At 44.7% G+C, this 72,089-nt stretch overlaps 2 protein-coding genes across 2 annotated transcripts; both read left to right on the top strand.

Annotated features, from left to right (window-relative positions):
* Positions 1-33,298: 33,298 nt before the first annotated feature.
* CD93 (CD93 molecule) lies at positions 33,299-40,280 on the top strand. The gene is made up of 2 exons (XM_077114647.1): positions 33,299-35,518; positions 35,776-40,280. The coding sequence occupies exons 1-2, from the start codon at positions 33,711-33,713 to the stop codon at positions 35,798-35,800; spliced, it is 1,833 nt and encodes a 610-aa protein (XP_076970762.1). The 5' UTR covers positions 33,299-33,710; the 3' UTR covers positions 35,801-40,280.
* Positions 40,281-61,685: 21,405 nt separating this feature from the next.
* Positions 61,686-65,503, top strand: THBD (thrombomodulin). Its single transcript, XM_077114657.1, has one exon. The coding sequence runs from the start codon at positions 61,781-61,783 to the stop codon at positions 63,521-63,523; it is 1,743 nt and encodes a 580-aa protein (XP_076970772.1). The 5' UTR covers positions 61,686-61,780; the 3' UTR covers positions 63,524-65,503.
* The last annotated feature ends 6,586 nt before the right edge of the window (positions 65,504-72,089 follow it).

Below are 72,089 nucleotides of genomic sequence, written 5' to 3' on the forward strand. Positions count from 1 at the left end.
TTAGCAGTCAGAGAAAGAATTTCCATCTCTACTTCAGCCAACCAGCTTCTGGGGAATTCATCAAAAACCTTCATCAGCGTTTCCAGCTTGTGGCCTGCCCTTCAGAAGCTCAGACTTGCCCATCCTCACAGTCACATGAGCTGATTCCAGTAACAAATCTCAAAATCTTTATATGATCTATATATACCTCCTGTCGGCTCTGTTTCCCTGGAGAACCCTGACTAAGACAGGGTTCTGATAACTAACAATGCATCAGCTGTTGGGAGGAGAGCGGGAGGAGGTAAGGAAGGATGTCTGCCTTGGGAAGCCCACTTTGTGGCATGTTGCTGAGTGGGGTGCTGACTCACATGTGGCCAGATTTGAGGATCGCCCCACAGCCCCTCTTCTGATGTCTGTTTCTATGGAATTTAGCTTGTCCTTGGAGATTAGCTTAGGAGCTCCACAGAGCTAGAGCGATTCTAATGTGTTTTTTTGTTTGTTTGAGTGTGTGTTTGCTGCAAAATCTTCCCCTTAGCCCCTTGGTTTTCTGCCCCTGGAAGGCATACCAGGACAGTGTGGAAAACTAGAAAGTGTATTTCGAGTCACAGAGGAGTGAAGTGGCCAGGTTGGGACAGGTCACCCCACCCTGCTGTGACCATGGGAATAGAGGACAATGAATGACACCCATGCTGGATGAAGCAGCTCCTGTAGGATTCAGGGCAGGTCCTGGGGTGATGGTGTTGCCCACCCATGTTCACGGCCCTGCGTTCCAGCCATGCCCCATGAACAGGGCATCTGGGCGCCTCATTCCCAGCAGAAGCACTTTCTCTAGTCTTACATGGTCCACACGAGGCAGCCTGGAGTGGCAGCAAAGCAGAAGTCCGAGACAAGCCCAACAGCAAAGGGGCATCTGCTCCATGCCCCAGACCAGCAGACCCTGTCGCACCCCCAAACCAGACATCTGCATGGACTTATCCAAACCCACCTCTCCATCATGTCCAGGTAACCCCCTTGCATCCAAGCCCTTTTCTTAGGGTCTGCTTTTTGGGGAACCCAAACCATGACAAGGATTAGATGTAAAAAGTGCTTTGCAAACTGGACCTGGCCCAGGGAAGGACAGGAATAGTATGACGGATAAATCAGCACATCCTCAGCTCTCACCAGCCCCTAGCCTGACCCCTGGGTAAGCAACTAGGTTGCAATTGACATCCTTGCCCTCAGTTGCCTCAGGCAGGGAGCACTTCCTGGGAGGATACAGGTGCACTTATTATGTACTTAGAGCATCACCTCTTAAACTGGAGCACTTGTTAAGACCAGAGATTCTGGTTCAGTAAATGGAGGGGGTGAGAATTAATTCACAGTCCTAGCAAGCTCCAACGAGAGCAGATGGCGCAGGTGGCGAGCCACATTTGGCGTAGCACCTGTCTCCATCATTTCAGCCCAGTCCAGCTCACCTTGGACAGCACCTCCTCCAGGGGTGCTAAATTCCAGCCTGATCTCTACCAGACCCTCCCTCCTAGGGACCCTCCACTGATACCAATCACCAGCCCTTTCTTGTGGCTGATCTCCACCTGCAAACCTGCCATTCCTAGTCTAGAAAGATCCAGCTCAGTCTTTCAAATCCAGCTCACTCTGAACTCTGTGGAGGAGCCTGTCCATTCACGGTTCCCCCAGCGTTTATCTTGTCCGTGCTCTGAGCCAGTCATGGGCCTGCACCATCACATTCCTCATGCCGCCTCTGCTTTTTTCTGCACATGGTCTCCCCCAGGATGTGGGCTTGTGTTGATGCCTCAGGTACCAGAGGAACATCTGGCACACTGGGGAAACTCATCAGTGCTTCTGGAAGTGCCGAGAGAGTAAATAAAGGACTGCTGCCAGAGCCGCCCCACTGAACTGCGACCCAGGGAGCATTTTCCATTCTTTCCCCGAGTTTTTCATGGTATTTGGAGTCCAGGTTGTTTCACACAACTTCCCTGACACTGGAGACCAACATCCCTTTCTGTGTCCCTGCTCTCAGTCTCCAACCAAGGGCTTGTTTCTTATCGTAGAGCTCCCTGGGTCATGATCACGTTCTGGGTTTGGTGGAGAAGAGGGTTGGGACCCACCCGCCGTCAGCCTGACCCACTGCAGGAGAAAGCTGTGATTAGTGAAACAGGAGTTGGATCTGTTGCCCTCAGTGGCTTCTCCAAGTCATGAAGGTAAGGAGCAGAGATTGTGGTTGTTCAGCTCACGAGACTGAGCTCTCCCACGACCAAGCTCAGACGTCAGGAAAGGGATGGGTTTTGCCCAGCAGGTGGACACAGGCTTGAACTGACCACATTCAACCCAAACTCCTCGTGCTCCATAAAGGGAAAAAGTAGCGAGCAAACAACCTCAGTTCCCACCGAGTGCCAATGGCCAGGGTTGGGAACACCCCTGCAACCTTCTGCTTCCCTCTGAGACGAGTTGCCCTTTTAAAAGCCCACTGGAGGCCACAGTGGAAGGGAAAGGACTTCCTGGGAGGTTCTTAAGATGCTTTAGGACAATACAGAGGGGAATTCAAGGTCAGAGGTCCCAGACAACTCCCGTTTTCTCTTGATGATGTGTCACCACTGGTTGTTTGGGAACCTTAACCGTGTTCAAGCCTTGGTGACCAAAGGTGGTCCAGAGACCAGGCCAGGGAAATGTGGCTTTCAACCTCAGAAGAATATGGGTTTCCATCCCAGAGCCATCCTCATATGGCCGAGCACATGCCAGATGTAGAATAAAAACTGTTGACATTTAAGAAAGAGGCCCAGCTCTAATGGGCAGCACAATTTCAGTATGGGGCACATTTGCTGTTGAGGCAAGGCAGGGAAATGGGCAATGTTCCTGAATATTGCATTAGAAAGAAGGTCACAATTATGGTAATAAATTCCTCCTCTTCATTTTTTTTTTTTTTTAGTTTGTTTTCCTTGCAGGTGAAGAAAAACACTCTGTATATCTATGTAGAAAGTTAGAACAGAGAGAGAAGTATTAGGGACAATGTGCCCCACCTCCTCCCCAAAATGCTGCCCCCTGCCATAGAGGGGGATTCCTGTGCAGTTTGGGACCTGGTTAAGATCACCCTGGAGATAGTTCTAACCCTTGTCTTTCTCCTCCTTGATTGTCAAAAGATAAAAATTCGCCTGTACGGTTACAGACTCTCGGAAATGTAATTTAATTTATGCAAAAGACACCATCACATGACTGTAGGATAGTTTACCTAACCGTACTTCTTATTGTTGGATTAGTACAGTGCTCTAAATTTTTTTTAATTTTAATAATGATTCTGTGGCCTTAGTACAGAACATTGGTTTTATAGCTCGGATTATCCCCTTAGGATAGATTCACATGAGAACAGTAACCTGGAGAAAAAGCATAAATGATTTGAAGCCTGTACAGACACATCACACACACATACACAGACACACACACTCACAAATGCATACACGTACACCCCCACACATATAAAACTTGGATTCTGTCTAACATCTGCCACTGGTCCAATGTTTCAACCTGGTCCAATCATTAAATTTTTCTTTGTATTTGTGAAAGGAGTGGTCAGGTTGAGTGGCTTCCAAGTCCCCTCCAACTGGGCACGGAAATGACTTTTCCCGTGGGGTTTCATGGTAGATTCTGATAATGTGTATATGCATGAGTCTGCAACCATGTCATCTGAGTATTTCTGAGAAAGCTCCTCTTTCTATAAAGCATTGCTTGTCCCATGGTGGATGTGTATTTGTTTATAAATTACAACTGTGTTACCACTGTCGACCCATATAGTAGCAATTAGTAAAGTTCAACATTAGACATAGGGAGAAATTCAAATACTTTCCTCCCTCAGCCCCAGAATGAGACCGTCTTACTTTGGAGGCTTCCAGATCCCAGGATTCTGTGAGGCCTGGGACAGGACTAGGAAGATTTTGCTCAGTTGAGATGGGCAAGGAGTGAACAGCTATGTTTGGGAAGAGTGATGTGAAACCAGGGGAACTGACAGCCCTCCCATGAACACTGGGCTTGCCCTGGGCTTTTTGGGACCATATCTGCTATGCAAAGTGAGCAACTGGAATTTGAGAAGCAGTGAAGACTCTTCCAGGTCTTTGCTGTCTTGTGGTATCTGCTGGGGCTTAGAAAGTTGTGGAGTCTGTCCAGAGCCCCTGCTGGCTCTGGCCACCTGGAGAATGGCATTTAGTGGGAACAGCTGAGGTCCTGCTGGCATTCCCTGCCATGTGACCTCAACACTTTGGACATGCCCTAGATTTTCCCTGCCTGGATTTCCTGAAGTTGAAGTGGAGGATTACAAGTGAGGAAAAAGTTGGTGTCTTGAGAATCACAACAGAAAACTATACACATGAAAACTCCAGCTCTTTCACGTTTTTCACTGTGAGAGACCAAACTTTGGCCTGTTCTCCTCTTTCCAAACCTCCCAGTCACAGACTCTGCGATCAGCATGGGATGCAGGCTCAGGGATCTCTGTGTGCGTGCCAGGGTCTGTCTTATGGGAGCAGGCTGGAAACAGGTGCCCCCCGAGCTGACAAGGTGGGAAATGTTTGAGATCACCTTCCATTGTGCCTGCTGCCCCACTGCATTCTTCTTCTTCTTCTTTTTTTTTTTTTTTTGCACAATTTCTTCATAGATTCTCAACTTAAGTTGAGGGTCAGAAATGAAATCCCCCAGGGACATCTCCCTAAACAGAAGGGATGAACTTAATGGCCTAAATCACTAATAATATAGGCAAGCCACCAAGGAAGATTTTGTGGCTGTGGATTTGTGAGTCCTCATTTGGGAGAGCCCAGGTTCCAGGAACACCTGGGAGAGGTGTGGGATTTACATTCTTCCGGGGATTTGGAATAACCCCATTTAACCCCCTTTAACTCTGGGCTCTGATCACCCATTACAGGCCTGCCGAGCTCACTGCCCAGCCTGGACATGGCAGCCTCAGGCGCGTCACCTGCAGCTGACAGCCTGGGCGGCCTCCTTCTGCTGCCCCCAGGCAGCTTTCCAATCTGCCTTCCCAACCAACAGAGCCTGCCTGCTGGACGCTGCTGCAACCCTCGAGGGCTTTCCAGGTGACGAGCACCGGATTGTCTAGGTCAGATGTAACCCCAAGTCCCAGAGACGAGAGAAACGTGTTCCAGATAAAAAGGAGAAGAAAGTACGGGTATGAGTTGGGGGATAACTAATAGGGCGTAATGCAACACAGTTCACAAAACTGTTCACACCTGGTATTTTTATTCTCATAGCCCCATTGAGTTAGAGCTCTTCACTGTCCTAACTGGGTATAATTGAAAACTGAGGCTCACTGTGGAAACAAGCCTCCCCCAAAACTTAAAAATTACCATCAGCTTTATGATAACCAGGAATTCCTGATTCCTATTCTAGTAGCCTTTCTACAAGCAAGTTTTAACAAATTATATGTATAGTATGTAGTACACATACTATATACTATATAATATAATATGTTGCATACAATATTTAAATATCTAAATGTATAGTCTAAAACATATAGTATTAAATACTATATATATATATGTATAGTATATAAATAAAAGGAATCTATTGGCCCACTGTTCTGAGGCTAGAAGGTCAAAATCAAAGTAGCAGCAGGCCATGCTTTCACTGATACAGATAATATTTGATGAGAAGAAAGTCCTCCCATAGGGTGAGTGCAGCCCAAAGTTCCCGCAGAGCACAGCTACGTGAACCAGCGAGGCCCAGGGCGCCCCATGGCTCCTGGCTTGCCCAACAGTTTCATTGGTGCCTTAAAAGATGAAGAGGTTCCTGGGCCATGAAACACGGAGGTTTTCCAGTTTACCTCATGAATCTTTGTCACCACTTCCTGCCGCAGCCTGTTTGGTCATTGCAGCTGTCAGCAGCTCTCTGAGGGCCCGGCAGGCAAACTGAGAGGCAGATATTATGTTCGGTGTAAAGATAGCTGAGAATCAAGGCTCAGATAATTCCCTGGGCCTCAGTTCTCAATGCAGGAGCCAGTCAACAAGCTTTCCAAAGTTCTCGTCCTTGTGCTAGTGGGAGAAAACCCTGGATTTCCACAGGAGGCCTGACCTGCCTCTCATTGACTGAGCAGACTTGTTCCTCTTCAACTCTGTTTCACTGGATTGGACTCAGTGGTCAAGTCCTCTTGCTCTACCATGTTAAGAGTCCATCATTCTACCCCATGTTGACACAGCATCAAATAAGTAGAGACTGCTTAGAATGCTACCCTATTGTCTGTCCAGCTGGATTTCCAGAACTGCGGGCTTTGTATGCAATGACTTGGACTGACTTGTACCACTTGTGAGTGCCAATGGCAAAATGTTCAGGAATCTTGCAACTGATTGTTATAAATGTAGTCATTATTTAAAAAGATAATGTAAACCTGCAGTTAAATCCATTATGTTGAAACACGTGTAATAAATATTCATGACTTATGCCTTCCCGGTTGTGTTTACCACATTTCACTACAATCTCTGCTCTTGAGATCCTTTATGCTATCATAACTGAACCATAGAAATTCTGTGCCTCTCTTGCCAACTGCTTGAAATTGGGTTGAAATTGGCTGTGATGAGGTATTGGCATCACGGGAAGTGACAAACTCTACAAGGTGAGGTTTTTATTCCCTGGAGAGGTGAGAGTTTGTCACTTACCAGGACATCACTGTTCATAGGTCGTTGTTCTACCATTTAGCATGATAGTGCTGGGTGCTGGGAGCTAGGCATTCCCCAAACATTTTCTGCCTGAACAGTTTCTCCGAATTTTCTTTGAAATCCCATCCTCTCCTGGGGGGTGGGGTGGAGAGGGTCACTGTGAAGGGAAGGTGGGGTGGGTAAGGTATGTTGTGGCCCCCTGAGCTGAGCTGCCTCCATTCAGGGAAAGGGTGTTTTGTGAGTTTAGGGGGTGCAAGGGATCAGGGGCAGCTGGCATGGACACACGTGTCTTGGGAACTTCACAGTGGTGCAGCCATCACTACCCTGACTCAATCAGGGTGTATGGCTGAACTATGATTTGGAAGGTGAGAAAAACAGAATATTCTTTGATGTCTAGGAAATGGACATTTTCTTAGAGGGTAGGGAGTTTTTCAAAGAAATTGCAGTGCCATCCTCTTAATAGCTGAGCATTAAACTGCAAATTTTAGTTTGCCCTGATTTATGGAAATGTTATTAGTCTGTGAAAAGGCATTATTTAAAACTCAGAAACAAAATGAAAAAGTTTTCTTTTTTTGATAAGAACACTTCACTTTATGCTCAACTATTAGAATCAGTTAAAATGGGCTGTATCATATTATTTGTGGAAATTGATAAGAACCTGAAGGAAGGACACATGACAGGAAAGTGTAAAATAGGCCAGCAGCCTTCTCTTACCATGGGGGAACCTGACAACGTCTTTGTGGGTAGCACAGGCTAAGATACTTGGGGACTCATGCCAAGCTGTATGGTGATTACTTTGGCTTTCTCCCTGGCTCTTGCCTGCCTGTCTCCCACATTGTTGACTTCTTGTTCCATGAGTCATGGACCAGGCAGTATAGAGAGTCAAAGGGATCTGAGTTCAAATCCCAACCTCAGCTATAGCCTTGACATACTTCATTCTCCTCTTCTGACCTGGATGATCCTAGGGTCATTATGAAGGTCAAAAGGCATGAAAAGGAAATGGCTTAAATGAGTCATGACTGGGATGTCTGTGAACCTGAGCTAAAGCCCTGGCTCTATTCACAAAGGTTTCCTTCACCTCACAAGTGTTTCCCACAAGTGAGTGAGCCTTGGCCAAACCAGAAAAAAGCAAGTTTCTTCATTCTGGAGGATGTCGTTTGACTAGGGAATGGACTTCAACAGACCTGGATAATAAACAGCTAAAGCTTAATGCTTGATGAAGAGACCAAAAGGGCAAAGTGTCAACCAAATTGTCCCATGTGCGTTCCTGGCAGGCTGGGCCGGCCTTCATCCCCCACGGAATCTGGAGCTAAACCCCCACAGTTACCCTCACTCTTCATTCTTTATTTATTCCCCACTCTGTGCCTTGACCTCATCTTGCAATCGCTTCTCTCCCTTAGCCATTCCCCATTTCTAGTAGTTTCTATTTACTGGGAGTTGACAAGTAATCAGGCATATGGATCAGCACTCACTTTATAAACCAAAATAAATATAAAACTACTAAAACTAATCTTTTTATTTCAGCAAAACTCCCTTCATTCTGAAGTGAGATTTTGAAGAGATGTGCCATTATATGGCCTATCCCTCAGGCCATTATAAAAGTCAGAACAATTAAATAGAGAGGAAACTGGAGGGCCATGAGCAGTCTTGGAAGTGAGAGAACATTTTTCTAAATCATTATCTCATTACACACTAAACCCATTATTCAATCACTCCTCATTTCATGTAATCCATGGGTTCTGGTAGAGTTGGTCACATAAGATTTGTTTTTGTAGAGCAAATCTGAACTCTTCACTAATTTCTTTATTTACATGTAGGAGAGTTTTCATGGGAAGAAAGTATTTGTTCCTTAAACTAGTCCTACAAAGTAGTAGCTTTGCCTAATTTTTATTTCACAGTTTAACTTTTTATTATGGACATTTTCAAACTGATATAGAGGTTAAGGGAATAATATAAGTGGTGAATAAGGTAATGATCTCCATGTGTTCAGCACACACCTTCAATAAGTCATGACCCAGCCAATCCCATTTCATCTCCAACCCCCACCCACTCTCCCAGCCGGGTTATTTTGGAGCAGATCCCAGACAGCATACTGCATCTACAAATATTTCAGAAAGGATCTCTGAAAAAAAATCAAAAGATTTCTTGCAGTTATGTAGTTCTACAAATAAATGAGATACATGAACAAATTCTTAGAAACACAAAAGTTACCTAGACTGACTTAAGAAGAAATAGAAAATCTCAACAAACCTATATCAGATAAAGAGATGGAATCAAAAACTCCTGACAAAGAAAAATTCTAGGATCAAATGACTTCACTCATGAATTCTACAAAGCATTTAAAGAAGAAATAGCATCAATTCTTCTCAAGTCCTTCCAAAACTTTGAAGATAAGGAAGCACTTTCTAATTTATTATATGAGGCCAGCATGATTCTAATACTAAGTCAGATAAAGACAATATGAGAAAAGAAAATTATAGACCAATTTCCTTGTGAATATAGGTGCAAAAATCTTCAGTAAAATACTACCAAATCGAGTCCAGTAGCATATCAAAAGAATTATAAAACATAACCATGTGGGATTCATCCCAGGAACTCAAGGGTGGTCAAAATTAGTAAATCAGTCAATGCATTACACCATATTAACAAAATTAAGGAAAAAATCCATATGACTATTTTAATTGGTGCAGAAAAAAATTTTGATAAAATGCAGCACATAGGATAGACATATAGATGAATGGAATAGAATTGAGAGTCCAGAAATAAAGTCACACATCTCTGACTGACTGATTTTCAACAAGGGTGGCAAGTACATTCAATGAGTAAAGAGTAGGCTTCAACGAATGATGTTGGGAAAACTGGATGTCCACATGCAAAAGAATGAAATTGAGTCCTTCCCTCACACCATATACAAAAAATAAACTCAAAATGGATCAAGGACCTAACTATAATAGCCAAAAGCATAAAACTCTTAGGAGAAAACATGGAGGAAATTTTTCATGATCTAGGACTTGGCAATGAATTCTTAGATTTGACAGCAAAAACATAAACAACAAAAGAAAAAAATATGTAAGCTATACTTCAAAATTGAAAACTTTTGTGCATCAAGGGATACTATGAAGAAAGTGAAAAAGATAACTTTTACTTTAAGCAAATCCAGAACAAATTCCTGATTTCTTTAATGAGGGACTGTGATGGTTAGGTTCTGGTGTCAACTTGGCCAAGTGATGAAGCCCAGTTGTCTGGTCAGGCAAGCACTGGCCTGACTACTGCTGCAAGGATATTTCATGACTGGTTGATAAAGCAGAAGGCTGGTGTATTAAATTATCAGTCAGTTGATTGCATCTGTGGCTGATTAAATTTGCGATCAACTAAGGCATGCCCTCCCCCACCACCAACAAGATAATCCAATTAGTTGAAGACTTTTTAAGGAATAAGAGAGACTTTTGGCTGTTTCTTCCACCAGCAAGCCTGTCCTGTGGAGTTAGTCCAGACCCTTCATCAGAGCTACCAGCTTCACAGCCTGCCCTGCAGATTTTGGACTGTTTCATTCCCACAGATGTGTGAAACACCTTTATAAATCTCATATTTATGGATATCTCCCATTGGTTCTGTTTCTCTAGACAACCTTGACTAATACAGGGATTGTGAAGAGGAAGAGCAAAGTTTAGAAGGGACTTAAGAGATGTATCAATCAATTGCAATTTTACAGCTTATTCCAATCCTAATTCAAACAAATAAGTTGTAAAAATTGATCACAGGAAAATCAGGGAAAGATAAACTCTAATTGGATATTTCATTATTATATTTTTTCAAGTGTGTTATTGATATTTGGAATATTTTTTCCTTCTAAAAAATTTTATTACGGTAGCAACCATACAGCATAAAATTTCCCATTTTAACCATCTTTTTTTTTTTTTTGCATGGGCAGGTACCAGGAATCGAACCCAGGTCTCCAGCATGGCAGGCAAGAATTCTGCCACTGAGCCACCATTGCACCTCCCAAGAGGTTTTTTTTTTTTTTTTCTTGGGCAGGCACCGTGAATCAAGCCTGGTATTTGACATGGCAGGCGAGAAATCTGCCACTGTGCCACCATTGCCCACCCTTAGCCATTTTTAAGTGTGCAATTAAGTGGTGTTAATTAAATTTACAATGTTGTGTTGCCATCATCGCCATCCATTACTCAATCTTTTCCACCATCCAAACAGAAACTTTGTACCTATTAAGCAATAACTTCCCATTTGCCCTGCCCACAGCCCATGGTAACCTCTAATCTGCTTTCTTTCTCTTTAGATTTGCTATACTAGAGATCTCATATAAGTATAATGAAATAATATTTGTCCTTTAGTGTCTGGTTTATTTCACTTAGCATAGTATTTTCAAGGTCCTTCCATTTATGGTTGAATAATATTCCATTATATGTATATACCTCATTTTCTTTATTCATAGTTGATGGACACTTGCATTGCTTCCATTTTTTGGCTATTGGGAATAATGCTGCTATGAACAGTTAGTGTCACCTGTATCTGTTTGAGTTTTTGTCTTCAGTTCTTTTGAATATATATCTAAGACTGAAATTGCTGGGGATTGGGAATTGAATCATGTCTTCCACAAAATGTATGTTTTTTAGGTCTCAGAAAATAAAACATGACATACAAAATGTATTCTATGGCATAGGGTCCCCTTCAGTTTCTCTCCCTCAGCAGTTCCTCTGATGGGACCTGACGTGATAGCAAGATAAATGAGCACGGATGTGCCAAAACCCAACCCGCCAGAAGCCAGACCAGATAATCATGAGCATGAGGTCATGATCTGCACCAGTCTGATATCTCCTGGCGATACCTGCAGTCTTTTCACACCCCCTATTGCCCTCGCTCCCTTTAATAAAACTGGGCCCCAGAAGGAGAGTCAAAGCCTTCTCCTTCCTGTGCATTGACTCTCACTCTCTCAATAAATCTGTTAAACTTTGACTCGCTATCCTATGTGGATTCCTTAATGACCCCATGCCTAACAATGTGCAGATCACAACTCCTGGTCCTATGGATGTGAACCCACTTGTAAATAGGACCTTTGAAAATGTTATTAGTGTTGCCAAACTGATGAAGTGTGCCTTAATCCAATATGGCTAATGTCCTTATAAGCAACGGAAATTGAAAGAGAAGCCAGGGGAGAAGCAAGAAGCTAGAAATCAATGGAACCCAGAAGAGAAAGGAGATGATGCTGCCAGGTGCATTGCCATGAGACAGAAAAGCCAAGGATGACGAATCACCAGCAGCCAGGCCCAGAAGACCTGTCTTTGGGGAGAAAGTATCACCTTGCTGACACCTCAGTTTTGTACTTCTCTAGCCTCAATACCATGAATGAATTACTGTTAGGCCAACCCATTGCATGATATTGGTTTTAGGGTAGGAAACTAATACTAATACTGCCTTATATGATAGTTCTATGTTTATCTGTTTGAGGAACCACCAAACTGTTGTCCACAGCAGCTGCATCACCACGTACCTGGTTAGAAACGTAATTTGAAAAACTCAATAACTTTCCTTTATAACAATTATATCCAGTTAGAAAATAAGATGGAAGAAAAGATTCCACTTAAGATAACATTAAAAAGAGATTTTACAAACACCAAGGAATAAGCAAAATGCATGTAACTTGTGACCAAAACATAAAATACTAAAGAAACTGGATGAAAACTTATGACTACATGGAAAGACATTCTCTGTTCTCAGGTTGGAAAACACAATCTTTTAAAACTTTAAACTCTATTCAAATTAACCTATATTTTATGGTCACCTAAATAAAAATAAAAACAGAATATATTTTCAACTAGATAAGCTGATTTTTACCTATGGGGAGTTCTCATAGGAACATTCTTACCAAAGAGGGAACACATGGTAAAAGAACATGCATGAAAATTCGGACAAAGAAAAGTAGGGCCAGAGTGGACAATGGTGGCTCAGTGGCAGAATTCTCGCCTGCCATGTCGGAGACCTGGGTTTGGTTCCCCAGAGCTGGCCCATATGCCAAAAAGAAAAGGAGGGCCAGGAGAGTAGCCCTTGCATATATTGAAAACTTACAGCATATAGAAGTTTAAATATTGTGGCTTTTTGGTGTATGAACAGGTAGATACGCTGTTGGAAAAGAACTGACGGCAGAACTAGACCCAGATAATATCAGATTTGGTTTAAAACGAAGATGGCATTTGAAAGCAATAGAACAGGAAAGATTGGTCATTAACTGAAGTGAGTCAAGGGTATGGATAACGATTTTGAATAAAATTAAGCCTGTGTTCTACTTTCCCCCTTCAATCAAAATACATTGTAGATGTAACAAAACATTTTAAATTAAAAAGTGAAACTGTAAAACTGCTATGAGAAAATATGGAAGCATTCTTATTTTTAGTGGGAGTGGAAAAGAAAAGGCTTGTGTAAGCTACACTTATTCCAGAAGTCACCTTCAGAAAGAGGTGGGTAATAAATGTAATTAGATAAAAATGAGAACTCTCTGGAAATAAATAATACCACACATGAAGTCAAAAGACAAAAGGTAAATTAACGGGAAACATAGACACACAACAAACACCTACCCCTAAAGGGCTAACTATAATAAAAAAAAAATCTTACTAGGAAAATAGACAGCATTTAAATAAAAACAAAAAGCAGTTCACAGAGAGCTGGCTAAAGGAAAAGGCTATAATTAAGTCACTAAATTCAAACTTGAAAACAAAACAAAGGGTCCAGGGCTGTAAGGGCTGAAAAGGATGTATTTCTCGGTGACCAAGTACTGGCACAGCAAGAATGCACATATATGGATATGTTTATATTTGAAGAGAAAAATGTAGAAAGGATCTCCAAAAGGGAAGCCTGGGCTCTGGTGGGGGAGGGAGAACTAATTTTTAATGTGTCTTGCCACATACTACCTGAATTTTATACCACATGCATATGTTAATACTTAGTTTTAAAAACTAGGTAATTTTTAAGAAAAAATGTGGGAAACCAGGTTGAGATGGGGCTTGTCTCCCCTTATACACCGCCCACCACCCCCATGCTGGAGACCCAGACATCTGGGCCAATAAAATGGTTCAATTGAGAAAAAAAAGAACGTGAGAAGCCGGCAACGACAAGGAGCTACCTTTGCCAAAGAGACCCTCCGAGAAAACAGAAATGGATCCCTGGCCAATGCTTCTGGAAAGGACCTTCGAATTTCTTTGTTCTCTCAGCCCTGCCAAAGTGAGTTCACAGGAAAACGAGTCTTTTGTTCCCCTATGAAGTCCTGGGCCTGAGGACAGGGCATAGAAAGTCTTGCCGTTTGCATCCCAGTCTGCTGGTGAGAAAGACTGGCTTCTTGGGTCACAAGGCAGGTGAGAGAGTTTTTGGGAAGGGGAGAGAATGGTAGGGAAATAGTCCTGGAGGGTGGCCAGGCCATTGGGTTAGCTGTGTTCTGAGTTGGAGGCTGTGGATAAGAATGGACCTTAGGGCACCCAGGGTGGAGCCTGGTGGTCCCCACACCTTACCTTGAGGGCTCTGCTACCCACCCATGACTCCAGCTGCACTCTTGTCAGCCATTTGAGCTGGCCTTGGATTTGAGTGAGTGGAAATATAATCATGCGAGTCTACCTGACTCCAGCCCATTTGTACTCCAAAGATGGGAGGGACGTTGTCTCTGTATTTGGCAGTGTCATCTCCTCCTGAATCAAGATGTGACATACTTCAAAACCCAGTTCTGACTTGGGGGTCCCTGAGGCTTTCCCTGGCACGGCTCCTTCCCATCCTCCACTAGAAAAAGAGTCTGTCCTCACTCTCTCCCATTTTTCGACCATATCACATTTTCTGTTAGTGTATTTATCAAACTCTGGATTTTTAAGCCCGTTTTATCCCCAGGCCCCATGGCTTAGCGAGGTGCCTGGTGAGCAAAAGGTCCTTGAGCTGCTGGTGAAGGGAACTGAAATCAGGCACAGGATGACAGTCTCCAGGGAGCTTCAAAGGCATCAGGGCTCAGACTCAAATGGATACTGAGCTGGTCCAGCACAATATGATGGGGGAGCCAAAAGGGGTTCCACTTCCATCTTCTGCTGAAAGGCAAGGCCTGGGGTGCTCAGTGATTCTGGCAGTTTGACTCTTTTCTCGCAGCCCGTTCCCCGGGAACCTGACCTCATAAAGGAGAGCTGGGGGAGTGTGATGCTTACCAAAAGATCGCAGTGAATTCAGAAAATTCAGATGGAAAATATGCCCCCATCTCCTCAAATCACCCACAACAAAACTCATAAACCACCTAACATCTCATCAACTGCAGGATGGATTTTAAAAACGGCGTCCTAGTCACACGCTGGCATACTCCACAGCCACATGCGATAAGGACGAAGGCCACTGACACCACGTGAAGCAAAAGAGGCCAGGTGGTTTTGTTTGCTGGAAAACAGCCCACCCAGAACCCCTTTGCTGTCAGCCAGGAGAGTGTGACGCTCAGGGACGGTCGTGTTTGAAGAGGAAGGACACACAATCTTCTAAGGGAGGGAGAAGTTTCTGTTTCTTACATGAACACGTTCAGTTTATTGAAAATTCATCAGGCTCTCAAGCTATGACATGTGCTCTTTTGATAGAGCAATTCTGACTCAATCACAAGTTAGAGATCATCTGTGCCTGAAGGACGTTACTTATTCTACCTTCCCAGAAACTGTCTTCACCCATTCTGTCCCCAACCTCTCATCGCAAAGCTCACGAGATACCCCTTGGAGTAGGGGTTAGCATATTTATAGGAAAAAAAAAAGTGTGCTGATGTCATATGTTTTCCTTGTTATTTCAGCTCCCTTTCTATTATTTTTTTTGTTCTTGCTTTAAATGAGCTCCTTTTTCTTTTTTTTAAATTTCCTTCCTGACTCTTGAGTCATATCCCAAGGCCTTTGTCTTTAGGCTAAGGAACTTAAGGCTCAAGATGTTTGTAAGTTCTGCTGTTTGTTTCTCCACAGGCCTTCTATCCAGCTGTAGCCATGAGCTATAGCCAGAAGCTTTTGGGAGAAGGTGAAATTTGAAAATGGTGGCTGAATTTTGCCGCAAAGCAAGACTCCATAGACCTTTCTTGACACCCCTGAGACAGATCAAGAACCATGCAGCAATGAAAAGTCACTTTCCACAGCATGAAGTGTCACTGAACCCAGAGAGGGAGCGTCTCAATCAACCTAGATAACTTTCCAGAATACTGAGGGAGCTGGTGGGAGAGGCCCAGAGCTGGAGTGAGACCTGGGTTTCTTGCCTCAGTGCAGTGTTTTCTTTCCTGATACATGATCTTGAGCATCAAATGGGGGTAAATTAGAGTTGGACCTGATACTCTGAATTAACTCGCCCTTAGCTGGCACGACTGAGAGATGGAGAAGGGCAGACATCGCCATCTTTTCCTGATCCATTTAACATTGTCCTCCCATTCACAGCTTCTTTCCCGTCAGGCTCCCTGACTGGTCTGGGGTGCAATATCCATGCCAGCCTCTACTCCACTTCAGATTCCCAGGCCCTCATCTGGCCCCCAGCTCCCCGCTTCCCCTCCCACTATGGAGAGCCTCCTCTGCACTGGTCAGGATTATCTGGGCCTCCCCAGTGGTGGCTGGGGTGGATGTGTTGCACAAGCAGCAGAAGCATCATATAAATGTAGGCCAGGAGTCTGCAAACTATGGCCTGTGGTCCGAACCCAGACTGCTGCCAGGCTTCATAAATAAAGCTTTATTGGAACACAGCATACCCGTTCATATTCATATTGTCTGTGGCTGCTTTTGTGTTGCAATGAATTGAGTACTTGCAACAGAGACCGTACACCCAGCACAGCTAAAAATATTTACTATCTGGACCTTTACAAGGAAAGTTTGCAATCCCTCATGTAAGAGATAGCGAGTTATTTTGTGTCTGTCATGCATTTACATTTGAACTTTCTGGAGGTACCAGTCCCTGCAGAGGGATGGCTGCTATGCTGAGAACTGGGGCATCGCCCCAGAGTGGTATAGACACTGCTGCATCACTGGCATCTTTCAGCAGCCCTCAGCCCTGCTTGGCGCTCCCACACCTCTCATGCCCCAGGCTGGTGCCCCCTTCCCTGGGGCCTGAAGCGCCTGCTCTCCTGAAGACTGTGGCCTTGGGTGGGTCAGACCTGGCATGAGCAGGCCTATTCCAGAGCTTGGGCTTCTCTGCAGCAAACAGATGATGAAGCAGCTTCGAAATGAGCGTATGTGCCCAGACCCTTTCCTGAGTTTTTAGTTAAATGTTTTTATTTCGATATCATTGTCATTTCACATGCCATTGTAAGGAATAGTGCAGTGCGATCCGCACACCCTTTGCCCAGCTCTCCCCAGTGGGAACACTGGGTAGCACGTCAGTGCGAGATCGCGGGCAGGAGAAGACATTGATGATTTTCCATTACCAGGGATGTCTCATGTTGCTGTTTCATAGCTACTCTCATTTTCTTCCTACCCCATCCCCTGCTTACCCATTGCAAACACTAATCTGTCTTTTATTTCTATCATTTTGTCCTTTCTAGAATGTTGTGTAAATGGAATCATGCAGCTTGTATGATTTGGGGGTGGGCTTTCCCGCTCAGCATCATTCTCTGGAGACTTGTCTGGGGATGCGGCACGGGTAGTGTGTTCCTTTTCCTTACCGGGTGGATCCCATGGTACTGGTGCACTATGGCGTGGCCGTCCAGTCCCCTGCAGATGGGCATTTGGGTTGTTTCTGGTTTGGGGCTGTCATGGATAAAGTTGTTACAGATACTTGCATGCAGGTTTTTGCATGGATGTAGATTTAATGTAGCAGAGGCTCAGAGGGGTCTGTGACCCAGAAAGGCCACATGCCCAGCTGTGGAGCTCCTTTCCTAACACATTCCACTCCGAGGAGGCATGGGTAATGAGGTGCCTTGGTGGCTGTTCATCATGGCCAGATGGCCTTCTCCCTGTTCCCCCCTTGGGACTCACCCTGGCCAATATCTCCATACTCCTAGCATTGCTTTAAAGGCATGCCCTAGTGCATCTCAGAAAGCAATGTGAACACTTTGTACAGAGACACAGGCAGAGGAGGGCAGTTGGCAGGTGCATGGGGTTGTGGAGCCTGTTACAAACATCTCAGTGTCAAGCCAAATTGGGAATTCTTGATGTTTAGCATAAGGACGAAACCACAACGTGGTTCTGAATCTTTGTTATGCCTTCAGGATGAACAGGAATGGTCTGGTGGAAGGTAGAGATGAAGAAAGGTGGAGAAAACTGCTGGACATAGGCAGAAAGGTTGTGGAGCTCTAGCAAAGGCCAAGCTCGGCAGCAGTAAATGCTCTTTCATCCCTCATGCACTTACGTTACAGAGGATATGGAAACAGCAAATCTTGAGCCTATCCTTGTGCTGGGAGCCTTGGAGCCAATGGTAAATGTTCTGGGATTGGTTTTAAATGTGAACACGGCTGCTCCTGAAATATAAGACTACGAAAATACACACTGGGAATGCACACTACATTTTGGTATTCTAGCTGACCAGGCCTGTTTCCCTGCTTATCCTCCTTCACTCCACATTTACCCTAGGGATTCAAGAATTCATTTGACAAACAGTTATTGATCTCCTGCTCATATATTAGATGGTGGGAAGTCAGCGACGGACAAGAGAGATGAGTTCACAGCTTTCCTGGAGTTTACAGTCCAACACACACTTGCAAAGTTGTCAAAATGCTAAGTTCTAGGAAGGAGAGGTGCAAGGTAGAGAGGTTTGCTATGAAAGCAAGTGACAGGGAAAGCAGATCTAACATAGAAAGATGGGCAAAGCTTCTCCAAGACCTAATGAAGTCAAAGGAGGTACACGTGTATGTATGTATGTGTATGCATGTGCATGCAGGCATAAGCCAGAATACTTAGCCTGTGTAAAGGAGGGGACCACGTAGCCCACAGAACTGTAGGCAGAGAATGTGGAGATGAAAATAGAAAGGAGATGAGTACCAGGCCATGTCTACTATATCATTCCAGGAGGAATAGAAAGTCACACGAATGAATGGCATGAAATGGAAGGAAATGATTAGATGTATATACATTTTAAATGATCTCATTGTAAAGGTGGGGAACATGAAGTGGGGTGTCTAGTTAGGAAAAGGTGTAGAGGTCCAGAGGAGAGGGGCGGGGGTGGGCAACAGGAGGGTGGTGGGCAGGCAGAAAGAGCATGGAGGGCTCCAAGCCAGAGGAGCCGTGAGCTGCCTGGGCTGGCAGGCAGAAGGAGGCCCCTATACTCCTGAGTATCTGGATGGACGGTGGGGTGGGGAGAGAATGCGAGTTTGGTTTTGGTCCTGTTTACTTTGAGGTGTCTGGTGAAATTTCGAGGCGATGTGGCAGCCGGATATTTCGATTTGGAGCTGAAGGGACAGTCTTAAGTGGAAATGCATATCACGAGTCTGTGCGACCAGGGCAGTCACCCAGGTGTTCAGAAGAGAGGAGATTGTTCAGGAGGGGAACGGGTCTGGGGTGGGCCCTGATTACCACCAGGCAACAGCGGCCAAAGGGGACCCAGGCAGAACAATCAGAGGGGTCAGGAGGAACCTGGGGACATGCACTCCGAACGTCCATGGGAGATTCCAGAAAGACTGGAAAGGGCCCAGGGTAATCTGTCCCATGGAGATCAGAAGTGACCTATGTTCAAGTTGTTTCCGTGGTGTCAAAGAGACAGAAAAGAGAAAAGTGAGTGAGGGCTGAGACACAGAGAGGTGAGGGGCCCGACTTGTGATTGGAGAGGCAGGCAGAGGCAGGATCTGGGAGGCGCTGCCCTGGGGGAGCGGCTGAGAGCTTCCAAAGCTGCCTCCGCTGGCCGCCAGCAGACTCCCCCTGCGCCACCAGGCTGGCTCCCCACCCCTGCAAGAAGGGGTGCGTTATCTGAGTGGAAGGTTTGCTAACCTGCTGGGTCTCTAATCAGCTTGCTGCAGTACAGGGAGAAGGGGGAAGGAAATAACAGTACATCTCAATCCAGCAGGCTTGAGTTCAGAACCTTCCCCTCATAACGTGGAGCTATAGTTTCCTAGCAAAGGAAACTTGTGATTGTGTGCCCTGACCCCGCTCATAACTTGGAAATCTGGGCTGAAGGGAAACGTTGCTCGTTTGGCTGAATTATGTGGAACCAGCAGGCTTTGCAATGTGGTGAACAAATTCCTGCATATTAGTCACCATTTTAAATTACATATCTTTTTTAGTTCAGGCTCTGAGGTGAATTACAAACACATCAAAAACCACTACTGCCTTTAAAACACGAAAGATAAAAGATGTAATGTGTACTTGCTGAGTTACTCAAGCAAAACGCTGGAGCCCCTGGGCGCTCTGGCTTCACTTATTTTTGGCAGCAACATGAATTTGCCTCTGTGTGGACTGGCTTCATCATGTCATACCATGAAAGGTGAGTGCTGCTCCCTGCTCCCTAGAAGAACTGAAACGGCTGCTGCGTGTTGGAGCCTGAAGCTGTGAGTGTCTGTCTCTTCTTCCTGCCTCCCACTTCATTCCCAGGGGAAGGAGGAAGGTGGTGGCAGCAGGTGTGGTTGGTAAGCTGGGTCTCTGGCCAGTTCAGGGCCCTCACAAACCCGCTCTCTGCCGCCTGTGGCTCCCCTTTCACAGGAACCCAAGACCCAGTGCAGGCAGTTGGAGTGTGGACAGGCAGATGGAAAGCCAATCTTTCCCAGTGTGTCATTGGCAGCTGCTCTGAGCCAATGGCGAAACACCTGCAAGTATAGTCAGTACCTCCCTTCTCCATTCAGCTGCCTCCTCATTGCCGGCTCCTGGCGAGCCAGACCCATTATTAGGGACTGAATCATGTCCCCATAGAGATCTGTTCCAGTCCTAATCCCTCAGCTTGTGGCATGAACGCATGTGTAAATAGGCTCTTTCAAGGTGTTATGAGTTAAGGTGAGGCCAAACTGAATCAGGGTGGGCCTTAGAAGGACTAGGGTCCTTCTAAGCAGAGGACTTGTGAACACAGTAGGACGGGTAAAAGGAGACAGATGGCCAAGTGACAGAGGCACAGACCAAGTTATGGATTGTGGGTATGCCACCTCCAGAATGCTGCAGACTGCACAGAAAGCAAGGCCTCCTGGCACATGACTTTGTACTTCAAGCCTCCAAAACTGTGAGCCAATAAACTCCCATTTGTTAAGAGCACTGGTCAGTGCTGTCTGATAAAGCAGCCCTGGCAGACCAAGACATGTACTCTTCCACCAGAAAGAGCACCAACCAGAAACTTTTTCACTCTCCTCCAATTTCAGGGTGGGGACAGTTTCATTTCCCCACACGGATTCTGCCTTTCATCTGGTTCCATCTGAAACTATGAATCACTCTTTTCACGCCCTGCCTTCCCACATGTTGCAAGACCTCTAAGCTCTTGGATTATCTGGACTCCCTTTTCCATCTCTTCCTAGAAGATAAAATTGAGAGAATGACCTGTTTTCTTTTTCTGGGAGAATATAACAGCTCTCTTTAAAGCCTTGACTATCATATTTGAGGCCTCCCAAGCTGGGGTGCCCCATCAACGAAAACCAAGCAACAGCAACAGTTTCATAAAATTAGGCAAATAAACCCAACCATGGACAAACTCACATTCTGGGCAGCCATATTAGTGGAATTGGCCAGAAATCAAGATGTGGGCATCTGTGCAGTGCAGGCCATGCTGCACCGTGATTCTCATCAGGTGTACCGAGTCAACACTGGCGTATCAAGGAGAGCATGAGGACTTCTCTCCTTGGAGAATCCAATCATAATTTGAATGCCTGTATAATAAGGGCACTTCTCTGTCATTTTGGGTCTGGGACCTCAGGTGTGCCTTGTCTGTCTGTGCTACCTGGGACTGCTCTTTTCCTATTCCCTCTTGCTCACCCTTCCTCGTTCTACACTTTTCCTCCTTCCAAGAAGAGACATTGAAACAGAGAGACACAGACTAAGCACTTTGAAAAAAGGCAAGATGGTTTTTATCTTTGAGAAAGAAAAGTATATCAGAAAGCAACCTAGTTTGTTTTCAAAACAACTGTATTTAAGTAAATTCTGTTGACCCATTCTTTGAGAGATGGTGAAACATGGGCATTATTCTTTCCTTATTCCATGAGTGTTTGCCACAGTGACACTGCTGCTGGGTTGCAGAGTACATTTTGCTTTGATCCTGTGTGTGTGTCTACTCTCCTGTGTGGAAAAGGTGCAGAGTGTTATATTTGGTCTTTCCTAGAAGGAAAACTACCTGCACAGGGAAGTTGAGTTATTTGCCTGAAGGCACAAGCTCAGACCAGCAAGGAGAAGAGAATTCATGGAAATCTTCATCTAGAGCTCATGGCTTTGACCTGCAGCCTCGCCCTTCAGGAGGTGGGTGGTGGCAGGTGGTGGTGGGAATCCAAGCTTCTGTGGAATAGCTGAGGTGAAGTAGGAAGACCAGATTCTAGGAGGGAGCCAAATTCCAGCTCAGGGCACACAGGGAGCCCCGTGCAGGACCCCTACCACATGGGTAGCCCACTTGTGGTGGTGTGGAGTGGTGTACCTCAGAACAATTTGTTCTTAAAGCTAATCCATCCTGAGGGTGTGAACCCATTGTAAGTAAGGCATTTTGATAAGGTTACTTCAGTTAAGGTGAGGCCCACCTCTATAAGGAAGGAATCCTTTATCCTATCACTGGGATCCTTTATGAGAGAATGGAATTCAGGCAGAGAGAAAGCCACAGAGAGAGCAGCCAGAAGCCAAGGTCAATGGAAACTGGAAGAGAAGGGAGAGACCAGGGGATGCCACCATGTGTCTTGCCACGTTTACTGGCAGCCTGCCAGGGAATGCTACAGTCTTCAGGGAGAAAATATTGCCTTGACGATGCCTTGATTTGGGCTTTCTCTTAGCCTCAAAACCATGAGCAAATCAATTCCCTTTGTTTAAGCTGACTTTTTGTATGGTATTTTCTTGAGCAGCCCAGGGAGCTAAAATACCACCTCTGTGCCATCGGGTGTGAATGAGACGCAGCAGACATGCTCCTGGCTCTTCTCAGAGGAAGGGAATCCAGCTCTGAGTGGGGGCCCTGCACCTCTGGGCCAGCCTGTTGGTGTTCCAAAAGCTAGGGGTGCATGAGCTTGTGATGGGAGCCCACCACTGGTTGACAACATGCGTCAATAGCCTTTGAGCAAAGACTTGGTTGCTGCAAAGAACTTGGCACTGGCTGAGATGTGAGGTCACACTGCTAGATTTAGAGATACAGCCTCTGTCCTGCTCCTCCCCATGTTCCTCCAAAGGTTCCTGTCCCCACCTGCCCTTGCTGCAGTCTGTTCTGCTCTGTGTGCAGGGGGAGGCTCTTGGGTTCTATTCTGTCTCTGGTTCTTTGGGAAGTGCTGTGGCCCTGAGGTAGGACACACTGGACATTTCCTCTTTCTGGGGTTTTCTTGGAGGCTCCCCAGGACTCAAGTGCAAATAGCACCCATAAATGAGAACTGCTATGCAAGAAATGCCTACTGGTGCAGAGACTCTATGTCCTTGGCTGGTGATGGCAACTGTGGATTAAACACTTACTGTGCCAAAGACTTTACTAAGTCATTTCATTTACTTCCTATGCCCCAGTGAGGTGCATACTGGTTACACAAAAGGAAACTGAGGCCCAGAGTGGAAAGATACTTGTTCACGGGCATACAGCTGATCAGTGGCACATTTTGACTAGGGACCACACTCAAGAAGGTGGGAATTAGTATTTCTATTTTATTTTAAGTCAGTAGAGCTTGGTGATGTCAACAGAGACAAGAGCAAGTTAAAAACAGCAGATTTGCTTCCAAGACTGGGCTAAGCCTGGCTTCCTTGTGAGCTCCTAGATCACAGCAGATGGACCCAGCCTCCCAGCAGGAAAGGGCAGGTGCCGACCCCCGCATGAGGCCTCGTGGGGCCTGAGAGCACCTCATCCCTGGGAGGTACTTAGCGGATGCCTGAGTCATCTGCCTTTTTCAGATCTGGGTTACACTTCCCAGGAAGCTTCAAGATTCCCCAGTTAGTTTCTCAAAGGAAATGAAATTTTCTCTGAGAGGCAGGTCCATCTATCCAACCTAAGTAACTCTTTTCCCCCCAAACTGTTATGCTATTTTTTCATTGTTATGGAGGATAGAATCTTGGCACCTTAGGCCAAATAGAGCATTTTTATTTCTATAAAATTATATTGTGGAGTGGGTCACAGTGGCTCAATAGGTAGAGTTCTTGCCTGCCATGCCAGAGACCTGGGTTAAATTCCAGTACCTGCTCATATAAAAAATAAATAAATAAATAAATAATTATATCATGCAGTCAGGGCCAAATTGTTGTAACAACTTATTGGAACCACAGAAAATGTTGGAAATACCAAATAGATCCTGCAAACCATCCACATCAGCCATGAAATCTTGACACACTTAGATTTTATGTGCTGAGATGTCACTGCACATTGAATGTGCAAAAAGATCCTGCTGAAAGAGCTACCCCCTTGAGTGATTTATCATTTCTGAATACCGATGAGCAAACCCTATTTATCAAAGTTTTTTGCCAAGAATGACCACAAGTTAATCTTAAAAACAACGTTCAGTAAAAGGTCCTAGTTTGTACATTCTTACAGCAGCCACATATATTCAGGAGTTGTAACTGTTATTTCTAAAGTCTGAGATACTGAGCTGTTTGTATATATCCTGGTCATTTCCAGAAACTTTGGGTATTTATGTGACACTGAGTCTCAGAGCTCTGAAGCTATGAAAGTCAGCAGTACCTCATACAAGAGCTGTTTAAAAAGTTGTAAAAGAAATCAAACTTCAAGTAGGGATATGAAAGAAGCTGATCTGGATAGAACTAAAATAGATCAGAATACAGGGCAAAGGATATTATTGTCCATATTTTAAAGCTTCAACTTCTATGTGAGACCAAAGGGAGAGATGTTTATTTGGTACAAAATTTATATTTTGGGCAGTGCATTACCTAATTTAACTTTTATGGTCAGTTTAGTTGAACACCATAAGTACACAGAATCTTGAATAGGGTGTTGAGACTTTGTTTGTCCTTGTTAGTGTGATGCACCTACATATATAATTTGGACAATGAATACAGAAGTATTTGCAAAGTCCCCTTGGAGGACTGGGGAGAAAGGAGGAAATATTCAAGTCCCCATTTAGAGATTTTCTGATATTCTTGCAAGCAGTAGGCAAACCAAATCAATAGGCTGGCCATGCGATAGATCTCGGAATTCACCCCTAGGAAACTTATTCCTACATAAGATAGACTAAGCCTACTTAAAATTAGGCCTAAGAGTCACCCCCAGAAAACCTTTTTTGTTGCTCAGATGTGGCCTCTCTCTCTCAACCAGCTTGACAGGTGAACTCAGTGCCCTCTCCACTGTGTGGGGCATGACTCCAAGTGGTGTAAATCTCTCTGGCGACATGGGATAGAACTCCTGGCATGAGTTGGGACATGGGATTACGGGATGAGGAAAGTCTTCTTGACCAAAAGGGGAAAGAGAGAAATGAGACAAAGTTTCAGTGGCTGAGAGATCTCAAGCAGAATCAAGAGGTTAACCTAGTGGTTATTCTTAGGCATTATATAGATATCCCTTTTTAGTTTATGGTGTATTGGAGTGGCTGGAGGAAAGTACCTGAAACTGTTGAGCTGTGTTCCAGTAGCCTTGATTCTTGAAGGCGATTGTATAGATATAACTTTTACAATGTGACTGTGCGATTTGTGAAAACCTTGCATCTAGTGTTCCTCTTATCCAGGGTACAGACAGATGACTAAAAAGTATGGATACGTAGATAATAGGGGGGTAAGGCATAAAATAAATTGGGTAGATGTAAATACTAGTGGTCAATGAAAAGGAGGGGTAAGGAGTATGGTACGTATGAGTTTTTTCTTTATCTTTTTATTTCTTTTCCTGGAGTGATCCAAATGTTCTAAGAAATTATAATGTTGATAAATATACAACTATGTGATGATATTGTGAGCCATTCGTTGTATACGATATATGGAACATATATATATGCCCCACTGTTTCAAACTTTAAACACAAAAACTCCAAGTGGTCACAGAGAACTGAAGCAACTCAAGTTCTGTTTCTTCCTTGTTACCTTGTCTATGGGGTCATTAGTTACTGTGATGGTCAAGTTCAGTGTCAACTTGGCCAGGTGGTGGTACCTGGTTGTCTAGTTGGGCAAGCACCGGCCTGTCTGTTGCTGTGATGATATTTCATGGGCTTAAATCATGACCACGTTGGTGGCACCCAGAGCTTCTTGCACTGAGTGATACTTAATCTCATCACCAAAACATTTTGAAGGAGAATTCAGAAGAGACAGTCACTCTTCTTGCCTCAGCCAGCCAGCCTCTTCTGAGAGTTTCTTGAAAACCTTCATTGGAACTGCCACCTCACAGTCTGCCCTACAGACCTTGGACTCTACATCTCCATGGCTATGTGAAACTCTTTTATAAGTTTTATATTTATAGATATCTCCTGCTGATTCTGTTTCACTAGAGAACCCTAGCTAATACAGTTAACTTGAGTTACCATGAGTCAACTGTGTAAAGATGGGAAGGTGTCATCCTACTGGGGTCTGGGGCTAAAGGAGCTTGTGTGATTCCCACCATTAGGAGCTTGCTCCCAAAGAACCATGTATGAGTTAGTCCATGAGGACCAGAGGCCAATTTCATAACTTGAAACTCTCCAAAGTAATCACTTTGTAGAATACAGTGCTTATTAAAAGATAAGTAATTTATAGGTGCTACTCTGAAGCTTACACACGTTATTAAAAACAGTGATGTTATAAAAACATCACTTTTGGTAATGTTATAAAAACAATTATAAAACGTTGTAGAGTGGGCAATGGTGCCTCAGAGGCAGAGATCTCGCTTGCCATCAGTGACTGAGTTCTCGCCTGCCATGCCAGAGACCCAGGTTTGATTTCCAGTTCTGCCCATGTTAAAAAAAAAAAAAACTGTCCTTTGGGTGGTCTACAGTGATTCAGAAGGCAGAATTCTCGCCTGCCATACCAGAGACCAGGGTTCGATTTCTGGTGCCTGCCCATGGAAAAAAAATGGTGTAAAAACAGTTGTTTTTAGATCATAAATATACTTTTTTTCCCAAAGAGGAGAATATTGACATTGACATTTGTGGAAGGTTGAATTATGTACCCCAGAGACACATGTTCTTAACCTGAATTCATTCCTAAAAATATCCTTTTGAAGATGATATTTTTAGCTGAGGTGTGGACAACTGAATGAGGTTGGGCTTTAATCTGGATTACTAGAGTCCTCTATAAGCAGGATGGGATTTAGCTGTAGAAAGAGAAAGCTGGGAGTCAACAGAACCAGAAAAGAAAGTAGGTGCTGCCTTGTGCATCACCATATGATGGAAAAGCCAAAGGACTACAGAATTGCCCAGCTGCCAGTCCACAAGTGCCACCTTGCTGACCAAGAATTACCTTGGTCATTACCAAACACCACCAAGCATTACTTTACTGAAACCCCACTTTTGGACTTCTCCTAGTGTTAAACCATGAGCCAATAAATTCTGATTGCTTAAGCCAAGCCATTGCATAGTATTCACTTTAGTGGCTGGAAAACTAAGACAAGATTGTTTCAAGTTGCCAGAATTTGGTGAAGAGAAAGATAATCGAAAAGAAAAACTTTTAAAGGCCTGATTTTTAATCAGTTTTATTACTGTTTTAAAATTCTTGGCAGATGTGTCTCAGACATGTGCCAGAGCTATTTTCTGTCAGCCTACAAGGACACCTGGAAGCCCTGGGGAACCCACAAGTCCTCCCTTCTGGGACCATGGACTGCACCTGAGGATCACAGTACTCTTTGTAAGGTGTCCTTCACTTACTCAGAGAGGTGCTGCTGACCATCCAGGGGAGCCAGCTCTCCACTGAGGGTCTGCGGTCAAGTCCCATCCCTCCCCCCACCTGAATGGAACAAAGTCCAAAGGTAAGAGCCTGTCATGCATTACAGCCCACACCTGCCCTCCACATGCCGTGAAGACAGCTTGGTAAATTGTACATGCTCACACTACATTTTATTAATGATGAACAAAGGGGAGAAACCAACTCACTCTCTACTGGGTCCTGCTATGAGTGCCAGGAAAAATGCTGTGTCCTTTGTACACCGTTCTTAATTCAATTTTTAGTCCAAGAAAAAAATAAACCACCAAAAAGTCAAGTTAGTTACCTGAATAATTCACAATCAGTCTGCTCCAGTGTCATGGAGAGATTACACTCTCCCCACATTTAAAATCACAACAGTCCATCCCCAGCGTAAGGTGAAGTGAATGGGTAAGCCCATTTAAAAAGAAAGCTCGAACAAGACATGAAAGGACAAGTACTATGTGATTCCACTTATATGAAATATCTGTATGTATGGAGTAAGTAAATCCATACAGATAGAAAGTAGACCAGAAGTTACCAGGGGCCAGGGGAAGCAGGAATGGGGAGGGTTTCTTTTTGGGGTCGCAAAAAGATCTTGGTACTGGTAGCACAACATTGTAAAAGTAATGAATGCAACTGAATTGCACACTCGAAAATGGCTAAAATGGAAAGTATTATGTCACATATATGTTATCACAATGAAAAAAAAAAGACAGCTCCAAGTCCTCATTTGAGAGTCCAGAATTATCAGACCAGTTGGCTCATCACTCCATCCACTCTGGACCTATGTCAGTGCCACTGGCCAGACCTATTGTTTAGGATGGAAAACTTTGATTGGATTGTTTCCCTGGAGAGGTAACACAACTGATTGTGGGTATGACCTTTTGATTAAACGAAGATGTGTTCCACACATTCAAGGTGGTTCTTGATTAGTTTTCTGGAGTCCTTTAAAAAGGGGCACATTTTGGAGAAACCTCAAATGCAGGTGGCTGGAGAATAGCTGCTTCAGAACTGACACAGATACGGATGTTTGGAGATGCTTGGAGTGCCAACAGAGAGAGCAGATGGCTAAAGATGGGCAGAACCCAGAAGATGTCACCATGCGTTTTCCCCTGAGATGCTAAGTAAGCCAAAACCTTGAGAGAGCCAAAAGAAGCCAAGAGATTAAATCCAGCCTGGAGAAGTCAAGTGAGGAACCCCCAGAGGAACAGAGACTGAAAGCAATGGAGCCCAAGAACAAGAGACCAGCAGAGGCCAGCCATGTGCCTTCCCAGTTGACAGGGATGTTCCAGATGGCATTGGCCTTTCTTGAGTGAAGGTGAATCTTGTTCATGCCTTAATTTGGATAATATGATGGTCTTAAAACAGTAAACTTGTATCTTATTAAATCCCCTTTGTAAAAGCCATTCCATTTCTGGTATATTGCTTTCCAGCAGCATTAATAAATTAATACAGACCCTTAGACTGGCTTCCATCCAAAGATCTGCCAAGGATGGTCTTCTGTGCCCCCCACTGCTGATTGTTCTTTAAGGATCCTTGAGGAAGCTTTATTTAATCTCCATACTGGTAAATCAGCGACCATGAAAGAATTTGGGTATATGAAGTTCAGAACTTCCTGAAAACTTTGCAACCAAAATACTCTAAATATTTGGTGAAACTCAGTTGACTCCCACCCAGAAACCAAGTTTGCAGGCATCATCTCTTAGTCTTTTGGGACACCACCTCCTCCTCTATGAAGTATACCAGATGCACAAAAGAGGACAATCAGGGAGCTCTGAGCCTGGGAAGAACCCAGTCGATAATGCCCCAACCAAGCCCTCAGGAGGGGGTAGAAGGGCCAAGGTATAGAGTGGAATTTAGAAGATGTAGGCAACAAGGAAAGGAGTAAATAATTAGTAGAAAAATGGCACTGTAATTTGACACTTGGGGGGTCAATTTAAGGGTGGGAGTATCATTGGATCTCTGAGGTTTGCTGAGCCGATTTTGTTCCTTCTGAGATTCAGTGAGAGTTCAGCACTGAGCTTATTCCACTCCTTCCCCAGCTGCTTTCTCCCCAGCTCTTGAAGAGAGAAGCATGGTGCCACTTTAGTCTATGTCAGAGTGATACGGTGTGTTCAGAAGCCCTGTTTCTACCTCTTTATTTGCAGGTAAGGGAAATAAGAGTTGAAGCTGTGTCAATGAAGCTAACAGAGTTAATGAGGTAGAATCTATGGCCCCTGACTCCAGGCAGGGCCTTTCCTCTACTTTACATCATGGCTTTTCACACAATGACACTTGACAAATCCTTTCTGGGTTAATAGATGTGTACATTGAGCAAAGTTCCTGCTAGCTGATTTTCTTCTTTAAGATCTCAAAACTTGGCTAAGTGAAGGGTAGTTGATTTGAAAGTTTCCACGTGAAAGATAAAGAACTGCCACCTGAAAAGATGCCCTGGCAAAGATCTGGGGGTCACAGTGGCTAACAAGCTATAAGTCACACATCTGCCAGTATCCCTAAGCATTGTAAGCAAAATGCTTGACAAATTCTGCACATTCACAATAGTTAATGGAGGAATCCAGCTCTGATTGTGCAAGTAGGAGAGAAGAGTAGGAGAAGGATCCTATGCTGTGAGTGTATGCCAGGCTGGATTAATATTATAGAATATTAAATAGTCACCTATCTGTAAATAAAACTTTAAAAATGCAACTTTTCTCTGGAAAAGGTCAATACTGACCCACATCAAGCCCAAACGTACGACCCCTACGTGTGGCCAGGACACCAGGATTCTCAAGACACTTCTAATTTCCCCAGTTCCGAGAAGGAATTTAGAGCCTTTGAGAGTGAGATAATGATAAGCTGTCTCCCTCCACCTCCCACCCCATCCCTTGAAATATAAGCTAGAAACCATAAAATCTCTTTCCATACCTCCCCGCCCTTAAATTTCCACTCCACCAAGTACCAAGGACAGCTTACTCTAGATCCTAAGTATCTTTTGAACCTGCTGTCCCTAATCCATGAAGACCACCAACTTGCCACCGTCTCTTGCTGGTAAACCTGCAGTGGCTTCCTTAGGGGTCCTCCCACACTGCTCTGGGAACTTTGCTCCATCCCCACTCCACAGGGGGAGGGACTATTCTGTTGTCATGTCACCCCCTTGGTGTTTCCCAGGGATTTAGAACAAAGCCCCAGATACGCACTATTTGGTTGTCTCCCCTCCCTCCTTTCTCCTCCCCATTCTCTCAGCCCCAGGCTCACCATAACGTCATTTGTTCCCTCCTGAAGTTTCCGTCCTTTCACAGTGGGGTCTTGACCATGCCATTCTCTCTGTCTACCCGCTATTCCTCCTCTTAGCTATTCCCCCGGAGATACTAATGCCGTTGCATTTCTTCCTCAGAGGAGACTTCCTATTTGCCCCTGAAATTACCTTTCCTGACACCTTGTACTTCTCTTGCCCGGCTTCTTTCACAACTGCAATGCAATCAGGATCAGTGCTGTGACTAGTTAAAATCTGTGTTCTGTAATAGACTTCAGGGGTCATGGAGAAAGGAGGTCCCTCTTGGAATCCCAGTGTCTAGTCAATGCACAGTAGGTGCTTAATAAATATCTGTTGAATGAATGAAGGAAGGAAGGACTCTCTATAGGCACCAAGGAGTGCTGAGAGGGTGCAGTGGGTTCTGGGAGATGGCCTCTGGAATATCTCAAATACCTTCTCTAAAATAGGAAGGATGTAAGGAACATTCTCTGAGGAGTCTCCAACTGGAGTCTGAAGTGGGCATCTTCTCTCCTCAGGAAGCTGAGAGGCAGTGAGTCCCTAACCCTCGTGACAATCTAACTTAACTCTCTGTGATGGGCCAACATGGCAGATGCGGTGCCATGTCCATGAACTATCAGCAGTCACCTGAGACTCTGTACCTGAGTGTCTCTTCCAGTGTGCTGGGCCCTCATGGGTTAGTCCAGTGCATTGAGGGGTTGACCCCTCAGCTAGTGACTAAATGAGCTGGAGGAAAAATACCCCTAATTCCTTCCCCTGTGGGTGGAACAATTCTGAGGCATTTTCTACCTTGTGTCCCAGAGTGCCCCAGCTGAGCTAAGCTCCAGTTGCTTCCAGGGTCATCTGCTCATTGTTACCTCTATTGGTGCCTCCCTTTCCCTGGCTCACCCCCCTCTGTAATGGTTCACAGTTCATATGTCAACACAGCCAGGTCACAGTGTGCAATTGTTTGGTCAAGCAAGAACTGACCTGATTGCTACTGTGAGGGTATCTTATAGGTGGATTTGCATCTATAATCAGTTGATTGTTTTTATGGCTGATTGCATCTACAACAATGGAGTTCCCTTCAGCAATAGGAGTGTCCTCATCCAATTATTTGGAGATTTTAAAGCCAGAACTGAGGATTTCAGAGATCAGATAAAAGAATTTCTGCCTCACCTTCAACCAGCTGGCTTGCCCTAAGAAACTCAGACTCAAATTCAGCATTACCTCATCAGTTTCCAGGGGGCAGCCTGCCCTACAGAAATTGGACTTGCCATCCCATAAGGTCACATGAGACAATCCCATACAATAAATGCCATTTCATATAGTCCTATGTATATATATCCTGTCTGTTCTGCTTCTCTGGATGCCCTAACCTTTCTTGGTATTTTCTATATGAAGCCTCAACATCTTCCTTTGAGCCTGCCGCTTGCCCAATACTGACCTTTGGTCTGGTTAATAAACAGTTGTCCACCCCTGGTGCATAAAATGTCCCCAGAGCTCAAAACCACATTTGCGGCCACCCACATGCTTCACCCAAAACCTATGACTGGCCCCGAATGATAAGCCGACAACTCTACTGCTTTCCAGATCCCACCACAAAGGCCAAGAACACTCACTGTTCATGTACCCCACCCCCACCCCCCCGCCCACCCCCGCCACCTGCTGGCGGGTCTTTCGGAGCCCACGGCTCTTCCCGTGATGCAGTGGGGATGTGGAAATTGTCTCATGGGGACCTGGGATGAGAGGTGATCGCTTCTCCTGCATTATTGCCTCAGTCTCCCGTCATGTTGTACCCGACCTCCACCCAGACCCAGATTCAAAATCTCAGTAGGCTAACTGGGAACACTGAAGAGCACTGACTAATACATCCTCCTGAATAAACTACCCCTGTTCCAGCAGGCGCCGGGAACAACCTGATTTAGATTCTAAACTTCCTCATCTCAAGGTCTGCTTCTGGGAATTCCCAACCAAAGACAGCCCTGATGGGCAGAGCTTGCCTGTTGTTGCAGAAGAGGAGACTTTGACTTACTGGCTTTGGAAGATCGCGGCTGCGGCCCGGACTCTCTTTCCCTGTCCAGAATCCTGACCCTGAGCCCACCATGGTGGACTCAGCAGAGCCAGGGAGGGGTGGGTGGCAAGCGTGCAAACTGCGGCCTTGGAGACGTTCTCATTTCCTTCACTCTCAGACGCTTTGGGTGACCCTGCCACCTCATAGTGTAACGACTCGCACTCTGAAAACTGCCAACTTTCCCCCATTCGGCTTCTCCTTCTTGGGGAGTTTGGCTGCAGTAGGAAAGCAGACATTCCCACGGCTCAGTTCCTATTTAAAGCCTGCCCACTTATCTATTTAAAGTTCCCGATGGGGGAGAATAACAGAAAAAGGACTCCCGAATCCAGCAGGGGAGCATGAGATAGGCAAAAGAAAAATCCTCTTTGCTTCTAAAAAAAGCTGAAAATAACAATTCTCCATGGCTTCATATCTCAAGTGTCCATTTTCTTTTATTTATTTTTCTCTTTTCATGGCTTGTAAACCAAAGTGGAATTTTATTATGGGTTACTAAGTGGGTTCTCTCAAGTTCCTAGCACTCCTCCTTCCCAAACCCCCTCCCATTTTGTAGCATGCCATTTAAGCTTCCCATGCAGATGGGAAAGAGAATGAAGCCAAAATAAAGCAGATTGTATCTTTGAGCTAGAAACTCCTTTTCCCCCCAAACTACGCAGCATTTCCACAGCACTCAGCCAGGGACCCAGCACAGCTGCCTGGTTCCTTTTATGCACAACAAAACTGTGATGAAGGCAGGAGGAGGCAGAAGGCTATTCATTCCAGGAAGCCCCGGTATCCGGTGAGAAATAAGGAGGACGGCAGCCACAGGATGCGCCGTGGGGCAGGGGGACGTGCAAAGCCCGCAGCCTTTGTGTCCTCGTGGTGCCAGAGCGGCTGCGGCTGAGCCCTGGGCTCCTCTGACCCGGTGCCCTGGAAGCTGAGAGAGGGGACGGCATGGCCACCTCCAGCTGCCAGTTGCTGCTTCTGCTGCTGCTCCTGGGTCAGGCCGGGGCTGGGGTGGCCGAAGAGGCCGTGGTCTGTGCGGGGAAGGCCTGCTACACGGCCCACTGGGGCAAGCTGAGTGCGGCAGAGGCCCAGCGGAACTGCAGCGCCAACGGGGGCAACCTGGCCACGGTGAAGTCCGAGGAGGAAGCCCGGCACATCCAGGACTCCCTGACCCAGCTGCTGAAGCCCCAGGTGTCCTCGGAGGCCACGATGGGCAAGTTCTGGATCGGGCTGCAGCGGGAGAAGGGCAAGTGCTGGGATCCCAACCTGCCCCTGAAGGGCTTCAGCTGGGTGGGCGGCGGGGAGCACACGCCCTACACCAACTGGCAAAAGGAGGGCAAGAGCACGTGCATCTCCAGGCGCTGCGTGGCCCTCCTGTTCAACAAGGCCCTGTCGCTGCTCCCCGACAGCCTCCCCAAGTGGTCCGAGGGCCCGTGTGGGACCCCTGGCAACCCCGTGAGCAACGTGGAGGGCTTTGTGTGCAAGTTCAGCTTCAAAGGCATGTGCCGGCCCCTGGCCCTGGGGGGCCCCGGGCAGGTGACCTACACCACCCCCTTCCTGGCCACCAGCTCCTCCCTTGGGGCTGTGCCCTTCGCCTCTTCGGCCGATGTGACTTGCGGTGATGAGGGCAAGGAGGAGGCACACTACTTCTTGTGCAAGGAGAAAGACTCCGGCGTATTTGATTGGGACAGCTCGGGTCCCCTCTGTACCAGCTCCAAGCTCGGCTGCAGTTTCAACAACGGAGGCTGCCAGCAGGACTGCTTCGATGGAGGGGATGGCTCCTTCCGCTGCGGCTGCCGCCCTGGGTTCCGGCTACTGGACGACCTGGTGACTTGCGCCTCTCGGAGCCCCTGTAGTTCAGACCCGTGCCGAGGGATGGCCATGTGTGTCCCTGAGCCCCAATGGCAGGGTTACACCTGCCACTGTCCCCCAGGCTACCAGCTGGACCCAAGCCAGCTAGACTGTGAGGACATTGATGAGTGCCTTGGCTCCCCCTGCCCCCAGGAGTGTATCAACACCCCCGGGGGCTTCAGCTGCGAGTGCTGGGTGGGCTATGAGCCCGGAGGCCCTGGAGAGGGAGAGGAGTCATGTCTGGATGTGGACGAGTGTGCCCCGGGCCTCTCCCCATGTGCCCAGGGCTGCACCAATACCCAGGGTTCTTTCCACTGCAGCTGCCCATCAGGCTCACAGCTGGCCTCCGATGGGGTCTCCTGCACCTTCGGCTACACATCCCTGGGACCCCCAACCGGGTCTCTCCCTGGAGAGGCCGAGGGAGGTGGAGAGGGGAGCACCATTCCTTCCACCATGACGCCCAATCCCACCCGGGCCCCCGAGTACACCTCCGACACGGCACCCGTCACCAGGAGACCCTCCCTCCTATCCGACACGTCCGTCACCCATGCCCCAACCCAGACCCTGGTGCCCAGTGGGACCCCCGGCCTCAGGCTGGAGCCCAGCACCAGACGCCCCACGACTACAGCTGGCCGCGGCGCGTCTGCAGCGGGGGCTTCCATCAATGACGATTCTGTGGCCCAACAAAGCGATGGCAGCACTGATGGGCAAAAACTGCTCTTGTTCTACATTCTGGGCACCGTGGTGGCCATTCTCCTCATGCTGGCCCTGGCTCTAGGGTTGCTGGTCTACCGCAAGCGGAAAGCCAAGAAGGAGGAAAAGGAGAAGAAGCCCCAGAGTGCAGCTGACAGTTACTCCTGGGTTCCAGAGAGAGCCGAGAGCAGGGCCATGGAGAACCAGTACAGGTAAAGAAAGCCCTGCGGTAGCCAGGAGGAGGTGGGAGGGTCAGCCTCAAGGTGGGGGTGCAGCACAAGCTCAGCCGTGGGGGTGGAGGGCAAGACCAAGTTCTGCTTGGTTAAGCCATCCTGGAAGCGCAGGGGAGCTTCACTCAGAATGTACTGAGCTGCCCGCGGCACAGTGTGGCCCCAGGCTCCCTGAGGTCGAGCCCTGCATGCACCAAGAACACCTGCACCCCAACGCTGTCACCTTTTGTTTTTCGTAGTCCAGCACCTGGGACGGACTGTTGAAGGTGAGGTGACCCCAAAGGCACCTGCCGTCGGCTGCCACGGTCCTCGGAGCTTCTAGCACCTGTCCAAGGGGTTGGACTGGCAGCAGTTGTTTGCAAACCTTCTCCTTAAAAGACTGCAGCTTGAAGTGTGCAGGTATTTTCCATGTTGTGTGGCTTTCCTAAAGTGGAAGCCACCCGTGGGCTCTACTTGTAGGACTTTTGCGAACATTGACACTTCTCACTCACTTTCCCTTTTCAAATTCAAATGTGACTGATTTCGTGTTTCCCATGGATTCTGCGTCCAGGTGTTTACAAGTCAGGTGCTAGCCGGCTCCCTCCGAACCTCTTCTCTGTTCACTTCAGTCATCTGAAGAAGAAAACTGTCTGCTGATTAGGATTAAAATGATTAGTTTTTCTTTGTATCAGAGAGACAGATTAATTGTTTAATTATAATTATATAAGGTCATTTTTTTTTTCTTTTTTGGTCAAAGTGAACACATTCAGGACTGGAAAAATTTTTTCATATTTACATTTATGCATTTTTCCATCATGAGTCCCCCTGGGTTTGATGTGGTTGGAATCCTCCAGAACAATCAGGAGGAAAATTCACTGTTCAGGTAGCAAGGAGGCAGGGAATCTCGAGATTATATAAGTTTTGTCTTTTTTTTTTTTTGTAAGAAAAGTTTGAATAAATTGGGGAAAGTTGTCTGAGTGAATTAAAGGTATTTTTGAAAGCATGAACTGCTGTGGAGAAAGGATGGGGATTTGTCATACGGATGTTTGAATTAGTTCATCTAGATGTACTGACGCTAACACATACCCGACCACTGAAGAGATGAAAACTAAATAAGGAAAAAAAATGTCCAGGCCAATTTGTCCTTGAGCCAGTGCAGGCAGCAAGCAGCCACCACCTGCCTGCTTCCCTGTTCCCTGTCATACTGCTCTGATTTGGAGCTCTGTAATGGTAGATAGTGGAAGCACTGAACATTCTTCATTCTGAGTGCTTTCAAGAGAATGTGTGACAGAGTTGATGGGGTGTGTGGTAAAGGCTGTTGTTATAAAGCAGCTGGGCATAGCTCACGGTCAGTGCTGCACCATGAGAATGTTGAATCCTGACTCATGGGTGTGAGATGCAAGGAAATGAGAAACAATTCATGGGGGATTTTATTACAGTGTTGCTTAAGGACTCTCTCTTAAAAAGAAAAAGTGGGGCCGGGAGAGAGAAACTAAATTCTTTGTAACAGCAAAAACTATTCAAAGCAATTTTAATTTTGAATCGTCATTTTTAAATGCTTGTTTGCAAAGATCTCCTCTTGTGACATATAATGTGTTGGGCAGTGAGTCTTTCGCTGCACGGTTCTTTCTGGGGTCGCCAGATAGGCGCCCCGAGATTCATCAACGGCCAGAGGTATTAGAAGTCATGGGAGGAGCAAGTGGGGTCCCGGTTTCCCCACCCTGTGCAGGAGAGCAGACCTCAAGCCAAGCAATCCAAATATTTTGCTTCTTGGAATGAGGACGCCCTAACGTCACGCCTATCCCAGAGGTGACAACTGGGGAGTGTACATGGTTTTAGGAATTAAGTCAATCTTTTTGTCAAATTTGAAACATGCATGCTATATCTCAGTTTTTTTTTTTAAGGAAAGCTAAGGGAGAATGAAATGAGAAGAATTAGTCTTTGTGGGGCTTCTCAGGGTATTTACAATGTTTACTCTGTAAAAAGTGATGTAATTATTTTCCATTTTCAGTTGGAATACTGGGGGTGTAACACTTAAGTGGCAGCAAGACTGTCCACTGGACAGAGCTTATTTGCCCACAGGACTCTCAAATGGCAATTTGCAGTCCATTGTGTAGGAATCAACCATTTGACCATTCAGATGGGTTTTAAAACTTCACCTGACACAGTATTTCTACTTAGGTGGGAACAAATGCAAATCCAACCTCTTTACCTTCAGGCCTTTTAAAACACTTACATTTGGGTGATGGACAGAGATTTCTATTCTGGGTTCCCAATAAGCCTTCCCATGGTCCTCAGGCGTTCTGGCTAACTTAGGAGGACCACGTGCCCATGCTGAGGGGTCTTGAATTCACGGAGCTGCCGCCCAAGCCCACCCAGGCCCACTCCTCACGACATTATGATTTCTAAGACAACCCAACACTGTTTTCTGATCTCTGGGTTTGAGTTCCTGTTTGGGTGGGAAATACAACCTGTTCCTCAACTCTAGGGAGATCATGGACCCCCACCCACAAGGGAGGAAATGAGTTGACAGATAAAGCATCTCCTTCATTTGCATTGGGTTGCTTCACACTGAGCTGCCCTCCCAGGCACTGTGGACCATACAACAGCCGGGAATCCCACACTAGGCAGTGAATCTGATGACAACCACTGGCCTCAAACAGATGCTTTATACTCTCAGTTATTTCTGCTTTCATTTTGTTTGAGGGTTGCAAGTCCTTATTTTGGAGGAAGTTGGGGGCCACCGCTGCATCTGGATAAATGAAAGGTCACCAGCCATGAGGCCGTTGACAGATTGCCCATTTATCCAAGGAGGCCCCCTGGGGTGTGGACCCAGGCGAGACTTGGGTAGGAAGGAGCTGGCGAGAGGCTCTCTGGTCATCCTGGGTGCATGATGCTCCCTGCGCCCCAGTACCAACACCTCTGGAGTGCACTGGGCTCGTGCAGGCTGAGGGGGTTTGTTCTCTCCCAAGGACCTGCTGCAAGTTGGGCTGTGGGCTCTGGGCACAGGGGCTCAGAGACAAGGAAATTTTTTTTTTGTCCTTATAGAATTGCCCATAGCTCAATCATTCTAGGAATCTCTTAGAAAAACTGTAATTCGAGACTAAAACTCTCCCAGGGCAGATCATTTAAACATGCAACTTACTGCCCACTGCTAATTTCAGCTGACCATCAGTGTTCTTTTGCTTGGTCATTTTTTGGAGGAGGAGGCTGGAGGAGAACAATGGCCATAGGTAATCTGAGGAGTGTTGGAAAACAAGGCAGGATGTCTATATTTCCACAAAATTCTTTGGGGAATATTTAATGGACACCCATTGTGGCATGACTTGAGAGCCCAGCCCTGCTCACCAGCTTGGCTTCAGGATGAAATCAGCAGATCTGACTTCTGTGATTGGTTGCGTCCCTTCTTTAACCATCATAATCCAAGCTTGAGGTGTTACACATTCACATCTTGTGTTTCCCAGTGACATCAAGTGAATAAATGACACCAGGCTCTGAGTTGAAAGTTTTACTCAATGATCATCTAGGAAATCTTTGGAAAGCCTCATCTCAACATCTTTCCAGTGATAAGGCAAAGACATGGAGCAGAAGGTTAAACATTTGCATGTGGGTGTTTGTGGATACTGTAGAATGAACTGGGCTGGAGTTGAATTTCTTTTCTCTTACATATACATGTGCATGCTGCTATTCTCTGTAAGTCCTTCCTATGAACCCTTAGTTAAGCCTATTTGTGAAGGAGCCTTAACTTTTCTCACTGAATAGCCTTTGAAGAATATGGATTTGATTATTAGGTACTTTTGCTCTGACCCTTTTTCCCATTAATATTCCTGTGGAAACTAAGAAAACAGAGATGAGATTGGACATGATGAATTCAAAATGAAGCAGTTTTGTTTTTTTAAAGGAAATATAGGAAAACCTTTTCTTATTATTTTCCTCTTTGGTTCTCCATTGTTTAAATCAGGAAAACAGGAAAGCATTGCTTTCTAGCAGCTGCAGAATGGTTTGATGTCCCCTACATATTTTCATCACCTTAAACAATAGCCTTAGCATGGGAATTGAGTAGGATCTCTGAACACATCTGTCCCACTCTGGTTATAAAATTCAACGCTTAGATCTGTATGGTTTGTGGAGTTTGTCAATCAAAAATAAGTGGGGATAATGAGAAAAGGAAAGTGATCCAAATTCTCCAACTATTTGATAATCAATTACCCTATTCCACCTCAGCCCTCAAGTCCAGTACTCACTGAAATGTTTTCTAAGAAATGAATTGCTTTGGTCTGTTTTTGGAGACAATGCATATCTATTTTAGATGGAAAATATGGAATTCCTTTCTGATACTGTTATTCTTCTGTGCAAGTGGTGAGCCTTTCTTTTCAGCAGGTTTTGTCCACTGTTCCCCAGGGCTGGAATTCTCTGCAGAGATTTATCTTAAACTAGAAAAGGCTTTGTTCTCTGATATTAGATGAGTAAGCATTACTTGCAAGCTAAATGAAAATGTAAGTCTTTTTAAGTATGTGTATTTGAAATGTGTTGGACTAATTTTGGAATTATGGGGTTTCTGTGAAAGATTTATTTCCATCATCCTTTGCATAAATGTTTCTCCAGGTGGGGGGAGGGTCGACTTGAACACTGAGTCACCCCTCAGAAGTTTGACAGACTTGTGTGCAATCTCAAGTGCCTTTAAGAAACAGCAGCTTTGTCTTCCTTTGCACTTTCTGCTATACCCTCCCATCCTAATAAACTCTGAAATACCATTTGTCATGAATTTGTTTTGTTATATTTCATAACGACTCCAAATATGTGTAGAGCTTGCATTCGTGCTCATCAAATTTGTCCAATTCCTTTTCAAACAGTTGCCGAACAGAGGGTGCTTTAACTACCATGTTTCCACACCTGCATCTCTCGGAGCTGCACCAAGCTTGGGGTGCATTTCCTGGGTGACAGACACTGCCGTCCTGCCTCTGGGTCCCTGGACCTGGCCCGGGAACATGGCATGCAGAGGGGTCACAGGGCATCCGTGTGCACGGCTGCTGGGACGGGACCTGACTCGCTGCCTCCGGGGTCTGCTCACTGCATCTCCGTCTTCGCAGCCTCAACCCTGCATCTTTCTGATCACACAGGCAATGCTAGGTGAAGGACACAACATGAGCAGCTGGTGTGACGTGAAAGCACCATACTGTAATCACCCAGGAGCATTTAGACTGTTCTATCAGCAAATCCATTTCAGTTTAATTAAACAGGCAAATTGTTGGTTGTTTGAGCACACAAATCTCACTGCGACACAAGCTTGGGAGCAGCAGATGGTGGTTATTTCTGAGTCTGCCTTGATTTTCAGGTTGTGCACTTTGTCGTGGCTAGTACAAAAGAAAGGGCTTGAGCGAGGATGAAGTACTCTGTCCTTAACATGCTAACACACAGGATGCTTGCAACAAACATCCATTATTTAGGGTTAAATAAAGCTGATCTTTTTAACAGTGTTAAACATTAAGAAAATACACTTGGAAATTATACATTAATACAAATAACTATACACAAACACAAACATGCACACATGCAGACACCCACAACCACATATGCAAAATACCCAGGCTCAACCTTACACAACACAAACATATATACATGCACAATCCACAAATACGTGTACCACACACATGTACAGACAGAAACAGATCAGCACAACACAAACATGAACATAGCCATGCACCCTCAACACACACAATACACAAACATACAGATATCTACACAAACACAAACATACACACACAGACATGTTCCCACAAAAACACACAGCACAAACTCACACATATATACAAACATGCACCCCACAACATACACAAGAACACACACATTCATCTACAGACACATACAACAGACACAAACCTACAAACACATATACACAACACACAAGCACATATAAACACAGAATGCCCTTATAAACGCACACAATTATAACATCCATTGGTTTCACACAGAAAAGCCTGCGGCCAGTGTTTCCTGATTTAGGAAGAGCCTGTGAAAAAAAATTTTAAAGGCGAATTCTCTCAGTGGCTATTATTGTATGCTACCATGCCTTAAATGCAAGGTAAATTTTTCAAGTAGGAGACCTTTACAAAATATTCAATTTGTACGGAAATATATCCATTGCACAATGAAAAGTACATTTGCATTGCTCTCAGAACTGTATAGTTTGTAGAAACGTCTATAACTACCACAACAGCTTAACTCAAATCATTTGAACTCTGACTCTACCCAGAGTTAGGCGAGACCCCACAGACTCAGGACAATCTTTTGCAAGATTATCCTCCAGGCACCAGTTACAACTTTGGGGGTCCCCAGCCACCCACACTTCTAGCCAACTGGCTACAAATTAGGGAGCTCCTACTACCTCCTTAGGTTCAATATTTCACTACAACAACTACTCACAGAACTCACTGAAAGCGCTATCCTTAGGATTATAGCTTTATTAAAGTAAAGGGATACAAATGTGAAGAAGCCAAAAGAGGCGCAGAGGGTGAGGTCTGGGGCGTCTAACACACAAGCTTGTGACCTCTCTCCCCATGGACTCAGATCGTGTCACCCTCCTGGCAGAGCAGGCGTGTATTTTTTTCAGTCATGGAAGCTCTTCAGAACTTCCAGGGCCCCGAATTTATGTGTGCATCTTTTTATGTTGACATGCTTTAGAGAGTCAATGCCCATGTGGTGGAACGTGGGCCACGTGGACTATCAGGTGTGGCCCTGGACCTACCCTGAAGAACAAAAGGCCTCCCATCAGTAAATCCCGAAGATCCATGGCGCCCCTCTCTGGGAAACTGGGGACAAAGACCAGCTAAGTTTTCTAGGCTGCAGTTAACATTTACATTAATATGCAAGGCTTAGAATATATACTTTCTGGCTTCTAACATACCAAGGTTTCAGCCAATTCTTGAGTCTATCTGGTAGGAGAAAACCCACATAACAGAGCTAATAATAATAAACCTGAGAACCAAATTCAGCCTCTCCCTGAATTACATGCTGACATTATAGTCGCTTAAAAAGAACAACACTGATTGGTTTGCCATTTGCAACTTCTTCGTGGCCTTCCTCCATCCTTCCTGGATAGAATGAAGGACAGAGAAACCATCAAAAAGCAAAGAAAGATGCAAAGGAGAGGGAAAGGTCCTGGACACCCACTGGGAAAGAATCTGTCTCCAGGAAGGGGTACATAACAGAATGATTTCCATGCGGCCTCACCCACACTCCCTCTACCCTTCAGGTAGCAACACCAGAATTCAACCACCAGCAAACTGGCACTAAGTTCCATTTTGGGGGTCTTTATGGTTGAAATTTTGGTTCACAGAATTCAACTGTTGAGAGAAAATGTGGAAAGGAAGGAAGGAAAGGAAGGAAGGAGGGAGGAAAGGAAAGAAAGAGGGAGTGAAGAAAGGAGGGAGGGAAGAAGGGAAGGAGAAAAAAGAGGAAGAGAGGAAAAAGAGGAGAGAAGGAGAGGAAGAGAGAGAGAGAGTGAGAGAGAGAAAGATGGAAAGAAAAGAGAGAGAGAAAGAAAGAGGGAAATAAGAGGGAGGAAGCAGGCCTGGTGAAGCTGCTTTGGCTCACCACTCACACATCTTCACTTTCAGCTGAAGATAACGCGGGGCCTCTTGAAGGGCGGCTTTCCCCACTGCCAGGCGTGACTTCCTAGACCACACTCACAGAGCAGCAGAGCTGACCTTGGCCAAAGGCCAGCAGCCTTTGCATTCTGCCCTCTTCACCTCTTCTTGCAAAGCTCTGCTTATCTCTTCCGCTTCACGTTTTATGCCTGTCCACCTGATTTATATCATAAAACCTTAAACCTGGCCCAAGACTTCTGCTCTGTTGAGCTCCTTCTGTATTCAAATATCACATGAAAATCATAATGAAATTTGTACATGGAAGAAAATAATCATGCCTTTAAACTTCTTTCTCCTGGGTCTTCCTTTTCCCAAAAAGTTTGTGTCCTAGACGGAATGTTTTACGCCCAAACACAGACACCCCTGTACACTTTCACCCCCATCCTTGCAGTCACAGTCGCTGTATGGGGTGCAGGCTCTACATGTCCATTATACCAGGCTTGCCCACTGTGTTCTCCAAATCCTCGGTGTTCTTATTGGTCACCCTCATCCAAGACACAGTGTCCATGGTGGTGGAGACTTGGTCAATGTCTTCTTGTATTCTATCAGACTTGTGTGTTTGGCAAAATGCTACTTTCCCCCATGCTAGCTATAGCTCTTTGTCCCTTTTCACCTTAAATTTATTTTTTCTGATTAAACTGCTACATCTACTTCATTTTCTGTTGAGTTTCATGAGTATGAGTGAACCTTTTCAATTAAAAAGAAATGAAGCCTTTTTGTGTTTCTTCATGTTATGTTTATCTCTTGTAAATAAACAGCTGAATTTTGCTTTGTGCTTTTCCCCCCTTTTATCCAATGCACAATTCTTTATCTTTTAACTGGAGAATTTAACCAATTTACATTTACCAGCATTACTAATAAATTCTCATTGGCTTATTTCGTTTATGTTTTCTTGGTGCTTCTATTTTTACTTTCTTGTCCAATACTATCTTGATCGAGTTTTCTTTGTTCTACTTTTCCCCTCTAATAGGTTGGAACTTACAATATCTATCTCTATTCTGTAAATTAAAAGCCTTAACTTTTTACTTCACAAGCTTGAATCTATAGCTTTCTATCAGTTTCTAATGTTAATTGATGTCTTTATCTTCCCCCTGAAAAAGATCAAAATGTCAGAATCTCTTACTTCCTTCCCTCTTCTCAAATTATCCCAACCCCACCCCATTGCCTATTTTGATTGCACCTGAATTTTATCTTTTGGCAGTTTCAGTTTTTTACAGTCAAATCTATTTTGGGGTGGTGGTAGTAGTGGTGGTGATGGTGGTGGGAGGAGGTGATGGTGGTGGTGGTGATGGTGATGGTGGTGGTGACGGTGGTGGTGGTGGGAGGAGGTGATGGTGGTGGTGGTGGTGGTGATGGTGGTGGTGATGGTGGTGGTGGTGGGAGGAGGTGATGGTGGTGGTGGTGATGGTGATGGTGGTGGTGACGGTGGTGGTGGTGGGAGGAGGTGATGGTGGTGGTGGTGATGGTGATGGTGGTGGTGACGGTGGTGGTGGCGGTGGGAGGAGGTGATGGTGGTGGTGGTGATGGTGATGGTGGTGGTGACGGTGGTGGTGGTGGTGGGAGGAGGTGATGGTGGTGGTGGTGGTGGGAGGAGGTGATGGTGGTGGTGGTGATGGTGGTGGTGACGGTGGTGGTGGCGGTGGGAGGAGGTGATGGTGGTGGTGGTGATGGTGATGGTGGTGGTGACGGTGGTGGTGGTGGTGGAAGGAGGTGATGGTGGTGGTGGCAGTGGGAGGAGGTGATGGTGGTGTTGGTGGTGATGGTGACAGTGGTGGTGGTGGTGGTGGGAGGAGGTGATGGTGGTGGTAAGGTGGTGATGGTGGTGGCCATCTCAAGATAGTGGTGGTGTTGGTGTTGGTGATGGTGGTGGTGGTGATGGTGGTGATGATGGTAGTGGTTGTGGTGGTGATGGTAATGGTGGTGGCAGGAAGCAGTGGTGGAGGTGGTCATACTGATTGTTGTTGGTGGTGGTGGTGATGGGGAGCATGGTGACAGTCTAAGGCTTATAGGTGGAACATGGACAGCATGCTCCACACACCTATGTTGCAAACCCAGCTAAGTCACCCTTTTCTCATTTTGGAATTTCTCTGTCGGACCTCATAACTTTATTCCTTGTATGGCAGTTCAGTGCCTGTGTACTTTAGGTCCTCTCCAGAGACTGTATCCATATGAAGACAAGGGGTATATCTTTATTGTGCCTTACACAGAAACCTGCATATGGTTCAGTCTCAAACACTTTTTAAGTACAAGATCAGCTGGATGCAACTATTACACATACACGTTATTAAAGCAGTTTAAGGGGAAAAAATCATTGACTTTTTATTACTTACCAGATATGAAAATCGTATTTATTTATTGTGACATAGACGTAATTACCCTCCCTACTTTATAGATAAGGAAATGGGGGCATATAAAAGTTAAAAAATTTGTCCAAGTTTAAGAAAAGTTAAGAAATTCACTACCACTGCTAAGTGATGAGGCAAGGTTTGAAATATTATAATCTTACTCTACATCACTAGGTTTTACTGCCTTAAATGAAACATGAATGAGACTATGACTGGAAAAGAAATGTTAGCCTACAACCAGTTAGAAGTCAAATGGGTCTCTCAACCTATTCAGAACAGGAAAAAGTGGTGCATTAAGCAACTGAGGACCCTTTTTAAACATATGGGTGGAACACTGACAGCACACTCCACACAGCTATGCTCCAAACATAGCTAAGTCACCCTTTTCTCCTTTAGGGATTTCCACCTTATAACTATTTCTTGTATGGCAGTTTAGTGCGTGTGCATTTTATGTCTTCTCAAGAGACTGTTAACCATATGAAGACGAGGCATATATCTTTATTGTACTTAGGCTTATGCGCTACCATCCACCAAACAGACAACTCAAGTACTGGGGCTAGAACTACTCCAAAGTTCTCTGCCATCCCCAGAGACATTGTGCAACCTGAGATCCACCAGGCTGATCTGAGTGTACCCTAGATGACCACCCACTGAGGCCATCTTGATTTTGCCTTGGCCTTGGTCAAAAAAATGTCGGGGTGTGGTAGAGATGGAGGAGGGAGATGCAAGAACCCCTCCACAGCTCCCACCCCTACCCCCACCATGGTCATGCCCTGCCATCAAAAGCTACTCCTCCACTGGAACTCACACGCTGCTAAGGGGAATATAAACTGGTACCATCTCTTCAAAATACGATGTGTCAGGCTCTTAAAAAGTTAAACCCACACTTACCATACGACCAAGCAAATTTTTCTCTTAGATATTTATCCAAGAGAAATAGAAACATGAGCTACACAAAGTTCACAAGAGTTTTATTTATGGAGCCTTTACTGAAACAACCCAAACATTCGCCAGCAGGTAGATGGATAAATAGATTGGGGTATATCCATAAAATGGAATACTGCCCATTAAGCAAAAGGAGCAGACTTTTGATACACACAATGACATAGAAGAATCTCAAAAACTGTTTGCTGAGCAAATTAAGCCAGGCATTGAGAGTTTGAACTGTATGATTCCATTGCTATGAAATTCTAAAATATGAAATACTAATCTATAGTGATAGCAAGTAGACTTATGATGACATGGAGGTGAATGTGAGGATTGACTAGAAATGAGGAGAACAAGGGAATTTTATGGAATGATGGAGATAGTCTGTTTCTTGATTTGGATGATGGTTGCATTTGTTAAAATGCATCAAATGATACACTTAAAATGTACAATCACTCCTCTGGCATCCCTTTCTGATGATCTCAGTTTTGGTTAGGAGACTTGGTTTTTTACTTTGACTGGTGAGTCCCTCAAAGCAAAACTGAATGAAAACCCATAAAAAGAGCTCGCAGGGTTGTCTCCTGATTCTTAAGAGTAACCTGCTAGAACCTCTCAGGAAAGGCATGCGAAAGTGTAGATCTCACTAAATGTTTGCTTTTATATCTTCATTTTCTTCCAACTTTATCTGAACAAGCTCCTATAGGTCATCTGAAATAAAGATCAACCTTTCTAAGTGAAAGAATATATATAATATATATATACTATACCTAAATTATATCTCAATAAAGTTGATTTCAACATGCTGTTTCACAATGTTATAAACAAAATACAGTTTTACAAGTTGTAGTCTGAATTTTTTCTAGCACACAGAAACATGGGTGCTTTGGACTTTCCTATTTCAGAGTCAACGAAAATATGAATCCATCACGGGCTGGAGTTAGCCTTGTCCTACCTGGATTTCCTCTGTTCCTGACTGCTAGTCTATGTTTTCTGCTCAGCTTTAATGATTGTGAAGACCTCTTTCAAGATCAGTTCTTCATCTACCTCCCACCATAGCAGAATCACTGATTTCATTAATTTTACTTACCACCATCAAAACATTCCAGCACATCACAAAGGCAAGGTCTCCTTTGCCTGCTCTACTCTTATTTTTCCTTTCCTCCAACCTCGGTGTTGTTACCATCTCATATTTATAGTACTGGCTTCTTCCCTTTATCCTCCATCCTTCAAATTGTCTAACTACATTTGCCTCTTACAGAGGACCATAGCCAAACCTACCCAAATGATCCTTTGGTTTTAGGCCATACACTTCTAGGGAAGCATCTTTCATTTTTAAAACCACCTTTTATGTTTTATTAAACTTATAAGTAAAACAATATTGGAAAAGCTTCTGGGCAGAGACCACAGATGTCAAGTTTGAAGTAGAAACAGCATTTGCAGTAGTTATGGCCTCTCATTAAAAAAAAAGTTTTTTTCCATTGTACAGAGGAGACCCAAAGCCCAGAACCAAGTCTTTGATGCCCACAGGGCCTGAATTTAATGTGTAATCATTTCGTGGCTGACATCGAATCCTGCTTATTAATTTTAGTTCACTGGTGAAAGATCTTCAGCATGATGCGTTCATTCTTTTTGAACACAGGAAAAGATTCATTTGGACATCATTATTTCAAGATCAGGAATAATTTGGAGTCATATTTGGCTGGAATCTACTCATGCACTAGATTAACAAACAAACAAGAAAGGGTTTATTGGTGAAATGAGGTTCATAAGAGATTCTAGCTGAGTTGTTTACCTTACTAAAAATTCATCATGTGGGGCGCTTATTTCTATATTTACACCTATTTGTGTTACAATAGATATGAATAATAAATGATTATTTCATGAATGGAAGTTAATCAATATCCATGCTAGGCATTTTATTCTGTTTCTATTTCTATCTAAATAGTTTTAATAAACAATTTAGTAATATATAGCAGTGAGTTTGGCTTCACATAATTAAGCCTGGTTAACATAAGAGCTTATTTCTCTCACATGGCAAGACATACAGATGTGGGAAACCCAGGGCTGCTGTAGCTGCACTTAGTTGTCATCATCTTTTTGGCCCCTCATGCTTTTTACTTTTTAAACTATTTTTTTTTTTTGCACGGACAGGCACTGGGAATCGAACCCAGGTCTCCAGTATGGCAGGCGAGAATTCCACCACTGAGCCACCATCTCACCGCCCTCTATTGGACTTTTAATAATTCCTCTAACAGATCTTTTTGGTTGCTCTAGGAATTATATCTTTATCTCATCAGTCAGTTTAGAATTAATTTTGTAGCATTTTGTGTAAAATATGAGAATTTCACAACAATATAATTCCATTACCTACATCTTTTGTACTATTTTGTCATATATTTTATACCTATACAATTTATAAATGCCACAATTTGATGCTATATTCTTTGCTTTAAAGTCAATTGTGTTTCTTTTTTTTTAAGGGTGCATGGTTTGGGAATCGACCCTGGGACTTGCGCATGGAAGGCAAGCATTATTTCACTGAACCACCCATGCACCTAAAAGTCAGTGGTCTTTTAAGGGAATTGAGTAAAACTCATTTTTTATCCTTACCCACATAGTTAGTGTTTCCGGCCCTCTTTGTTTCTTCTTGGAGACCCAGGTGTCTGTCTGGAGTCACTTCCTGCCACCTGAAGAGCTTCCTATGGCGTTCTCACAGTGCAGAACTCCTTACACTGGATCAGCTTAGTTTTCTTTTCATCTGAAAATGTATTCGTTTCTCCTTCATTTTTAAGGGTTGTTTTAGGTGTAGATAATATTCAGGATTGACAACTTTGGTGGGTTTTTTTTTTTTTTTTTTTTTTGAGTACTTTAAAGATGCTGCTCCTTTGTCTACTGACCTTCATGGTTTCCGATGAGAGATCCATTTATTTTTATCCAATTGCTTTTAAGATTTTCTCTTTATTTTTGTTGTCTATCAGTTTAACTATGAGAAAACTAGCTGCAGGCTTTTTTTTTTGTATTTATCTATTTGAGGTTTACTGGCATTCTTGGATCTGTAAGTGTATGTTCTTCACCAAATGTTAAAAATTGGGGGAACATTTCTTCAAATATATTACTACTATATTATTTCTCCCTACAATCCATTTAATGCTCCAGTTACATGCCACTGAAGCTCTGGTAATTCTTTTTAAACCCATTTTTTTTTCAGTTCTTCAAACTGAATAATTTCTTTCTATCTGTTTTCAAGTTCGCTAGTTGACTGACCCATTTTCCTACCATCTCTTATATGCTTTTAATCTCATCCAGTGAAACTTTTCATTTCAGCTACTGTAATTTTAAATTCTAGAATCTCCATTTGGTTCTTTTTTTATAGTTCCCCTCTTCCTGCTGAAGTTCCTTATTTGTTTGCTTGCTGTAATCTTTTCCTTTAACTTCTTAAACATCTTTACAATGATTTATTTAAAGTCCTTATCTGTTAATTACACTTGGCTCAATTATACTTGGTTGCTTTATCTTTTTTAAATTATGGATCAGCTTTTCCTGTTTCTTCCCCTGTGTTAGTGTGTAGTGGACTGCGTGGGGAATATATCACGGAAGCTCTATTTTGTATTCCCTTCTTCTGTTCTTCTGTTAGGGTCACCTTTTTTATTTTCACCAGGCTGTTCAATGATTGGCTGAGCATGTAGAATTTGTGAAGTCTTGCCTTTTATGCTTTATTAGAGCATGTACCTTTTGGTTTTTCCCTTAATCTTAGAGTGAATTCTGTAGTCCTGGATGTAGTTTTTACTTCTAAGGTATGGCTTATTGGGGCAGGGTCTCAATGAAAAGTCCAAGGTGTTTGCCTTACCCTTCTAAACTTGGTAGGGCTTGAACTCTAAACTTTGTCTCCCCTCCAGTGAGCAATAACTGACATATCTGCTCAGCTCTTACGTTCTTCTAGCTATTGCTTTCCACTGGATTTCTTAGAACTTCCCTCATGAATTATAGTTCAGGGAAAAGTCAGTGCCTTAAATCCTGTGCCCATGACTTTGGGGACCCCACCCCTACCCTGTGGCTTCCTGCTTTCCAAGATTCCCACCTCCGTTTCCAGGTAGAAGCCTTGAACTCCATCCTTTCACATCTCTAGTAAATAATACAGAGGCTTTCATCTTGAGTTTTAGTCACCTCACACCTGAGAGAATTGGAAGTGTGCTCAAGACAATATATGAATAAACATGGATGTATACAGAGTGGTTTCCTCCTTTCAAAAGTTGGGTCCCTTCTAATTTCAGTGTGATTTTGAGCACCCTCCATTGTCTTCAAATAGTCATTTTTCATATTCTTCCACAATTAACAATTTTTATCTGCAGAGGATTAGTTTTATACACGGTATCTGAAATTACCAGAACAAGCTGTCATGTCTGTCCTTGTAAAGGACTGTTCAGGGAGTCCACAAGCAACTTTTCCTTATACCTATCTGGCTAGAATTAGATAACTTCACCATGTCTAGACCAAACACTGGAAGGGGGATTAAAAAGCAGGGGTTATGAATGGAGGGCTGAAGTCAGTCCACCAAGATTGTCTGACACTTTACCACTTAAAACATTGTCTAATTCAGAATTTTTACATTTTTCAGACCCACCTCCCATTCTCTCTCAGCAACACAAATGTGTGCTCCCATACTTCATCTAAACTAGTGAGGTGTGAACCATAATTTTGGATTAAATTTGAAAGTTAGCCTGTCAACAGAAATCCTAGAATGAGCTGGGACTCAGCATCAAGGGATTGAGAAAATCTTCTTGACCAAAAGGGGGAAGAGAGAAATGAGACAAAATAAAGTGTCAATGGCTGAGAGATTCCAAACAGAGTAGAAAGGTTATCCTGGAGGTTATTCTTATGTATTCAATAGATATCACCTTGTTAGTTAAGATGTAGTGGAGAGGCTGGAGGGAACTGCCTGAAAATGTAGAGCTGTGTTCCAGTAAACATGTTTCTTGAAGATTTTTGTATAATGACATAGCTTTCACAGTGTGACTGTGTGACTGTGAAAATATTGTGTCTGATGCTCCTTTTATCTACCTTATCAACAGATGAGTAAAACATAAGAAATAAAAATAAATAATAGGGGGAACAAATGATAAAATAAAGTTAGTAGATTGAAATGTTAGTGATCAATGAAAGGGAGAGGTAACGGGTATGGTATGTATAAATTTTTTTCTGTTGTCTTTTCATTCCTTTTTCTGAATTGATGCAAATGTTTTAAGAAATGATCATGATGATGAATATGCAGTTGTGATGATATTGTGAATTACCGATTATATAGATTATATATTAGAATGGAATGATCATATGTTAGGAATGTTTGTGTTTGTTGTTATATTTTTAGAAAATTTAAAAATTAATAAAAAATAAAAAACAAACAAAAAGAAGAAAATTAGTCCATCAGTCTTATGTGATCTTGCCCTATAGATTCTTTAAGATAATCACACTTCCTTATGAACTATATATTTTGAAGCCCATGGATTCCCATAGCTATTACCTGGCTGATAAGACCTGTAACAGCAGCCTGATGTCTTAGTTTCCTGGCTGCTAAAATAGATACCCATGAGATTGGCTTAAATAACGGGAATTTATTGGTTCACAATTTTGAGGCTAGCAGAAATCTAAAACTGAGGCATCAGCAAGTCTCTGTGACCTTCTGGAGCTGGCTGTCAGCCATCCTTGGGTCCTTGACTTTCCTCTCACATGACAAAGCACATGATGGAATCTTCTCTCTTCTTTTCTGGGTTCTATTGACTTTTGGCCCTATCCTATGGCTTTCCCTCTCTATGTCTGAATTTCATTCTGTTTATAAAGGGGTCCAGTAACCAGAACTGAAGTCTTACCTGATTCAGTTGACTATACTTTAACTAAACAGAACATCTTCAGGAATGGATTAAGAACTATTCTTTGTACATAATTCAACCTATTACAACCTAGTGCACCTGCCTCATTCTGCTCCTCATCCTTGGTGTCCGCGAACCAGACCCCTGGGATGCAGAACTCATTTTGAGATGAGCAGCAGAGACTTGGAGCACTCACTGGCCATCATAGAAAGAGACCCAGGAGCAGTAGTAGTTGCTTGTGTACACGCTAGTGCTGGGTGCTGTGCTTAGTGCTTTACTCCATTATGTGGTAGTACCATGGGCTGTACACATTTTACATCTGAATAAATTGAGGCTTAGAGATATTTAAGCAATTTGTCCAAAGTCACCACCCAGAAAGCAAGTGTCAAAACGAAGACCTGAAGTGAAGTCCATCTGACTCTACAGACCCAGACTCTGCCTGGTAACATGCTGCATCTTAAATGTTAATGAAAGATTTATATACAGTGACAGAATTCTAAACTTTGTTTCTTTTACAAGGTACTATCTAAATTGTGTCATTCAAAGAGATGACCTTTCTTCACCCCATATGAAAAAAATGAAAGCAGAGAAAGTTTGGCTTTTTAAAAAAAGTTTATTTTTACTCTGATTGAAATCTGGAAGGGTAAATTTAAAACAGGGAAGTGGATACAGGGCTATGCGGCGGGAGAGGGTACAATAGTTTGGATTCATCACGAGACAATGGCTGCAAAGCAAATCTTGCAGATTGAAACATGCCAAGCATTGGATTTTTAACTTCATGCCAGTTGCTAAATGGAATGGGATTTCGTATCCAAGATAGCTGATGAGAGCTCAGTAAACCAACTGGCTCATGTCTGCCAACCTGGCCATCTGCCTTTCTCATTGAATGGGACATGAATAATGTACTCTGATTTAAACATCTTCTTAATAAAATATCTACATTGTAATAGGGCTTCAGAAGAAGTTATTTTTAGTTAAGGTGTGGCCCAACTCAGTGAGGGTGAGCCTTAATCCATAATTAACTGGAGGCATATAAAGTGAACTGAGAAGTCACAGAAACAAAAAGGAAAGAACATCGGTATGTATTGGTAGGCAGAAATTACAAGCCAAGGAATCCCAAGGACATCCTGTAGCCAGCACAAAATGCTGCAGATTTTTGGGAGAAAGCAAGCTTGCTTATATCTTGATTTTGTAGCTTCTAGCTTCAAAACCTTGAGCCAATAAATGCTTGTTTAAGCCAAAGCACTGTGTGCTATTTGTCATAGCAGCTGAAAAAAATAAGACAATACCTCTATGCCCAACACCTAGATTTACAACTAATATTTCAGTATACTTGCTTAATTGCAGGTCTGTTCATCTATTTGTTCCCTGCCCATACCTCAATCCTCGTATTTTTTGATGCACTTCACTGAAGTTGTAGTAATAGTGTTCCTCCTTAAACACTTCAGCAAACATGTCACCAACTAGAGCTCGTATTTGTTAACAGCTATGCCTTTCTTTTCAGCTAAAACTTACATATGCACACATGCATAAATTTTCATGGCACCATTCTGGGAGTTTCACATATGCAGACATCTGTAGCCCAGATCCATCTCAGAATAGGGAACACAGCCAATTCCCTAGAACATTCTCTCATGCTCCTTCTCAGTCAATTTTACCACCACCCCCCACCCCGCAATTTGAGGGAACCACTCTTATGTTTTTTCTTCCCCACCAGGAATTAGTTCATCCATTTCTAAAACTTTACATAAATGAAATCATACAGTACATACTTTTTTGTGTAAAGCTGCTTAAACTGAGTGTAACATTTTTGTGATTCATTCATGCTGCTATGGGTTCATTTTCCATTGCTTTTTATTGCCAAGTAGTATGCTGCTGTACAGATATACCACAACTCGTGTACCCACCTCCCTGTTGATAATCACCTAGACTGCCTCCAGTGGGAACCATTACGGATAAAGTAGCTGTGTGTCCACATGGCTCTCTCTTAACACTCGTCAAAGGCAGGCCAAAGGCTGGGTGTAAGGCTGTTGAGGAGTGTTCCTTTCTTCTGACTTATTTCCTTTCTTAAAAGTCATTTCAGGGACAGGTTTGTGTACTGGACATCAGAGTTACACAGACTTGCGTCTGAATCCCCTCTTTAGCAATGCCCTTGACCTGTCAGGTTACCTAACTTTGCTCAAACCTGATTTCAGTATTTATAAAGTGGTGACCATAAAATTAAATTTTGACACTTGTTTGTTGTCAGGATTCAATGAGATGATTTATGTAGTATATTTAATGCAGTGGTATCTGGCACAGAGTCAGCGATCAGGAAGTAGAAAGAATGGGTTCAAATACACATTTTGAAATTAGAATTCCCCTTTCCTGATTCACCCAGAAAAATGAGTTATGTTCTCTCCACATGGTTCACTTGTATGATTCTCCTGCATAGAATGGAGCCATGGACCTCATCCCATAGGAACGGTTGGTCCGCTGCCAAATTTTAAAAATAACTCTTTTGGACTTCTCACCTCCCTTGTCAGGAGCATCTTCAAGGACAGCTTAGTATGAGAACACTCCTTTCAAATGTGAGTTGTGTTTTCAAAAAAGATATAATCTGCCATGAAGAAATATTAAGTAAAAAAAAAAGAAGAAGAAGAAAAAGGAAGAGTCTAAAATGGCATAATGTACTTTGACAAGACATAGTGCTAGAAACTTCTATTTGGCTAACCTAAGCAGCTCTGTTCTCCATCCTTTGACTCAGTGTTTCTGAACTCAGAGGGTCTGTAAACTTGAATGGGAAGACATTGCGTCTTTATTTTTGCTAATATTTACATGAAATTTAGCAATTTCCATTATGAAAAAAAAAGGGAAATACAACTCTAATTTCAGCATCAGGAATCACTGGTATTTCAGGACACATTTCAGTCATGGCCAATCTTTCAAAATACTGTTGACATTTACCATCACTTTGAAATTATGGTATTTAAGAGATGTACTGTCAGATATTGATTTTAAATGTGCGGAAAGAAACATTTATAACATATTTGCTTCTATTCAATATTTTGATAACTGTATTTCAGTATAATGTTTCCTCTGTAATTCCATGTTTTTGCTTAGAATATTATTCTGAGACGGGGTCCTCCAGCTTCACCAACTAACACATTGCCCGATTCCCCTTACTGATCACCTGCTGCCCTCAGCAGAGATTGCAATGCACAACCAGACGAATGCTTCAGAAAGGCACTGTCCAACAGGCTCGGCCTCTGGGGCTCCCATCCTATTTTCCTCACTGCTGCAGTTGCCTAGGAAAATGGCTCTTGAGTGATCAGGTCCTTTAAGTGAGAAGGCTGAGGCGACGGAAGGTACAAGAAGCAATATCCTCTCTGGTTCCAACTTGGACCCCATGCTGGACAACCAACTTCAAGCAGGCTACTTACCATTTGAGAGCCTCCTTCAGCATCAGTGGCTTATATGGAGACCCACCCACTGAGGCAATATATGCAAAAACCCTGTTTAAAGGTGGCTGGAGATTGGTATCACTTGCTGCCTCCTATGATAAAATGCCCCAGAAGTAGGACAAAGGCTCACAGGCTCAAACCCACGTTCCATTACTTGGGTTCCAAAGTTTAATTAATTACGAGGAATGCATTTTCTTCTTTTCATAAAAGCTTTATTGAGATAGAGTTCACATACCATACAATTCACCCATTACAGTATATAATTCAGTGGTGTTTATCACATTCTCAATGTTGTGATTCCATCACCACCATCCATTACCGAAACTTTTCCTTTATCCCAAAGGGAAACTCTGTGCCAATCAAGCACCAGCTCCCCATTCCTCACTCCTTTCTTGGCCCCTGGTAACCTGTATTATAGCTTCCGATCCTATAGATTTGCTTATTCTAATTATTTCGTATCAGTGAGAACATACAATATTTGTTCTTTTGTGTCTGACTTACTTCACTCAACATGATGCTTTCAAGGTTCATCCAGGAATCAGTACGTCATTCTTTTTATGCCTAAACAACAGCGACGTGTTTGAGTTTCTGCTTCTAATCCTTTTGGGGTATATACTTAGAAGTGAGATTGCATGGACTCGGGAGCACAATGCGGGCATTATAACCACCTTAACTATGTTAAGTCTTCCAATCCATGAACATGTGATGGGTTTATTTGGGTCTTCTTTAATTTCTTTCAGGAATAGCCAGAATCTTCAGATCAATGTTGAATAGAAGTGGCAAGAGCAGATACTTATCTTTTCCCTGATCTCAGCGGGAAAAATATTCAGTTTTCTACCATTAATTACGACGTTAGCTCTGGGTCTTTTTGTTGGTGGCGGTGGTTTTCGTTTTTGTAGCTGCAACATATTTTCTTTTACAAAGAAGAGGCCAATAAAGGATGGTCAATTTGCTCCTTGTCTCTTGAAGAAAGCCCAAGTAGAGCCAAAATTTAGTAAAGTATTTGCTTTGCTATACTGTTAAGCTGCTATTTATGGAATAACATTTGTTCAATGAGTATATTTTCATACTTGGATTCATACATTGCTGTGTAGCCACAAGGACTGCAATTACATGTTGGCATGTTAGCATTGTTAGGTCTTGTAAATATGGTTTTATCTTCTTTACTTTATTTCTCCTCTTTATATCTGAATGATTATCATTAACATCAAGGTTATAGTGATTCATTTATTAGTAAATAGTAATTTATAAAATTTTCACACTCATTTTATTTTCCCCTTTTAAATTCTAATCGCAATTTTGACAACTTTCACCTTGAAAACAACTGTTTTAAAATTGTATTATTTGACTTCAAGAAGGGTTATGCATGGGATCTCATCAGCAGCTTCCTAAGGTGACGTGTTACTTGGCTGTATGTCTAGACCAGAACTGAACAATAAAACTTTCTGTGATGATGGAAAATTGGTAGCTCTGCACTGCCCAAAATCTTAGTCACTCATCTACTGGGTACTTGAAATATGGTAGTGGTACTAAGAAATAAGATTTTAAATTTTATTTAATCTTAATGAGTTTAAATTTAAGTGGCCACATGTGACTTTGGCTGCAGTATTAGAAAGTATGTATCTAAAGCTTTTATTACCCCCACCCTTAAGTGCTGGAAACAACAATTTCCAGCCACCAATTTCCATCATCCCCACCCACTTATTGTTGGCCAAGTATTTTAACAGCCCTGGTCTCCTTAGAGCCTAGGCTCTGCATTTTGATGATATATTTCCCTTTCTCTGAGAGAAGGATTATGGTCAGAGCCAGCATATGTCTTAGCGCAGAGCACAGCTCAAGTCAGTCTGCTTGGGCATGAAAAAAAGCAGTGATCTGTCTTACGGGATCTTTGAGTTACCAATGCTAAAGGCAGGTGCTGTGTTGGCCCAGGGAGCTCTTTTCATGTCTCTTCAGAGAAGAGCTGACACGCACAACTTATAAAGCTCTTCTGCTAAGATATTTCTGGGGTCAAGGCATTGCCCTTGGGGCCCCTTAATGTCTCTAGATTCCTCTTCATGTCTCTTTTAACAGCATTCCCATATGTTTGTTCTCAGCTCAAATGGCGGAAGCCTGTTCACTGCCTAAGTAGTTGGTCCAGCCCTCACTGATGTCAAACAGAAACTCTCATCTCAACAGCCAGACTTCCAGATGGATCTAAGGAAGTGCAGGGGCCTTGCCTAAGACTTTGCAGCAATAGTAAGAGCCACATGTGCTGAACTGCTGCAGTGTTCCAAGAAGGTTACAGCCATTAGACATTCATTTTCTACTCAATTTCATAACAACCCTGTTAATCAGATATTATGTATCCCCGGTTTTCAGGGGAGAACAACCAGAGATTTCCGTAACTTAGCCCAGTTCTAACAACTGGCCTGTGGGAAAATTGGGATTCAGGCTGACTCTACAATCTGGGTCTCTCATCACAAAGCAGGCCAGACAATCTTAACTTTGTTGCTTTCCAGCTGTGTGACCTTGGGTGAATCACCTAATCTCTCTGTCCTTCAATGTCCCTATTAGGAAAATAAGGAAAAAACAAGGTATACCTTACAGGTTAGACTGAGACCCCAAGGCTCAGACAGCACTCTTCTGGTGTAGAGGGACCAAGGATATGCTTTAATTTCGCCTTCAACCCCATCCCTCTTCCTCCTTTTGTGCTTGTTTTTTTCACAATTGATTATTGTTATTACCGGTAAAAATGCCAAGCTCAATTAAATTAAATCCAAGAAGCATTTATTAACTCTTTCCTGGGAGCAAGGAACCATGCTGGGCACTAAGCATAATCAATAGATGAATTTAATTTCTAGGGACTCAATTTTCTGCTCTTCAAGCTAAAATATGTGAGGTATGCTATGGGTCAACTGTTCTAAATACTTTTCTTGTATAATTCATTCATCCTCAAAATGACATCCTGAAGTGAAGTCGATTATATTCCCATTACAACTGAAGAAACTGAGGCACAGGAGTCCAGCTTTGTTAAATTGCACACAACTTGAAATGTTGAAGCTAGGACTTAAATTCAGCCAACCTCTTGCACTTATCCCTGAGGCTGTGAGGTCCCTCAGCTTGGACTTCACAGCTTAGCAAGAAGAAGTCACACCTGAAGGCAACACAGAAAAATCAACTAGATGTGTTAGTATCTCCGGTGCATCTTCTGTGCTTTATATGAGGATATGCTTTGTATGATGACACAAAGACGTAAGAGAACTAGGCCCCTCTCTGGGAAAAAGGGGATTGTAAATCTAATAAAGCATGTGATGTGTACATGATTATTTATGGGAAAGAGGTGAGTGCTAAAACGCTAACCAAAAGCATCAAGACAGTTCAGACAGAGAGATTTGGAAATGTATGACAGATGGGGCAGCTGGTCAACTGAGCCTTGAAAGAAGGAGCAAATTACAGAGGGTGGAGATGGAGCAAAGATAGGAGCCTTCACAGCAAAGGAAAAGACTTGAGCTAAGGAATGGAGGTAAGACCATTTCTCTCACGGTGAGTAGCCAAGTTTTCGTGGAACTCTAGGCATCTGTGGGGACCAAGGACTGAGGCCTGCAGTCTTGCAGTCCATGGAAGGCTCAAATGACTTCAACACCATGGCTGGAGAAAGGAAGCAGAAGGCTGCTCTGGAAGACAAAGATGGCAAGTGGTGAAGGCCAGCATTCAAAGTGCTGAGATATGCGAAAGGCCAAATGGGTCACATTCCCCATCCTTCTCCAGGGCATCCTAGATACTGCCAGGTACCATCTAGGGATAATGTTCTACTTTCATTTAGTCATTGCTCTGTTTTACTCTGTAATATGGAAACAGCCAATGTTTACTCAAATAGGGTTTGACCCAAGTTTCACAAGCATCATTGGGGTCTCAAGTATACTCCTTTGGTGGAGCCATTTTTGGCTTTCCCCTCATTTTGCAAGCACCAGGAAAGGCCTCAAGGAGACTGAGCAGAGATGGTGGTGGTAGATCAGCTAGAACTCAACTCTGAAGCAAACTAAGTCTGGGGTGGTACAAGATTTGATCCTTGAATGTTCTTCAACCCCTTTTAGACCCTGCTCCACGGGCATATGTGGGTCCAGTGGGCTTTGTTCAATGCTTTGCTGTCACAGTCTGGAAATTCTTAATATTTTTTGAACAAGAGGCCCTATATTTTCATTTTGCACTGGCTATGCAACTAATTGGGTCCTCTCACCTTGTTTGTCTCATTCACTCAGAGATTTTTCCCTACTTTCAGAGCTCTTTGGGTACCCAAGAGATAGACATGGGTGAAGGGCCCACCCCCAGGGTAGGCTGGATCCCCTGACTCAGGTCCAAGCTGGTGTACCGAGGCAGCCATGCCAATGTCAGGCAAACCCTCCAAGGCAGTTCTACCCTCCATTCTGGTGGTCTTTTCTTCCTTTCCCCCAGAAAGTCAGGGGAGTGTCAGACCTCAGCATCCTCGCCCACTCCTTCCACTGTCCTAGCCCTGTCCCTGGAGCAGTGTAGGGAGGGGCACGTTGCTCCTCCCTTCCACTGCAGGACTGCCCACGTTCTACCACTTGGTCAGAGACCCTCAGGGCAGCTTCCCCAAGGCAGGTACTCACTTTGCACAGGTGAGAAAGTGTCCCCTCCTGTTCTGTATTAAAATCTGGACTCTGCTGAATCAGGAGGCAAGATCAATCGGCCAGGGAATCCGCGGAGTCGAGTTTCCTACCCCAGGGCTAAGCCGCTGTGTTTCCAGGCCCCCTTAACCCTTTCCAGCCCTACAAATTTGAGGATCTCCAAGTTTATTGTCTTTGTTTGGAATACAATAGCGCCGCCTCCCGGCGATTCGTTGCGAGTGACTGTGAAGTGTTCAAAAGTTTGCCTCTCTCCGTAAAGTTGTAACTCACTTTAATCCGCATTCGGTAAGTGAATAAGCAGGTAAAGTGGAAAGTGGCATAGTTCTATCTCCTTTTCCTAGCTCTCCCCACCCAGCCCGCGGCAGGACCGCGGTTCTTCAGTATCCTTTGCCACGCAAGTTGCATTTATAAACCCCTCCATTATCAATGCTCTGGGCTAATGGTTCCCCGCGAATGCCTTGGGACGAGATGGTCTGTCCCTCTTTGAAGCTGGTGGAAAACACAACCTAAGGCGGTCCCCACACGCCAGCCCCCCTCCCCACCCCCAACGGGGCTCGCCAGGTGTTCGCCTGCCCAGGCTTCCGAAATAGTCATAAGTACACGGGGCCCCGACAGTGTGCTCCGCGACTTTCCCACCCGGGAGATGTGGTCTGGTCTCCGCAGCGCGCGAGCCGGACCTCCCGGGGGCGCGGGTGTTAGGCCAGACCTCTCTCCATCGCCCTCTGCCGCCCTCACCCCTGCGAGAGAATCTCCTCCGTATGCTGGGGCCGAACTCTCCCCTGGCCTCCTCAGCTAGGCGCCCTGGCCGGGGGCATCCTCTCTCAGAGCCCCGCAGTCCTGAGCACACTCCTGAGCACTACCTTCCCTTATCCAAAGCCCTCCTCCCACCCACCCCCAGCTTTCCTCCCAGAGCCCTGAAACCTCGAGGCTACTCTTGCAACGTTGGTGACAGTACAGTTAGGAAGAACAAGATAGAAGACCAAGACATTATGCAGGGGTTGAAGATTAAACGAGAGGGTGGGGCCTGTTTGGGGAATGGCGCGTTGGTGACCGAGGGGCGGGGCGGGGACCAAGGCCTGTCTGACCCGCCAGGGTGCTGCCTTTGGGCGGCGCCTGCGTCCGCGGCCCCGCCCGGGACCTCCCAGTGCCCTGTTAGGGTTACTCATCCCCGGAGGTGATCCCGGGCGCTAGGGCGGCGCACGGCGTTTGCAGAACCCAGTAATCCGAGAATGCACCATCAGCCCTTCCCACCAGGCACTTCCTTCCTTTTCCCGAACGTCCAGGGAGGGCAGGCGGCGCGCTTATAAACGCGGGCTGCAGCCTGCCAGCATGTCAGAGGCTGCCTGGCCCAGCAGCTGGCGGCGGCCGGACACCTTCCCGCCCCGCGCCTCCCCGCCCGCGGCGCGCCCGGCAGCATGCTAGGTGTCCTGTTCCTCGCTCTGCTGGCCCCAGCAGGCCTGGGCTTCCCCGCGGCCCCGCAGCCACAGCTCCGCGGCAGCCAGTGCGTCGAGCACGACTGTTTCGCGCTCTTTCGGGGCCCTGCGACCTTCTTCGCCGCCAGCGACGCCTGCAGGCGTCTGCAGGGCCACCTGATGACCGTGCGCTCCTCCGTAGCGGCTGATGTCATCTCCCTGCTTCTGAGCGGCGGCGACGGCGGCGGCGGCGGCGGCGGCCAGCGCCTCTGGATAGGCCTGCAGCTCCTTCCCGGCTGCCGCGACCCGCAGCACCTAGGGCCCCTGCGTGGCTTCCAATGGGTGACGGACGACAACCACACCAGCTACAGCAGGTGGGCGCGGCCTGACGGCAACGGGGCGCTTCTCTGCGGCCCGCTGTGCGTAGTCGTCTCGGCGGCAGGGGTGCCCCAGCCCAGCGAGCCGGTTTGGGAGGAGTGGCCGTGCGCTGCGGAGGCCGACGGCTTCCTCTGCGAGTTCCACTTTGCGGCCTCTTGCAGACCTCTGGCTGTGGAGCCCCGTGCCGCGGCAGCCGCCGACGCCTTGAACACCTACAGCACCCCCTTCGGGGCCCGCGGCGCGGATTTCCAGGCGCTGCCGGTGGGCAGCTCCGCCCTTGTGGCGCCGCTGGGCTTGGAGCTGGTGTGCGCGGCGCTACCGGGAACTGCCGAGGCGCGCTGGGGCCGGGAGGAGCCGGGCGCCTGGAACTGCAGTGTGGAGAACGGCGGCTGCGAGCACGCGTGCAACGGGAGCGCAGGGGCACCCCGCTGCGTCTGCCCGGCCGACGCCGCCCTGCTGGCCGACAGGCGCTCTTGCGCCGCGCCCGAGGCGCACTCGTGTGACCACCTCTGCGAACACTTCTGCGTCCGCCGCGCGGACGTGCCCGGCAACTACACGTGCATGTGCGAGACGGGCTACCAGCTGGCCGCCGATCTGCACCACTGCGAAGATGTGGACGACTGCTTGCTGACGCCTAATCTGTGCCCTCAGCGGTGCGTCAACACGCAGGGGGGCTTCGTGTGCCAGTGCTTTTCCGACTACGAGCTGATAGACGGCGAGTGCGTGGAACCCCCGGACCCGTGCTTTAGCGCCAACTGCGAGTACCAGTGCCAGCCCCTGGGCCGCACCGACTACCGCTGTGTCTGCGCCGAGGGCTTCGCGTCCAGTCCACAAGACCCTCACAGGTGCCAGATGTTCTGCAACCAGACTCAGTGTCCGGCCGACTGCGACCCCAACTCCCCGGACAGCTGTCAGTGCCCCGAAGGCTACATCCTGGACGAGGGTTCCATGTGCTCGGACATCAACGAATGCGACAACGGCTACTGCCCGGACTCGTGCCGCAACCTCCCCGGCAGCTACGAGTGCCTCTGCGGGCCGGACTCACCCCTTGCGGGCCAGACTAGCACCGACTGTGACCCCGTCGTGGAGAGCCACGGCGACGAGGACGGTGGCTCTGGAGAGCTCCCAACCAGCCCGGCGCCAGGCGCCACCTCGAGCCCCCCTGCTGCGAGGCCGGTGCATTCGGGCCTGCTTATCGGTATCTCCATCGCGAGCCTGTCGCTGGTCGTGGCACTTTTGGCTCTCCTCTGCCACCTACGCAAGAAGCAGGGCGCCGCGCGTGCGGAGCTGGAGTACAAGTGTGCGGCCCCCGCCAAGGAAGTGGTAGTGTCGAATGTGCGATTAGAGCGGATACCCCAGAAACTCTGAGGGCCTGGGTATGGCCTTTCCTGTTCCTGCTGCGTTTCATTTTCCCCCGCCCCTCCCCCACAGCCTTACTTCTGGCTAAGCAAAAGCACCTTAATTGGTGTCAAGACTGGAGAAGACCCTTCCTCCCTCAGCTTCTTTCGCTGACTCCAGGGAATGGCCCGGGAGGTGGAAGAGGACTTCATGCTCCGAGCCTCCTCGACCCTGGACATCTGGTCAGAGATGGCAGTTTTACATTTAAGACACAGACCGCAGAGTGTCCCCAGGGTCTCACCAAGGGGCTTTCGGGCAGTGTTATTGAGCGGCAAACTTTTCTGCAGGCTGTGACCCTGTGGACTAGTGATGTCATTGGTTTGTAAATGATAATGAAGATATTTATTTTTTTAAAAGTAGTTAGGATTTTTTACTTTGCTTTTTTACCTGTTTGAGATAACATTTTACATCTTTTTCCCTATTTATCCATCTGTCTGTCTGTCTATCCTCTATCTCATCTTTCTATTTATATACTCCCAACTCATGTGGCAGTTGAACTATCTTGGTAAATTTCTTTCCAGTCCTCTGGCATTTTTGTGAAACCAAACCCCATTTCCCCTCATTTCTCCCAATTCCCCTGTCCCAGGAATGGGGTCACCTCACCCCCACAGAAATTAAACCCAAGGAGTTTTTGTTTGTTTTGTTTAAAAACAGTGAGCCTGGGTTTTATTATTATCTATTGCTGTTTGTTTGTTTCACGTTGTTTTGAATTGGACTGATAAAGTAGTAACTGTTGATAAGCTTCTAATGCAGGTTTCTTTCCATTATTATAACTATTAATGATTTTTGAGAAAGTACAAACTGTTCAATGGTTGCTCCAACTTGAGAGCATAAGAGCAGCCCCTTCTGGGGAACAGTTCAGAAAGTTTTGAGCTGCATAATTCATGCCAGTTATTCTTTTGACTCTCACTGTTCCTCTGTCACTAGGAGACAAACTGGTTAAAAAAATGAAACCAGCCTTGCTGGATATGTGGGGATTGGAGCTTGGGGATGGTGCCTGGAAGCTGTACCAGTAGGACCTCGCCTTGGTCAGTCCCTGGGGAATCATTCCCTTTTCAGAGGGGCCTCGGAGTGCAGGCCACAGGACATGTGGGCCCTTGCAAGAAGGTGGTCCTTCCCCAGGAGCCTTTAGAAATGCAGAATCCCAGGCTCCACCCTACCAACTGCATTGGAATTTGTATTTTAACAAGATCTGCAGGGGGTTTGCCTGCCCAGCAAAGTTGGAGGAGCATCAGGCAGCTGCCGAATTTCTGGAATACATTAAAAGTAGATTGGTAATAAGTAGCAGGCCAAGTCAGGCCCTTTACTCCCAAGAAACTGAGGAATTATTGTATATATATATAGCTCTGCTTTCTGATAGGAAAGACTAGGTACACATCTCTAGACATTGCTACACAGGGTGGAGGTGTTTTGATTCATTAAGCTAGGACAATGAAATCGTGCTTCGGTGGATGGAAAATAAATGTATCATATAATGTGCCTCTTTTGTAATGGCAAAGGTTTGCCTCTACTATTTTGTAAACTCATTGTATTTGTAAATAGTTATTTATTTATTGGAAATAAACTAGAACACAGGAAAAACCCTTGCCTATGACTTCACATGTGGAAAACAAAAGAAAATTACAGTGTGCTCTGGGGTTACCTGTCTTAACCCTCCCCTCCCCCAGTTTTTATGTTATTAAATGGGGTTCATAGTCAGATGCATATGCATGAGAGGCATACATAGCTGCCGCCCACCCCACCACCTGTGGGAGTTGAACCAGGCACCAGCTCTGACTTTCAAAGATCTTTCCAGCTGAGATACCTTCACTGTAGCAAGATTGCACGCTATCTGTGTTGGCAAAAATATGTATTTTTCCTTCTGTAACCATAACAACTTCGTACATGAGGAGTTTTGTGTATGAGTTTTAAAATACATTATAGGATTGTTTGTCTCAATGAATTAAAGAAGCAGTCCTTCCTGAGATATTTCCAGAACCCCAACTGTGTCCTTCTGCAAATGGTTTGACATTATTTGCTCCATGAGATACCCAAACCTAAAAGAGTCAGGAATTGTCTACACTTGTGGCTCAAATTCAGACACTCCTTTCTAAACACCAAGATCTCATCCAGTATCAAATCATTCTCATTTCCACTGGGAGATCAGAAACCCTGTCTTTTCAGTTCTCAGCTTTCTTGGGCCCCTCTCTTTGGGAGGGTGGAGCTGGCTGAATTTTATACGTAAGGCTTTGAATATCCTCAAAGAGCAGAAGTTAGAGGAAAATTGAGTTTGGGCAAATATTCAGATATTTTTATGCATCTATATAATGCTTCTCCATGATCCTCGGTTTTTGTCATGTGGGAAGCCAACGTCTCTGTTTTTCACACTGCACCTGAAGTGAGGTGCTCCAAACAGCTAAGTAACTGCTTCTCCTCTCTGAGAAAGCCCCCAGGCCCAAATAAGTCAGTATGCTCTGAAAACTATCCCATAGTGTTTAAAATCAGGGTTGGCCTTATAAAACAGAGCCTGTGGGCCAACCTCAGTGGTCTCTGCTTTCTGTTCCGTTCATTGGAAATGTAGTTCTGTGGAAGAATCCCAGGACCTCATCCGTATCTGCTGCTGATGTTCCACAACGTGGAAGTGCCTGGGGAAGAAGGTGGAGGGTGGATTTTCTGAATAAGCCAGAATTTGAATATTATTGCAGTCAAATGACTTTTTGTCCCCCTTCTAGACCTAATCTCTTTTCTTGGACTAATTCAGCAATTATTTTATTGAACACTTGTTCCGAGCCTGACATGATGAAAGGCATGGGGACAAGTCCTGCCTAGTGAAACTGACAATGCGGAAGACATGCACCAAACAAATGTTCATTCCCGAAGGATCTGTATCGTAGAAAGAGTGATGCATGCTTGCTAAATGCTAGGAAAGCATCACAGGACAGATTTAGATGGGAGGATGGAGAGGGCTTCTTTCACACAGTTGGAAACAGAGATAAGGGTGAGTAGGGGGAGACCAGCTTAAAGGTGGTGAGCTCTAACCTAGGGGGAAGTGAGCCACTCAAGGAGATTTCATAAGTGTGTGCTAAGATTCCAAGCATGTGTTGAAATTGGGAAGGTAACAGCCACTTCTACCAACACAGTTTCCTTGTAAGGCCTCAGCAGGGCTAACATGGAATGTGAGGGTCATATATACCCGGAATGTCTTGGGGACAAACTTAAGGTTGTGCAGAAAATGTAAAGGGTTTTTTCAAGGGAAGATGCAGGAACCTGAAAGGGACACATATCCTATAGGAGATGTGATGGTGGAATTTTAGGCATCGAGAGCTTCAGGAGGGAGATGTTCCAGTAGGGTGAGATGCCTTGCAGCTATAAAACCCCACTCCAAAGTGTGGCCTGTTCTTCCTCTTCATGAGACCCAACAAAGTAGAGGAGTCCAGAGACCTTCTCCACAAGCCCAGGAGCCCTGCTTGCTTTCCCAGAGCCCAGAGAACAAACAGAAATGTGGCTTCCCCCAGGCAGGCTCCCCCTAGGCAGGACCCTGCAGCCTTACACAGGCAGCTCGCCCTTACCTGCCCTTACCTGCCCTAACCTGCCCTCAACTGCTCTCACCTGCCCTTACCAGCCCTTGCCCATCCTCATCCGTCCTCACCAGAGCTCCAAGTTCTACCTTTTGGGGGCTCCTGTTGTTTTTGGGTTAAATGGGGTTTAATTACAACATCAGTTGTTCACAGACAATGGAGGTTACAAAGAATAAATGAGTAACACCTTTTCACATGATCCTGACGCAGTGGGGTGGGGGCGGGGACCTCCAGGTCATTCAAAAGCACATCTCCAACATTTTAGGCGTTTCTTCCTAAAATAATACAGACAACGCCCAATTCTGACTTTCTTTCTCTTTTCGGAATGTGGGCCCCAGTTCAGCACTCTTTCTTTTTGTTTGGAGTGGGCCCTTTCTCATTTTTTTTGGTCAGCAGGTTCAGATGTACACAAACAGCAGATTTCCTCTCAGAAGAGAAACTAAATATTGTTTTAACATCAGCTTCTAACAGAATCAAAACCCTCTTCAGCCTGTTTTGAGAGTGTGATTGCGAAAGACAAAAGAACACGGAGCTGTCTTTCCTAAATGTCTCGCCTTTGAACGGCAGGGGTGGGGGTGGGAGCGAACAGCAAAGGGGTCTCAGGTTACAGTGACAACCACAGATGATCAAAATGGGGTTCATGGAAACGATGTCCCCCCCGCCTCAGGTCAGACAGTCCCCCCAAATCAAATTTCTGGCTGAAAGAAATCTTAAATAGGAAACTTCATGACCGATATTACCCTGCAATGGGAACCTGCTTCTCTTCTCCATTGTACATGCTAGGCAGTTTCTCTGTTTCTCTCCACAAATTTTTCACCCTGTTTTCTCGCAGAGGTCATGCCTCTCTAGTGAACCCATCCAGCTGTGGGAGTGGAGCAAACCTTTGCTTCACTACCTCTGCAAGGACGAGAAGGGCTTTTCAACCATGCCCCTGCCTCCTTCCCTCTTCCATTTGCCTCTTGGCTTGATTAAATGTAATTTCCTTGAGAATAGGGACCCCCACTGCCCACAAACTCCTTGGGACTCTCAAGCCTTGTACAACGTCATCCTTATAAAAGAAGCACATATTTTTATAAACTTGCTTTTGCATGGTAATGTAAACCAAGAGCATGACTTTAGGCAATTCTTTGCTGGGCTCAAACTGTTTCTTACTTCAAATGTCATATGCCCTCCAAGAGGTGGTACCGCAGAAATCCGAACTAACCCCAGGAGAAAGAGGGAAAAGCTGAGAAGAGGATGGGGGCAAGCAGAGGCTTCTTTTTTTTTTTTTTTTTAATATGTCAATGCATTTCCAGAGCATGGGATATGGTCATAGTGAACATGAATATAAAATTAATAGAGTAACACAAACTGCACAGTCAGGTCTGCATGCTCTCGGAAAGTAGGAAGGTGATTTTTCTCCTCCTGGTGGGTCTAGAGACATACTTCACAGCAACTAGGAATGAACGAGGCTTCACGAGGCTGCAAAGAGAGTTCTAAACCCCTGGCTTGGTCAGAAGCTATACTTTCTCTTATGTGCCCAGAGTAAAAAATGATTAAGAAATCAGTGAACGTAAGATGCTGCTGCTGTAGAAAACAGTTTGGTGGTTCCTCAAAAAGTTAAATATAGAACTACTGTATGACTAGGCAATTCCATTCTAGGCTTATACCCAAAAGAACTGGAAGCAGGGACTCAGGTACTTGTACCCGAATGTTCATTGCAACATTAGTCTCAATAGCCAAGTGGCAGAAGCAACCCAGGTGTCCACCCACAGATGAAAGGCTGAACAAAATGTGATGTGTACAAATAGCAGACTGTCACTTAGCCATAAAAAGGAATGAAGCTCTGATGCATGCGACAACATGGATGAACCTTGAAAACATTATGCTAACTAAAATAAGCCAGACATAAAAGAACAAATATTGCACAATTCCACTTAGGGAAATTCTTAGAGACAGAAAAATGCTTATTGCTTTGTGGGTACAGATGGGAAATCTTGAATTTATTTTTTAAAAGGAAAGAAAGAAATTAGCAAATTGCCCAAGGGACATGTGCAAACTGTTATATTTTGAAATGGTTTCTGGAGCCTAGGATGCTCCTGTTCAAATTCCGAAGTCAAAAGGGCAGTGGATCCCTGTGCAAATTGACTGAGATCTCCCTAACTGGGAAAGAAGCTTAGGAATGGATTTTGGGGTCTCTCCACTTTGAATTCTGTCTCTCCTCATTTTTCCTTTTTGTTCATCTGCCTTATGATATTGTTTGCTTTTTACAGGGCTACCTAACTTACTTGTGGCTACCCTGAGCAGATAAGTAGAGGCTGGGCTGCATCCAAGGTGTGTGTCTATGTCCTCTTACCCAGTTCCCTGCTCTTCCCATGGTCACCCCACTTACCTTGGGCAGCTCCACTATCTCTATGGGTAAAGCCCCCAGAATCCAGTCATTTCTATTACCCTCCTCCCCCACCTTGCTGCAGCCTTGCATGGTGTATTTTGATAATTATGAAGCTCCACATTTTTATTTGAATCATCACCACTCCCATTCCAGGCAACTCAGCTAGTGATCTGGGCCCTTCACATATGCTGTTCCCTCTGCCTAGAGCCCTCTACACCCTTCCACGCACTTCCTTCCTCTTCTCATTAATTCCCACTTACCCTTTGGAAGTTATCTCTTAGCAGCCTTCTTGGGGAAACCTGCCCTGTGACAAGGTCAAGTTCTTTTATTTATCATCTCATAGAAACCAAATCCCTTTATCATATGGTGCTTATCTCTGTTTAAAATGATGCTCTCATTTCTGTGATTACTCAAGAAGTGCCTATCTTTTACCACTTAAGTCCAGGCTCTATGAGGGCAGGAAGCAGCCCGTTTAAGCTCGTCATTTTTGCATTGCTTGACAAAAGTGCTGAGCACCTCTTCTACACTCACGCCAACCGCACACCTCTCAACTCGGCAGACTTTTGGGAGTGTGTCACTGGTTGATGGTGCTGAATGTTGAAGAGTTACATCAGAGAACACAGCCTTAGGATTTTTTCCATTGGATTTCACGTTTTTATTGAAAACATGCAGGAAATAAATACCTCTTCTTTTTTCTGTAATAGGATGAACAATGGCATCTACTTAAAGATAGGAAAGCATTGACATTTTTCCAGATAATCTGGGAAGGAAATGTCACTTTTCTCTGTTCTTAATTTCTGTCTGGGTGAAAGAACAAATTGCATGGAACCAAGTTTAAAATTCCTTTTTCCACTGCTGCAAGCTTCATGTTCAGTAGGTTGCCATATCTATTTGCATCAGAAAGGAAAGGCTGTTCTTTTGTGATAAACATCATTCCTGAGTTTGTCTGGCTGCTGTTTTTTCCATTTCACCAAATATATAATCTTCAAGGGTTCTCAAATATCATTTAATCCAAGATCCTTTCCTAGGCAACGATTACAGAAATTGCTGATTTTGTGAGTCTCCAAAAGGCTGCATTAATACTTAAAAGGAAGATCTGAAGCAAAAGGTATTTTTGAAAATACATTTGAAAAACAGAGTGCAAATGGAAGCAGTTAGTCTAAGTGCTGAAAAATGGAACTTAATTTGAGTGTTTATTTAAATCCTAACTTTTCACCCAGATTCTTCAAACTAGCATCCATTTCATGCTGAGTTTCTTGCCACACTAATCTTTCTAAAAGTACAATAATATATGCTTGTTGCATAAATTTGAAATGCTGCAGAAAGAATTAGAAACATACAAATTCACCTCACCTCTGATCTCCCCAATCTCATTCCCCTGAGGTAACCATGTAAAAATTTGTGTATCATTCTAGGCATTGAAAATGTATATGTGAGTATATTTTCCTTAAGACACACACACAAATGGAATCAAATTATAGTAATGGGAAAATAATATAGTTGATTCATAGCAAGCAAGCTTTGAAACAGGTGTTTTTCTGCAGGGCTACCACAGCCTTAGGATTTTAAAATGTGCTTAAGAAATCTGAAGCTATCCAGTCTAAAGCTTAGGGTAAAAGACTGTGAGAGCTGGGGATGATTCACAACCTACAGCTTGCCAGAAAAGAGTTTTGATTGTCCAAAATCAGGCTTCCAACTTCCTATTTCTGAAGTGAGACAGCCAAAACGTGCCAGGTTTTTTTTATCCTTTGACATCAGCTTTTTACATATAAGAAGCACTAAGTATGGTACGTGTAATGAAAGCGAAGCCACAAATTTAAGGTGAACGTGAAAACAGTATTTGTCTTTGCCTGGAGATATCGTGCTGTCAAACTGGGTGAGACCCTGACACGTGAGCAATGTATCATCCAAATGCCACCTTCCTGGCCGGCTGGAAAAATTGCAGTCTTGGCTGGTCACTCAACAGTACATTAAAGCCAATTTGAAAAGGTAGAGCAAGGTCTCTCACTGCGAGGTGGCTAAAGGTAGTTTCTACTACGGATTTAAAAAAAATGTTTCCATTCACACTGAACTCAATAATTGTCACTCCAAGTCCTGAGAGGCAGAACAAGAATAGCAAAAAGCAAGGTGTCCAGCCACTACCTCATCCAGCCGATGAACTACGTAAGTGATAGTTCGTTCACTGGTATCGCTGAGGCCTCCAGATGCCACTGCTCGGAATGCTAAACTCTCAGAAAATTCATCCTATGAATGCACCAACCAGAAAATTAAAAGAATATGTACAATCCAGGAATGAGAGCTAAGAGATGTCATTTTAAATTATGAAATCCTTGCAAAACACAAGATTCAGCAAGTAATGAATAGAAGCTGTTTTCTCCTGATGAATTGAGCTGAAACAAGGCAGCAACTTAATTGCTGGGATATGAAAACTGAAATGACTCCTTGCTTTGTTCATTTGTCTACAAACACTCACAATCAATCGCTCTTCCCTGGGCTGTGAAAACCTGCTTTGGCCATGGATATCGATCCAGGGGTGTGAATAAAAACTGCAGTTTAACACACCTGCTGCTTTTCATAATATGCTCATATTATAAATACAGAAAGTTTA

This window comes from Tamandua tetradactyla, chromosome 1 (assembly GCF_023851605.1).
Source record: "Tamandua tetradactyla isolate mTamTet1 chromosome 1, mTamTet1.pri, whole genome shotgun sequence".
Taxonomy (NCBI): domain Eukaryota; kingdom Metazoa; phylum Chordata; class Mammalia; order Pilosa; family Myrmecophagidae; genus Tamandua; species Tamandua tetradactyla.

What these genes read in the sequence shown, in the direction of transcription:
- CD93 (XM_077114647.1), top strand. Translation starts at nt 33,711, where the DNA reads ATGGCCACCTCCAGCTGCCAGTTGCTGCTTCTGCTGCTGCTCCTGGGT. An exon ending in GCCATGGAGAACCAGTACAG is followed by an intron (nt 35,519 to 35,775) that starts GTAAAGAAAGCC and finishes TGTTTTTCGTAG; the next exon opens with TCCAGCACCTGGGACGGACT.
- THBD (XM_077114657.1), top strand. Translation starts at nt 61,781, where the DNA reads ATGCTAGGTGTCCTGTTCCTCGCTCTGCTGGCCCCAGCAGGCCTGGGC.